The sequence below is a fragment of the Tursiops truncatus genome, chromosome 10, assembly GCF_011762595.2.
Source record: "Tursiops truncatus isolate mTurTru1 chromosome 10, mTurTru1.mat.Y, whole genome shotgun sequence".
NCBI classification, from domain to species: domain Eukaryota; kingdom Metazoa; phylum Chordata; class Mammalia; order Artiodactyla; family Delphinidae; genus Tursiops; species Tursiops truncatus.
Window position 1 is genome coordinate 91,648,375 of NC_047043.1, and position 71,377 is coordinate 91,719,751.

General features: G+C 47.8%; 1 protein-coding gene and 1 long non-coding RNA gene across 2 annotated transcripts; one reads left to right on the plus strand and one right to left on the minus strand.

Annotated features, from left to right (window-relative positions):
- Positions 1 to 10,873: 10,873 nt before the first annotated feature.
- On the plus strand, positions 10,874 to 16,593 carry BHLHE40 (basic helix-loop-helix family member e40). Its single transcript, XM_033865316.2, has 5 exons — positions 10,874 to 11,235; positions 11,397 to 11,466; positions 11,733 to 11,840; positions 12,804 to 12,927; positions 14,244 to 16,593. Exons 1-5 carry the CDS (start codon positions 11,156 to 11,158, stop codon positions 15,098 to 15,100), a joined length of 1,239 nt encoding a protein of 412 aa, XP_033721207.1. The 5' UTR covers positions 10,874 to 11,155; the 3' UTR covers positions 15,101 to 16,593.
- A 4,530-nt stretch (positions 16,594 to 21,123) lies between these two features.
- Positions 21,124 to 45,136, minus strand: LOC109552185 (uncharacterized). The gene is made up of 3 exons (XR_002178959.3): positions 44,726 to 45,136; positions 44,245 to 44,310; positions 21,124 to 21,290 (listed from the first exon to the last, which is right to left on the minus strand). It is a non-coding gene; the product is annotated as an uncharacterized lncRNA (long non-coding RNA).
- Between the last annotated feature and the right edge of the window lie 26,241 nt (positions 45,137 to 71,377).

Sequence of the window (71,377 nt, forward strand, 5' to 3'; positions counted from 1 at the left end):
GAAGCCCCTATACATTTCTTAAAACAGGCTTTTTCTGGGTTTGGGCCAAGTTTTTATTAGAATGCAAATCCAGTCTAACATGGTTCCATTCAGATAGGACCTAAGAAACATCTTCATGGAATTTGCTGAACATTTTGGACCCTGCTTTGCCGCCTTCTCCCCTAAAATTCCCTCCTCATCTCTTACATCAACTCTTTCCCCTCCCCCTTACCTTCATCTCTCTGTTCACCCTTCCTGTCTCCTCCCTCCCTGCCCCCCTTAACCTTCTCCCCTCCCCTCTCACTCCCCTCCCCCATCCTCCTACCCACCCCCTCCTTCCCCTCCCCACCTGTATTTCTAAGTGTTACCCACCCCACCATCTCTTCCTCGCCCCCTTGTTTCCCAGAGGCGGTATTTGGTATTTACCTTAATAGACTCATTGCTTTAATTTGTTCATTTTTCCTCAGTGAAGACTCATGTCAGTGTTTCTCGGAGAGACCCCCTTGTTTATTTAGGGAATATGAATTTGAACTGGGACACTCACCTCACGTGAATATAAACTCACTATGTAAGTGTTCACATATGTAAAACATACGTAAATTTTCACACAATACAGGAATCTAGCTACTAAAAAAAATAAAAAATAAAAACGGGCACGCGGGGCAGTAAGTAGAGCAGGGAGAGACCTCCCACAGGTCTGAAACCTGTTAGCTTGGTTTTGAAGAATAGGCAGATCTCAAAAATCTTGCCCGTGCTCAGATCCCAGCCCCTGCTGAAGGGAAACTCCTACCTCACCCTCAAAACATTTGAAAGCAGTCGTCAAGTGAACCAAATTCAAGCTACAATTAAGCCCAGATCCAGATCCAGTACAGGTTAGATTGGCTCAGCTTCTCATGGGAGAAGAGGCTTGCTCTGTTTGGAGGTATATATTATTTACTTTGTATTTTACTTCTCTTTCCTACAAAATATTCACCATGCAATAAGAAATTCAAGACCTATGGAAAAGGAAGCAAATGTGTCTCATGGTTCATATAAGAAAGAAACAATAGAACCAGATCCAGAAATAGCTCAGAGGTTGAAATTATCAAACTGGGGTATTAAAATACAAAATTCCTATGATAGAAAACTATTAAAAGATCTCATGGAAAGGAAGGCAATATGCATGAAGAGATGGGGAATTTCAACAGAGTAGTGGAAACTAGAGGAAAGAACCACATGCGAATGCTGGAAATGAAAGACACAAAATCACAAGTAACTTCATTATATAAACTTAGTAGCTGACTCAACAGCAAAGGAAACTGAGCAAACTGAGCATCTGACAATGTTTGAACTAATTTCAAACAACCCAACATACATGTAAATGGCTTCCCAGAAATAAGAGAAGAGGGGCAACATGGCAGAAGAAATCACTGAAGTTTTATTGCCCAAGACTTATACAAACTGATGAAAAATATCAACTCACAAAACCAAGAAACTCAGCACATGCCACATAGACTAAACACAGAGAAAACCACACCTAAATAAATCGAGCCAGACTGCTGAAAAGCAACAGTAAGTGGGGAATCTGCAAAGCAGCCAGAGGGGAAAAGAAGACATAAATTTACCGCTAACATACCAAGAACAGGTGACTTTTCAGTAGAACCAATGGAGGCCAGCAGAAAATAGAACCTCTTCAAAATGCTAAAAGAAAAACACTGTCAAATTCCATATCCAGTGAAAACATATTTCAAATATACTTCCAAAGTAAAAATGAAATAAAGTCATTTTCAGGCAGAAAATCTGGGAGAATTCCATCTCCAGCAGACCAACACTTCAAGAAAAGCTAACATTCACTTTTCAGAATGAACAGAAAGGAAACCAGAAGGAAACTCAGAACTGCAGGAAGAAGTGAAGAGCATCAGAGAGGATACATACATGGGTAAATGTCAAAGACCTTTTCAAAGTAATATGTCTACGTCTATATCTATCTGTGAATGAATAACATTTTAAAAGACTATTGACTGTTTAAAGCAAACAAGAAACAATAAAAACAAACCCAAAATATTGTGACAGTTATAGCATATGTAAAGTGTAAGATAACAAGGGCACAAAGGTCAAGAGGAGGAATAAATAGAATTATATTGTTGTGAGGTTCTTATACATCTGTCAAGTTGTATAGTAGCAAGTTTTAGCATACTATTTGAAGGTAAACTGTCGTAACTTAAAGATACAGAGCATAATCTCTAGAGCAGAGATTTCCAAAGTATGCTTCCCAGATATATATCATCAGCATCTGAGAACTCAAGTGCAAATTTTTGAGCTCTATCACAGAATAAGAAACTATGGGGGTATGGCCCAGAAATCTGTGTTTTAATAAGATCTCCAGCTGTTTCTAATGCAGGTAAAGTTTAAGAACTACTGCCCTACAACAGCTACTAGAATATACCATAAAGAAGTGTACTTAGGGCTTCCCTGGTGGCACAGTGGTTAAGAATCCGCCTGCCAGTGCAGGGTACAGGGGTTTGAGCCCTGGTCTGGGAAGATCCCACATGCCGCAGAGCAACTAAGCCTGTGCGCCACAACTACTGAGCCTGAGCTCTAGAGCCCGTGAGCCACAACTACTGAGCCTGCGTGCTGCAACTACTGAAGCCCGCGTGCCTAGAGCTGGTGCTCCACAGCAAGAGAAGCCACCGCAATGAGAAGCCCGCACACCGCAACGAACAGTAGCCACCGCTTGACGCAACTAGAGAAAGCCCATGAGCTGCAACGAAGATCCAGGGCAGCTAAAAATATAAATAAGTAAACAAACAAACAAATAAATAAATAAATTAGAAGTGTACTTAAACACAGGAGATAAAATGGAATGATTAAAAAATTCAACACATCTAAAAGGAGGCAGGAAAGTAGGAGCAGAAACAAAGAACAAATGGGATAAGTAGAAAATAAATACCAAGATGGGAGATTTCAACCCAACCATATTAATAATTACCTCAAATATAAATATTTTAAACACTCCAATAAAAAGGCAGAGATTGTCAGATTGCTATAAAAGCAAAATCCCACAATATGCTGTTTACAAACATACAATTCAATTATAAAGACACAGGTTGAAAGCATAAGAGTAGAAAAACATATATCATGCAAACACTAAGTATAAAAAAGCAAGTGTGGGTATATTAATATCAGACAAAGCATACGTCAAAACAATATTACTGAAGAGAAAGAGGAAAAATTTTAATGACAAGAGAATAAAATCATCAGGAAGACCTATCAATCCTAAATGTGTACGCAACTAAGAACAGAGCTCCAAAATGTATAAAACAGAAGTTGACGGAAACGGACAAATCTACAATATAGTTGGAGAGATTTTAATACTCCTATTTCACGAATTATAGGACAATGGACAAAAAAATCAGTAGAGAGATATATTTGAACAGTACTGTCAACCAATTTGACCCAAATGACCTGATAAAATATTGCACCCAAGAACTACAGAATACACATTCTTTTCAAACCCACAGGAGATATTCATCAACACAGACTATATGCTGGGCAATGAAAGATATCTTAACGAATGTCAGAGAACTAAAATAAAATAGAGTATGTCTTCTGACCCAATGGTAATAAATTAGAAACCAATATAAAAAGATACCTGGCGTTACACACCTATTTTGGACAAGCTAAAAAAACAAAAATTTTTGTGACAATACCAAATACTGGTTGGGATACAGAGAAACTAGATCTCTCAAACATTGCCACTGGGAACATAAAATGGTACAGCTACTCTGGCTAATAGTTTGTCATTTTCTTAAAGAACAAACAAGCAGGGCTTCCCTGGTGGCGCAGTGGTTGAGAGTCCGCCTGCTGATGCAGGGGACACGGGCTCGTGCCCCAGTCCGGGAAGATCCCACGTGCCGCGGGGCGGCTGCGCCTGTGAGCCATGGCCGCTGAGCCTGCGCGTCCGGAGCCTGTGCTCCACAACGGGAGAGGCCACAATAGTGTGAGGCCCGCGTACCAAAAAAAAACAAAAAAAACGGTAAAAAACAAACAAACAAACAAACATATATTAGTATATGAACCAGGAATTATACTCCTGGGCATTTACCCCAGAGAAGAAAGCTTTTTTTTGTCTACATAAAAACATGTAGAAAAATGTTCATGGTAGGTTTGTTTCTAATAGCCAAAAAAAAAAAAATAGAACTCAAATGTCCTTGAACGGATGAATAGTTAAAACAACTTGTGGTACATCTACATCATGGAATACTACTCATCAATAAAAAAGAAACACTATTGATACACACAACTACTTGAATGGATCTCAAGAGAATTATGTTGAGCAGAAAAAAAAAATTCAACTTCAAAAGGTTATATAATATATGATTCCATTTTTATAATATTCTTAACATGATACTACAGATGGAGAACATTTTAGTGGTTGCCAGACATTAGAGATGGGAGAAGAGAAGGGAATAGGAATGACAATAAAGAGGTAGCAGCAGGGGACTTCATAGTGATAGGACAGTTTTGTATCTTGATGGGGTGGTTGTTATACTAATCTACACACGTGATAAAACTCCATAGAACTCTATACATACAGACGCAAACACACACATAAATGAGTGCATGTAAAACTGGTGAAAACTGAAAACTCTCTGTAGATTATATCTATGCTAATTTGCTTGTTTCAATATCGTGTCATGTCATGTAAGATGTTACCATTGGGGGAAATTGGGTAAAGGATACATGAAACTTCTCTATATTATTTTCATAACTTCCTGTGATTCTAAAATTATTTCAAAAGAAAAAGGAAAAAGTTATCTGGAAAATTCAGAAATATTTGGTAATTAAACATTACCCTTCTAAATAACCCATGAATCAAAGAAAAATCACAAAGGGTAATACAACATATTTTGACCTGAATGATAAGGAAAATACAAATACCAAATATTGTGGGATGCTGTGAAAGCAGGGCTTAGAGGAAATTCTTTAGCTTTAAATACTTATAATAAGAAGAAAGATTTAAACTCAATGATATTACTTTGCATCAAAAGAAACTAGAAAAAGTAGAACAAATTAAATATAAAATAACCATAAGAAAGGGAATAAGAAAAATAAGAGAGAAAATTGATGGAATATTAGATGAACAGACAGCAGACAAAATCAACAAATCCAAAACTGGATATTTGTAAAGATTAATACAACTGATAATCCTCTTGGCAAGATGATTAAGAAAAAAAAAAAAGAAAGAAAGAAAAAAACTAAGAAAAATGTTAAAAGAAGTAAAAAGGGTTTATCACTATAGATTATACAAACATTAAAAGGATAACACTATACCAATATATTCACAACTTTAAATGAAAGAGACAAATTTCTTGAAAAACAAAAATTACCAAAACTGTTAAAAGAAGAAATAAAAATTTTCAATAGGCTGAAATCTATTAAAATATATTCATGGCAAAAACATTCCCCCAGAGAAAACTCCAGGCCCAAGTAGCTTCTCCTAATATTTAAGAAAGAAATGGTACCAGTCCTACTTAAGGTCTTCCAGAAAAGAGAGAGAATATTTCCCAAACTGTTTTATGAGGCCAGCATTACTTTGATACTAAAAGCTGACAAAGATTACAAGAAAAGAAAAACTACAGATGAATACCCTTCACAATCATAGACATGAAAATCCTTAACATATATTATTAGCTAATTAAATCTCACAATAAAAATACTACATTGATCAAGAGAGGCTTACCTCAGGAATTCAAGGTTGACTGAACGCTAAAAAAAGTTGTAATTCATGATATTAACAGAATGAAAGAGTAAAGCCACATGATTATCTCGTTGGATGCAAAGTATCTGACAAATTCAACATCCTTTTATGATAATCTCTGTCAGCAAACTAGCAACAGCAGAAAACTTCCTCAACTGGATGAAGGAACTACATCTCACCAACATATAACATGATACATACTGACAAAACTATGAATATTTTACTCCTACAATTGAGCATAAAGCAAAGATGTCCTGAAAGGAGACATCTATACCGTTGAATTCATCCTGAATCTGCAGTCTTATTTAACATTTCTATAAGTGCCTTAGGAAGATCTGCAAGTGTATAGATGCTGTTGACGTTTTTCTGGTGGGGACAAGCCCAAATTCCAGCACTATCTCTAGTGCAGAGCATATTTCCAAATTGTAGATCGGGATTTATTGGTGGACTGAAAAATCAAGTCAGGGGCTTCCCTGGTGGCACAGTGGTTAAGAATCCGCCTGTCAGTGCAGAGGAACACGGGTTTGAGCTCTGGTCTGGCAAGATCCCACATGCCATGGAGCAACGAAGCCCGTGCGCCACAACTACTGAGCCTGCGCTCTAGAGCCTGCGAGCCACAACTGCTGAGTTCATGTGCCACAACTACTGAAGCCTGCATGCCTAGAGCCTGTGCTCCTCAACAAGAGAAGCCACCGCAATGAGAAGCCCGCGCACTGCAATGAAGAGTAGCCCCCGCTCGCCGCAACTAAAGAAAGCCCACGCGCAGCAACGAAGACCCAACACAGCCAAAAACAAATTAATTAATTAATTTAAAAAATCAATTCAGTAAGATCAAAATATTTTTTAAAATTTACTAGACAAGACCAGAATATATCAGAAAGAATATATCAAAGAGATACTATTTTGTAAATTTTTCATCTGAAGTACATTGGGTTGGCTTCTTCCTAAACGGTTTAAGTTTTTCTTTAAGTGAGCAATCGTTGCTCAGAGTGTGAGAGACAGAATAGTGGTCGCTTATTACTATAGCCCAGCCAAGTCTTGGCGGCTCTATGTTTAAACATGCTTCAGGTGTGTGTGTGTGTGTGTGTGTGTGTGTGTGTGTGTGTGTGCGTACACGAGGGTGCATGTGTGTGTACGTGTTTAGTCATGATGTAAAATGTATTTCTTACTGTGAACTGTGATAAAATAGATTGTGAGACTTCATCAATAGGCAAAAAGTGATAGATATCTGGGCAAGAAAGGTGTGGGTACGTACAGGGAGGGGGCTGTGGGCTCTAACTTCCTGCTAGGAAGGGCCTGCCTAACTCTTCCCAACACACAGCATCAGACCACCGAAATGTTGAGCCTCACTAGCACAGAGAAGAAAAATCTCGTCCTTCCTTGTGCAAAATGTTCTCTGTACACATAGAAGAAACAAAACAGAGGAGAGGGCTACAAAATGTCAGGATTACTCAGAGCAGCTGCTCAGTGCTGCCTTGCACAACTCTAGAGGATGTTTTCACACAGACTGCAATGTGAATGGCTCCCCCTGGAGTTGAGCAGTGTGCAACCCAGACAACCCTACCAGGCAGCCGTAACTACAGTGATTAAGAGCACAAGCTTTGGAGCCCAACAAACCTGGGGTCTAGTTCCAGATCTACCCTCAGGCTATATAATCTGGGGCAGGTAATTTAACCTCCCTGAGCCTCAATTTCCTCAAGAGGACATGTTATATATTCCTAGGACTTAGTTCAGGGCCTGGTACACAGTGGTTCTGAATAAATATGTGTTAAATGAAGGCAAAAATGAGCTAATACCTGCCCTATAAGGTGGTGGTGAGAAGTAAATTAACATGTGCAATGTTTTTACATACAGTCCAAAAACTAGTCCACAGTAAGCACTAAACAGTTATCTACAAAAGATGACAGACTGAAATATTAAGATTCTTCTGGATGGAAAGATGCATGAGGGGAAGGAGTTATTTTATTTAACTCAATAAAAAATAATCATAAGCTATTGAGAAAAGAAAAACATTAAAAGTAATATAAGCGGGGCTTCCCTGGTGGCACAGTGGTTAAGAATCTGCCTGCCAATGCAGGGGACACGGGTTCGAGCCCTGGTCAGGGAAGATCCCACATGCCGCGGAGCAACGAAGCCCATGCACCACAGCTAGTGAGCCTGCGCTCTAGAGCCCGCCAGCCACAACTACTGAGCACGTGTGCCACAACTACTGAAGCCCACACGCCTAGAGCCTGTGCTCCGCAACAAGAGAAGCCACGGCAGAGAGAAGCCCGAGCCCCACAATGAAGAGCAGCTCCCGCTCGCCACAACTAGAGAAAGCCCTGCGCAGCAACGAAGACCCAATGCAGCCAAAACCAATTAATTAATTATTTTTAAAAAGTAACATAAGCTGGATATGGTAGAACTTTGGTTAAGTGGGGAGAATTCTTGATGCTTGAGAGTACATTTGGAACAAACAAAAAGTAGGAAATGATATATTTTGTTATTTCCAATTGTAAGTCAGGTAAGGGCAAAAAGTATCGATAACTTCAAAGCATTCTAGGAATGATACTGAGCCCTGAGCCATGGAATCTGAACTGTTTGGGTTCACTCCTGGCTTGGGCGGGGCCGGGGGGGTGGTGGTGACAGCCGTGGGGACATATGTTCCTTCCTTCTCCACTACTTATTTCCTTGTGGAACTGTGGTTTGGACACAGTCATGACAACTCTTCACCCTTATTAAAGTCTCACAATGGAGCAGGTCCCCTTAGACTGAAAGCACAAACCCAGGAGCGACTCTAGTCCCCTCCTGCCTGTGGCCCTGCTGCCCACCTCTCCGCAGGAAGCCTGCGGAGAGACGGTTGATAACAAAAGCCAGTAAAAGTACATTCCAGGAGGGAGGGATGCTGAACCGCCAAGTGAGGTCAAGCCACTCAGCAGTTAGAAAAGGAGGCACTTCTCACACTTGCTAATGAGTTTGACGCTTGTGAAACATAAACAGGAAGTGGGAGCTCTCCAAAACGACCTGAAGGAAATCCACTCCCAGTTTGGTCGAAGTGTGAATCCCAATTCTCTAGGTTGTCAAGGGCACTGCCAATTAAGACTGACCCCACCCCAGCCCCCAAACTGCAGCCGAGGCTAATTTTCACCCGCGCCCAGCGTTAACCCCATTTTTTTCTCTTTCCCACAGCCAGGTCACTCCGCAGCGGGGTGACTGACCCGAGGCGTGGTGGGAAAGGCTTACAGTCATCTCTCAACTCCCCGATCTTGCAGGGCAGGGCAGCACAGAGGTCAGTGAAATCCCCAGCCAGGCCTTATTTTAGTCATGAATTTCCACTGGCTCCCTCCTCTGACTGCATCAGCGCTGCTCACACCGCGGGCTTAGAGTTTCAGCTGTTTTCCCTGCTCCAGGCAGTTAGAAGGTCACAGAGGCCGGACTTTTCCGGGGGAGGTGGGGCGGGGGGGGGGGGCCTCCGGCGGCGGCCCAAGTGGGATTGCGGAGATCTGGGGCCGCTTGGAGGAGGCCTTTCTGCCCCAGGCTCCGGGCAATGGGTTAACTTCTCCCCTCTCCTCCTCTGCCCAGGCATCTTTGTTCGTATTAAATTTTTTAAAAATTATTTTTTAATAAAAACAAAACCACACACACTTCCTATCTTTTCTTTTTTTCCCCCTCTGTCCGTCGGTGGCACCGATATAATTTTCCCAGGGCTGCCTTCCCCTCACTGCCCAGCGGAACCTCTTCTCAGACGTTCCTGTGAGTTCAAGGGCAGAATCTGTGTTCGATTCGCCCCCAGTTTATCTAGCAGCGGGCACAACGCCTGGCACAGGGTAGGGGGCTCAACAATATGTGTCCAATGAATGAACGCTAAGATGTCACTGTGATGGGCAGTTTGTCCTAGTCTCTCTCTTCCTTCCTCCTCCGAGCGCAGACCGCACACAGCACCCCCGAAGTCCCCGGCAGGAGGGAGATGGCCAACCCTGGCGGGCACACCGCAGCCCGGGGGCCTCGGCCCCCCGGCCAGGGCAGAGGGGCTCGCAGTCGGGAACGCTGCGGCCCGAGCCCCGGCCACGTGAAGTGTCACACCCCGGGCTGCTGCAGGGCAGGCGCGTCGCTGCGGTTACGGTTGTGTAACGTTGCGGCCCGAGGGGATGCGTCCTGCTCCGGTGGGGGCAGAGGAGGGAGGGGACGCAGGGCACCGCGCCCTGTATCTTTCTGTGCTTGACTAGCCCAAGTGCGGGGCGGGGAGGGGGGGCACTGGGGCACCCTGGGGGGTGCTTAAGTGGGTGCTCGCCGGCATGCGGGCTGTGCCCGGGAACGCAGCTCCGATGGAGCCAGGGGCCCGCGGCGCACAGCCTCGCGGGTCAGGTGCGCGCAGCGTGCTCGGCGGCGGCCTCGGCTGCCCCTGAGCTTGGCTGCCAGCCCGCTTCCCATGGGGTGACATCCGCCCCGCCCCTCGGCCCCTCCCCACGGCGGGCGATTCCTGGACGCGGGGCCGAGGGGTGGGGGCAGGGAAGCCGGCACAGAAAGAAACCCCAGCCTCTGGGGAAGGCGCCGGGGTGGTGGGGGGGGGGGGGAGCCGGGCGACTCCCTCCGCTGTGCGCCGGTTCCTCCGAGCGGGCCGCGCGGGGGGAGGAGGAAGAGGGTTGGGCTGGAACTAGCGAGGGGATATTCCTCTCCCGGCTTGAGTCAGACGCGGGCGGGTCCGTCCTCCCCCGTTCCCTCCCAGGAGACGGGAACTTACTTCATTTCCCTGGGGCAGGTTCGCCCACGTTACCAACCTCCCCCCACCTCTCCGGCCCCTTCCAGTTTTCGCGCCCCCCACCCGGCTGGGCAGGACCCGGTCTGCGCTGCCACCCCCTCTTCGGGGAAAGGCAGCCGCAGACACCTGGGGGCCGGGGGTGGAGGTGGGGGCTCCCTCGCAGCCGCGGGAGCGTCGTCCAACACGTGAGACTCATGTGATGAAGCCGGGGGAGGGCGGGCAGGTCGCTCCTTCCCTCCCCGGCAGCGGCCAGACGTGCCTGGAGTCACAGGGTAGAACACGTAGCTCCAACCCACCCACTCGTTCCCATTTAACCCAGCTCGCAGCCTCTCCATTACTCCTCGGCTCGCCCCCCCCCCCCACCCCGCCCTAACCGGCCCCCCCCCCACCGCGCTCCCTCCCGCCTCCCCGCCCGCCCCACTTCTCATTCACTTGGCTCACACGGCGCAGACGGCGCAGGGAGCACACACTGCCAGTCTGTGCGCAGAGCCGGAGCCCGAGGCCGCGGGTCCACCATGCACGCCCCCAACTGAAGCCGCACCTCAGAGCCGCAGCTCCCGGCAGCCCAACGGATTTCAAGGAGCTCAGAGTCCGAGGAACCCCGGCGAAGAGACCTCCGAAACCCTCTCCAGAACAGTCCTCACCCGACGCTCTGCCGCTGCAGACAGGAGCGCACAGTGGCCCCGGCTCGCCGCGCAATGGAGCGGATCCCCAGTGCGCAACCGCCCCCCGCTTGCCTGCCCAAAGCGCCAGGACTGGAGCCCGGAGACCTACCAGGGTAAGTTGGCACCCCCGGCCCTTTCAAGCCTCAACTCCAGTCCTGCGTTGTGCGCGGCTTGCAACTCGGAATAGTTCTGGGCGCATCCGGAGGTTCTTGCCAACCAGGGCTCCTGCAGCCGGTGCGCAAGTCACAGCCATTCCTCGTCCCTTTCCCTGCAGGATGGATTTTGCCCATATGTACCAAGTGTACAAGTCGCGGCGGGGAATAAAGCGGAGCGAGGATAGTAAGGTAAGAGCACCGCGCCCCTCGGGACCCCAGCCCCTCGCACGCGCTGAGTTTCCAGTAAAAGTTTTCTCACTTTGCGGCTGGAGGGGGTATGCCAGGTGTGGGCTCTGTGCCTTTACTGAGTTGCCTGGAGAAGAAGGGGCGGAGGGGAGCTGGTTCTGGGGATGACTCTGCTCCGCTGCCCCGACTCCTCGCGCCGCGGCGGGGGGAGGAGGAGGGCTCCTCACCCCCGTCCTCCCGCGCCCACCGTCTCCCCGTGCGCTTCGTAGGAGACCTACAAACTGCCGCACCGGCTCATCGAGAAAAAGAGACGTGACCGGATTAACGAGTGCATCGCCCAGCTGAAGGATCTCCTCCCCGAACATCTCAAACTTACAGTAAGTGAGAAGCTGGCCCCTCTCCAAACCAGCTCCTCTGCCCAGAGGGCGGCCGAGGGTCACTCGCCACCTGCAGGCCCCGCTGGGAACTGCAGACCAGATGGCTCGATCCGAGCTGGTGGGCGGCTCTGTTTGGGGGTACCCTTCCCCAGGGTCAGAATTTTCTGGCAGCCTCGTGCAAATGAGGTGAGAACCGTTTGTACCTCTCCAGGTTGGCACCGACACCGGCTGGCCTTCCCTTGCAAGAGTTTAAGACTTTCCCTGCTGGCGATTTTCAGGGTTCTTTCGTTTTCCCGAATTGAGCAAACCAAGCAACGCAAATATTTTACCCCCTTCCCCCCCGCCCCCCGGTCCCTCTTTAAAATAAGAGGACTTGTTTTGGGTGTGTGTGTGTGTGTGTGTGTGTGTGTGTGTGTGTGTGTGTGTTTTAACGCCCTGTCCTTTCTTGGCAATAGCCAACAGCTTACTAGCTTGGCAGGCTTTGGTTGGGGAAAGAAAAAAGAATAGTATTTAGGGAGGAAGAAAAAAGTGTAGATGAGCTGGAAGTTATGACAGGATGTCAGGAAAGAAACTAGGGAAAGCCTCTTGGCTGCCAGACACAGTAGAAGTCTCTCCTCGGGTTGACACCACTGCAGAGAAATGTTATCTCCGGATTCCCCTGAGTTAAGGTCAGCAACGGCTGCTGGAAGAATTTATCTGTCAAAGCTTTCTCCTGAGCTAGCTGCTGCTTCCAAAAGGCCTCCAAAGACGGGTGACAGTTTTTTGTTCTTTAATCAAAAATATATATTGAATACATATATATATATTTTTTAAAACTTCATCTATAAACTTAAAACTAAATTTAGCCAACCAGGAAAGATTTTTTTGTTTTTTGTTTTTTCTTCCTTTATCTCATTGCTAATTAGTGTCCCAGAGGTGGGACTTCTCTGCGCTCACTGCTGACCGAGGCTCTTTTTATTCCAGACTTTGGGTCACTTGGAAAAAGCAGTAGTTCTTGAACTTACCTTGAAGCATGTGAAAGCACTAACAAACCTAATTGATCAGCAACAGCAGAAAATCATTGCCCTGCAGAGCGGTTTGCAAGCCGGTGAGTACCCAAGCCTGGCTATCATCTCCTAAGAGTTCTAGCACAAATAGAGAGCCTGTGGGCTCAACATCTGGTATGAGAAACATTCCTGCAACAAATTGCTTATGCACATTCGTTGGGGGAGATGCCGTTTTATCCTTCCTAAAAGGTCAGACTTTTCATTCGGAACGCTGCATGTGCCATCTGGCGTGAATACGTATTAGTCACATGGTAAAATAGTTCAGTGGCATTTTGACTTAAGAGTTTCTGGATTCTGGGAGTTTCCCCCCCTCCCTTTGAAAATGCCAAGGCACCTATGATTTGCATCGTGGGTGTTTTACAGTTGTTCTTCTTAGCCCTGTTTCATTGGAGAATAAATCACGGGTATGCCCCAGTGTTTTCCTGTTCCTCTACTTCCTTATCACTCGGTGTGTGGTATGATCCTGGCAGGATGACAACAGGAGTTTTTCCTGCATTTCATGTGATTCCCTGAATAGCCACTAGGTATCTTGGTGAATTACACAATCTAACGAAACCACTGAAGTTTCATCATCTGTTTCTACTGACTTCTAGAGAATCACAGCCACCTTCTAACCATCTCGTCTCACCCATTCCAAATCATACTGTACAAACTAGGGAGAAATTCCTCTACCCACCCCCTCATCCCATTTTTCTCTGCCCTCCTTTCCAAACAAGTATGATGAGAATCACAAAAAGCTAGCAAGTGCTTCTGCCAGTTTCCTTACTGAAAACAGGAAGATGATCATACCTAATTTCTTGGGGATCATGAAGGGAATACATGGGAAAGACTTAGAAATAGCCTTTAAAGACGACAGCATGACTGCAACTTGTATAAGTCATTGAAAATAAGCTTACTTTAGGTAACACTGTTCCTTCATTCTCCTTTTTCGACGATCCGGTCACTTCCTATGGTAAAAAGATATAAATTGACTATAAATTGACTCTGGTTATAAACATACTAGGATGTTCATTGCTGTGTCACTTATAATGGAAACTCAAGAGCAACCTATAGATTCAACAAGAGGGGAAGCAGTCTGTCTCTATTAAATATGGTCTGTGTCTGTGATGGGATATTGTACAGTCATTACAAATCATATTTCATCTCTGAGTGGTAGAATTATGGATGATTTTTATTTTATTCTTTATACTTTTTGCTGTCATCCACATTCCCCCTGATCCTTTTACTTTTGGAGTTAGGAACATAAATCAGCAAATGCTGTTAACAGAAAAGAAAGCTCTGGGTCTTTGGAACATAGGTGTCCAGGTGAACCACAGGGCCTTCTGAAACGTCTTCCTTTGGATCTGTGTTTATCCAGGTGATCTGTCGGGGAGAAATGTCGAAGCAGGTCAAGAGATGTTCTGCTCAGGTTTCCAGACATGTGCCCGGGAGGTGCTTCAGTACCTGGCCAAGCACGAGAACACCCGGGACCTGAAATCTTCCCAGCTCGTCACCCACCTCCACCGTGTGGTCTCCGAGCTCCTGCAGGGTGGTACCGCCAGGAAGCCGTCAGACCCAGGTGCCAAAGCAATGGACTTCAAGGAGAAACCCAGCTCCCTGGCCAAAGGCTCTGAAGGCCCAGGCAAAAACTGTGTGCCGGTCATCCAGCGGACTTTTGCTCACTCGAGCGGCGAGCAGAGTGGCAGTGACACAGACACAGACAGCGGCTACGGAGGAGAATCAGAGAAGACTGAGCTGCGTGTCGAGCAGCCGTACTTCAAAAGTGATCATGGACGCAGGTTCACCATGGGAGAAAGGATCGGTGCTATTAAGCAAGAATCCGAAGAACCCCCCACGAAAAAGAGCAGAATGCAGCTCTCAGATGATGAAGGCCATTTCACTAGCAGTGACCTGATCGGCTCCCCGTTCCTGGGCCCACACCCGCACCAGCCTCCCTTTTGCCTGCCCTTCTATCTGATCCCACCGTCAGCGACTGCCTACTTGCCCATGCTGGAGAAATGCTGGTATCCCACCTCTGTCCCAGTGTTATACCCAGGCCTCAACGCCTCTGCCGCAGCTCTCACCAGCTTCATGAACCCAGACAAGATCTCAGCCCCCTTGCTCATGCCCCAGAGACTCCCTTCTCCCTTGCCAGCCCATCCGGCCATCGATTCTTCCGCCCTGCTCCAAGCTCTGAAGCAGATCCCCCCTTTAAACTTAGAAACCAAAGACTAAACTATTTAGGGGGTCCTGCTGCTTCGCTTTCCTTCCTCCCTACTTCCAAAAAAAAAAAAAAAAAAACGTGTTTGTGAGTGTAGCAGGATTGTTCCAGTGTGTATGCCAAGATCATCTGAGGCAGGGAGAGAAGATTCAGGGGTGTGTGTGTGTGTGTGTGTGTGTGTGCGCGCACGCGCGTGTGCGCACACGCATATGCGTTGTGTGTTGGTATGGGACATTAGAGCTCCTTTTGGTGTAGGGAAGACGTGAAGGATTGCCTGACATCAGGAGACTTAGGGGGGACTGTCGCAGACCTCTGGGCTTTTCCCCTCCCAGAGAATAGCCCCCTCTGATACAGATCAGCTGGATTTTCAAAAGCTTCAAAGTCTTGGTTTGTGAGTCAGTCTTCACTTTGGGAGCCGGGTCTGTGGCTTTGAGCAAAAGGTACTTTCAAAAGAGGGCTTTCCAGAGTGCAGTTCCCAGCCAGCTCTTATGACCCCACCCTGCTCCCTTTTATTGTCTCCGTGACTCACCACACGGGGACAGGGCAGCCAGACAGCTTTCTGCAAAGTGGTGAGGTAGCAGACACTGGCATAGCACGGTAGTGGTCTGGGGAGATTTCCGCAGGTCTGCTCTCCACCCCTGCCTCGGGTGAGTAAAGAGAATGTAGTTCCCTACTCAGGCTTTCAAAGTGATTCGCTTACTAACGATCTGAAAAGGGCGCCCTGGTACAAGCCCAGCTGCCAGGGGAGGCGGGAGGGGTCCCCCGGGCCTCTGGCACCTGTTTCTAGTCTCACCTAGAAACAGTTTCTCTGTCCAGGGAACCAAACCAGGCTCTGAGAGATGCAGGTGCCTAAGTTCCAAGCACCCCAGAGCGCGCAAAAGCTGAGTAACAAATTGCAGTTTCAACAAGCAAAGCCAGACTCGGCTCTCAGCTCTCTCCTAAAACTCCTTTTAACCAAGCTTAGCTTCTTAAAGGCCTAACCAACCCTGGCAAAGCAGCATCCTCTCTGCAGGCTAATTCCCCTCGCCCGACGGCGTATGGAGTGTCCTTATTGCTAAAAAGGATTCTGTCTTCTTCAAAGAAGTTTTATTTTTGGTCCAGAGTACTTTTCTGACTTGTCCAGCTCGCCCTGCACCAGCTTTTTGAAATGCACTATGCTTGGTCACTGATCGTGTTTTAACTTTTTCTTTTCCTGTTTTTATTTTGGTATTAAAGTCGTTGCCTTTATTTGTAAAACTGTTATAAATATATATTATATAAATATATTAAAAAGGAAAATGTTTCAGATGTTTATTTGTATAATTACTTGATCTACAAAAGTGAGAACAAATGAATGTATTCCTGTTTTTGAAGAGAATAATTTTTTTTTCTCTAGGGAGAGGTACAGTGTCTATATTTTGGAGCCTTCCTGAAGGTGGGAGATTGTAAATATTTTTATCTATGAGTCAATGTTAACTAGTTGTTTTAAAATACTTAATAAAATAATCCTTTTCCTGTGGAAGAGAAAGATGGTGTCCCGCATTTTTAAAAGAACTCTCAAGGGTGTGATACAGCCTCTTCCTTCTGCCCTCCCCTCCTGGCTGAAAGCAACAACTAGTTAATCTTGGTGTGATTTCATTCAGCTTTTCCCATGCCTGTATTCACACAGAATCAGCTTAGTCAATTTCGTAGGTAAATATTTGTTCAACTGTTTTCTTAGACTAACCTTTGCCAGAGGCTTACTATCGGCCTGTGCCTCTTTCCAGAGTTAAGCAAAAAGCCTATTTTTCCCCCAGTCTGCTTTTGTCATAGTCCTTAAAACTTGACAGAAAATCAAAGTACGAAATCGTGGGCCTCAGTGTCTGGGGAGCTTGCTGGAGGGGGGGAGCACACTGAGGGAAGATTTAATGGTTATGATGCAATAATAATTGCTGCTGGGGATCTCACCTCTACCAAGGCGACTTTTTCGAGTCTAGCATGGTCTAATGGGTTTGCCATATCCTGTCCAATTGCCTCTGAAAGCAACATTCCATGATTAGTTTCTACATCCTTCCTGGACTTCCTCTCATTGGGTGTGTTTGTGCGTGAATGAATATTGGTGTTCCTTAGTCAAGCGCTCTTATGAAAAAAAAAAAATTCCATGGGAAAAGAAGTGGGAAATGACCCGGTTGAGTGAGCGTTTCTGCCTGTCCCCTTCTCCGTCTCAGAGGTGTCCTGATGTTTCCTGATGGCCAGCGCCTGGCTCGCCATGCTCCAGATCCCAAAGCACTTTCCAGAACCCTCTGGCTGTCTGGAGCCCATGCAGGGAAACTGCCCCCAGGGAGTTCTCAGCCAGGCAGAGACACCACCTGCCCTTCGTGTCTGTTTGCTTCAAATGTCACCTTCCCTCTCTGCTGATGAGCCAGCAGGCGACAGTGAGCATCGCCTGGCTTGTGTGAGGTGCCCACAGGCAGCCTGATGTCCTGGGAGGAGCCCTGGACCAGGAGTCAGGAGATGAGCTGGTGGTCTTATCAATGAACTGGTAGTCTGGCATCGCCCCCTCCACACCTATTTGTGGTTCAATAAGAAAGGATTCTGAGTCCCCCTCCCATGTCCTACAGCAGGCAGACAGCCGTGGGTAAGGCCGTCTTTCTCCCAGCAGCTTAGGGCCTGGCCCTCAGGGTCTCCTGCCTGTTAAGCTGCTGAATTCCTCCATGAATTGCTAAGCTTTTCTGGCTAGACTTTATGGGTAAAAAACCTAAACAAGTCAAGTGTATCCTGGGGATGGAGCACTGGGTTGGAATCAAGGCCAGGCTCTTTTGGCCTGCCCCCCCTCTCCTCCCTGGGCCGTGACTCAAGGAGTAGCTGTGGAGACAGAGGGAAGTGGTACCGCACCCTGAACTGAAAAGGGTTTGGGGGTTCCACACAGCCTCAGCCCAGAATCCCACGACTGGAGCCTGTGGAGCACCCCTCAAAGCAGCAGCCCTCCCTCTGCCTCCTCTTCTGCTTCCAGTTTGCCCTTGATCTTCTTTCTAGGTCGGTTCCAGCAGGTTCCAAGTGGTTCGGAGGGAGATGTGGAGGAGGGGTTCGCAGCCCAGTCTCTGGCCCCTTGGGGACAAATAGGACCTCTGTTAACCAAGGGGTGTGTGTGAGTGGGAGGGGCTGAAGCGCTGGCTTTGGGGCCGAGGAGAGGTGGCCCGAGGTAGGGGGAGCGGACACTTGCGATCCAGCCGCCTTCAGACAGGGCGTGAGCCTCCGGCCAGCCGGGATGGTCTCACCCAGCGCTGACCTGCCTCGCCTGTTGACACAACGTCACGTTTCCGACTGCAGCCCTTTCATGTGCGGCCCGCGGCTAAATGCGGCTGCCGGTTCCTGGAAGCAGACGTGCCTGGCACCGCGTCAGCAGAAACCTGATCCCCGGGGAAGCTTGGCACGGCCGCGGGCTCGCTCGGCCCCCAGAATAGGACCTGGCATCGGGCGCCGGGCAGCCCCCCTTCGCGCCCCGCGGGAGGGAATCCGAGCGCTCTCCCGGGGTTGGGGGGGAGGGAAGGCTTGCTGGAGGGGGCGGGGTGGAGCTGGATTTAGGCAGGGCATTGGAAAAAGAGCCTAATTAACTAGCAGCTAGAAGCTTCCCACGGGTCATGGCTCATTAATGAAGCCTAACAACCTAGAAGGACCATTACGGGTACTAGTATAATTTACATTTTGGAGATAGATAAAGGCACGCTCAGAGAGGGGAGTTAACTGGCCCAAGGTCACACAGCTTCTGAGTCACTAAACCATTAGTGGAATGGTGAACATGTTGGTTTCTGCCTCTTCTTAATTGGATCCAAGGGGAAGGCTTTCAGAATCTGGTTGTGCATAGTAGTAGTAATACCAATACTACTATTACCAGCAGCAGTTTGTAGCACTTATTATTTGCCAGGCACTCTTCAAAGCACTCCATATACAAAAACTTCATTTTCACAGCAACTCCATGAGGTAGGTTTAATTATTATTCTCCTTATATGGTTAACAAAATGTAGGCAAGGAGAGGCTAAGTAACTTGCCTAAAGCCACACAGCTCCGGTGGTGAATTGGAATTTAAACTTTGGCAATTTGGCTCCAGAGTCTACGCGCTTAACTACAAAACCCCATTGCCCTTCCCGTGAAATAATAGTAATGGTAATCATAAAAATAATAATAGTAGAAGTATAATAATTGCCTCAGTTACTACCATATTTTGAGTACTCTCCCTATGCCAGGCACTATATTAAGCAGTTTATGTGACTTATCTCTACTTCCTATAGCAACTGAGATGGGTAGGTATTTAATAAGAGGTGAAAAAACTGGAGCTCAGAGAGGAGAAACCTGAGCCTCATCAGAGGTTACACATCGTGTGAAGGACAGAGCTAGGCCCTTTCTCTGGCACAGAACTGCTTCTAAACTGAGCCGCTGTGACGTTGGGCTTGGGCATGCATTATCTCATCTAATCCTCAAAATAGCCCCGTGGAATAGGTACTATGATCCCCAGTGGGCAGAGGAGATAACTGAAGCTCAGGGTAAAGTTATTCGCCCGACTCTTTATTTGCTTCCTGACAAATGTCCCCACATACCATCCTGCAGCCAAAAATGGGCCCATTCTCTAATTAAAGAACTAACCCTGACGGACTACTGGAGCTTGGGGCGGGCTGGGCACTTAGGTTGACTACGCTGAGAACCAGAATCTGGGTTTGAGGAAATTCTATGTCAAATGTTCTGGGATGGGAGGAGGGGCCACTCCTTCCCCCACATCTCTCTTAAGGTTAGGAGAGGGGCAGGTAGAGGGGCCTGGGACAGTAGTTCCCTATGGACCACTTGGGACGAGGCACTTCTGCTGGACGGAGGGAGGGAGGCTGGGACTGAGTTCCCAGCTCTCTTGCTGGAATGGAGGCCGGAAGGCTTGGAGACCAGGTCACTGCAGCCCTTTCTGTCCCTTGCATGTTCCTGCAGCCCACGCACACCCTGGCCCATCTCTACGGCCCTTGGTCAGCTCCCCAGTACGTGGCTGGTGAGCGGTAAGCAAGAGGTCTCTTCTCTGTGTGGAAGGGGGGTCAGAATCTCAGGCTGGAGCTTGCCGGCCTGCCAGGTTTCTCCTCAGGCCTCTGGAGCCCCTTCCAGGCTCCAAGAGACAGACCGCGCTGAGCTCCCAAGTGGTTGCATATAAAGACTCTGTGTTAACGGGACCGGCATGTTCCCCAGAGACCCAGAACTCCCCAGAGTGCACATGGCATGGAGGGAGGGCAGGCTCTGGGCTTCTCACCCCTTCTTTAGCTGCAGCAGCTTCCTGTTTCTCTGTCCTAAATATCGTAAAGGTTTGTTTAAGCAAGAATTCCATTGCTAAAAAACATCACAGAATGTTTGGAAGGCACCAAACTACAGCCCGTTCCTCAGGCACGGCCTTCACCTCACCTACCTCTTCCTCCGGGTTCCAGAGGGAGGCGGAGGCCACTCAAAGCCAAATCCCCCCTTCGGCAACACCCCCCCCCCCATTTATCCCAAGCCATCTGTCTGGCCCGACTGCCACAGCAGAACATGAGCTGGGTGAAGCCTCTCCCATTGGCTATGCAAGCCACCGACACGCTGGTCCATCCAGTCTTGTGATGTGGCTGGATTGGGGCCCAGGAGGTTTCTTCCGCTCTACACGGGGCCCTCAGGGAATGAGTCACCAGCCTGCTAGGTAGGTGGGGGCTTGGCCTCAGGCTGTGGCCAAAGTGATGGGGACAGCCAGCCTCGGCTACTCCTGAGAGCCCTGCTGTTCCACCCTGCACCTACCTGTAAGAGGGTGAAAGGGAAGACACCTGTGCTTATTTATTTGTTTGAAGAGCAAATACGGTTTTTTTTGGAAACCACATTATGGTATATGGAGATAGGGATCTCTGGGGAATTCAACTGGGGGAAAAAGGAGGGAAAACTACTACTTTTCCTGGAGGGGGGGCGGGGGGGAGGGGAGATGTGTGTTTCTTAAAGTTGTTAATAAAATGTCTAATATTTTTGTACCTTTTTTTTTTTACTGTGGAGAATTTAAGACATATAAGAAAGTAGACAGAAACAACAGAAAGACAAATGACCAAATTTTAAAATGGGCAGAGGACTTGAACAGACATTTCTCCAAAGAAGATGTACAAACGGCCAAGAAGCACATGAGGAGATGCTCAACATCATTAGTCATCAGGGAAATGCAAATCACAACCACAATGAGATGCCACTTCACACCCACCACGATGGCTACAATAAAGAAAAAACATGTTAACGAGGATGTGGAGAAATTGGAGCCTTCCTACATTGCTGGTGGGAACGTAAGATGGTTCGGCTGCTGGGGAGGACAGCTGAGTGACGCGTCAAAGAGTTAAACATAGAATGACCGTATAACTGCAGTTGTGCTCCTAGGTATACGCTCCAGAAAACTGAAAACAGGTACCCTGACAAGGACACGTACAAGCACGCTCCTCATAGCACTATTCACAATAGCCCAAAAGTGGAAACAGCCCAAACGTTCGTCAACAGATGAACGGATAAACATGATGCGGTATATACACGCAAAGGACTAAAAAGAAATGCAGTACTACACGCTCTACACTACAGTGTGTATACGTAGCATGACACAAACTACGACATGGACGAACCTCAAAAACATGATGCTCAGTAAAAGAAGCCAGACAAAAAAGTCACAAATACTATGAGTCCATTTATAGGAGATATCAAGAATAGATAAGTCCACAATAGATAAGTGACAGGACACAGACAGATGGCTGCCAGGAGCTGGAAGGACGGAGAAATGGGGGGAAATTGCTTAATGGTACAGGGTTTTAATTTGAAGCGATGGAAACGTTTTGGAACTAGACAGAGGTGGTGGTTGCACAACGCTGCGAATGTACTAAATGCCGCTGAACTGTTCACTTTAAGGTGCTTGATTTTATGTGAATTTCACCTCAATAAATTCTTTCTTTAAGTAAACAGAAGAGCATAATGAATCCTCTACGTATCAGCTTTTCAGCTTGAACAGTCATCAATTCACGTCCAATCACTTTCATCTGTAATATATATACTATCCTGCTTCCTCCATTCAAATATTATTTTGAAGGAAATCGGGACATTATATAATTTCATTTGTAAATATTTCACTATCTCTCAAAAGTAAGTATGCCATTAAAAAATTACTACAATAGCATTATCATACCTAAAAAAAATTTAACAATACCGGAAGGGAAATTTTAAGAGCTAGAATTTTCTGAATAGACGTACAGCATAGTTTCAGAATCTGAAAGCACAAAAAGTGATCAGTGAAAAAAACTGTTCTCCTGTCTTGATTCGTTCTCTTTAATCTTGATCTCTCTGGCCCAGCCAAAATCACCATAAATAGGCAGGTAGGTACTGTTTTAACTTATGTTAGAGCTTATCAGTGTTTATACATGCAACTACAAATGAGGGCTATCACTTGCCTCCTTTTTTCATACAAAAATAGCATGCTATTTACATCATTCTACACACATTTTTTAAATTGAAGTATAGTTGATTTATAATATTATATTATTTTCAGGTGTACAGCATAGTGATTCAGCATTTTTGCAGATTATACTCCATTATAAGTTATTATAGGATAATAGCTATAATTCCCTGTGCTATACAAAATATCCTTGTTGCTTATCTATTTTATACATAGTAGTTTGTATCTGATAGACCCATACCTTTAATTTGTCTCTCCCTGCACTTTTTTTTAACATCTTTATTGGAGTATAATTGCTTTACATTGTTTTGTTAGTTGCTGCTGTATAAGAAAGTGAATCAGCTATACGTATACATATATCCCCATATCTCCTCCCTCTTATGTCTCCCTCCCACCCCCCCATCCCACCCCTCTAGGTGGTCACAAAGCACCGAGCTGATCTCCCTGTGCCATGTGGCTGCTTCCCACTAGCCATCTATTTTACATTTGGTAGTGTATGTATGTCCATGCCACTCTCTCACTTCGTCTCAGCTTACCCTTCCCCCTCCCCGTGTCCTCAAGTCCATTCTCTACGTCTGTGTCTTTATTCCTGTCCTGCCCCTAGGTTCTTCAGAACATTTTTGTTTTTTAAGATTCCATATATATGTGTTAGCATATGGTATTTGTTTTTCTCTTTCTGACCTACTTCATTCTGTATGACAGACTCTAGGTCCATCCACCTCACTACAAATAACTCAATTTCGTTTCTTTTTATGGCTGAGTAATATTCCATTGTATATACGTGCCACATCTTCTTTATCCATTCATCTGTCCACGGACACTTAGGTTGCTTCCATGTCCTGGCTATTGTAAGTAGCCTGCACTTATTTTTAACCTATGATATCTTGGGGAGCTATTCCCATGAATACATAGAAAGGCTTGGAATTCTTTTTACAACTGCATATGATTTCACTGTATAGATATACTGTCATTTACTTGATCAGTTCCTTATTACGGACATTTGGGTTACTTCTGACCCTTCACTATTACCAACAGGGCTGCAATGACTAATTGTAACATATGGATGTCACTTTGTATGTGTATAATGATATTTATGGGATAAACTCCCAGAAGTGGGACTGCTGGGTCATAGCATGAGCATCTGTCATTCTGATGGGTATCACCAAAGCTGTCCTCCATGGGGCTGTGACGGTTCACATCCCTTTAGCCTCCCAGGAGTCTTACTGCTCTGGGAGAAAACTTGCAAGGGGCGCCAGAAGCCTTGGAACAGGTATGTCTCGAGACGAGGTGATTCCACTTCCAGGAGTTATCACAGGGAGGGATTCATCAAGTTTTCAAAGATTAAGCTACAGGGCTTCCCTGGTGGCACAGTGGTTGAGAGTCCGCCTGCCGATGCAGGGGACGCGGGTTCGTGCCCCAGTCCGGGAGGATCCCACATGCCGCGGAGCGGCTGGGCCCGTGATCCATGGCCTCTGGGCCTGCACGTCCAGAGCCTGTTCTCCGCAACGGGAGAGGCCCCAACAGTGAGAGGCCCGTGTACCGCAAAAAAAAAAAAAAAAAAAGATTAAGCTACAAAGATGGACATCTCTGTGTCATTCATAGTTTAAAAAAAACCTTGAAAATCAGAAAAGTGGCCTACAGGACACTGGTTGAATAATTCATGGTATGCATGAAGGTTGGAATGCTAAAGAGTCATGAAAAAGTACAATTGAGAAGGTAAATTTCTAATTGTTAAGGGGAGAAAAGTAGGTCACAAAACAGTGCTTTCAGAATGCTCCCATTTTAGAACAAGAGAGTAACATGTACACTTTTAAATGTTCTCTCTCTCTGCCTCAATTTCCACACCTGTAAAATGAGGGCAGTAATAATCAGCTCACTGAGCTATTGTGAGGAATAAATGAGTTAAAATTTTTAAGGTGCTTAGAACGGTATCTGGTACAGAGGAAGCTTCAAGTCAGGGTTAGTTAAAATTAGTGTTATCATTATCACTATTAATTATATTCTAATTGCGTAAGAGAAGGGTCTGGCAGACAATACCACAAAATTTTAACCGTCTCAGCAAGACTTGGAGTTACTGTTACTTTGAAAATTTTTGCTTTTCTTTATTTTCTTCTGTCTCTCTCTCTCTTTTACAATGAGCATGTGTTATTTCTGTAATATATATTATTTCGTGAAGTGCAAAAGAAGGGAGAAGAACGGAATTCTGAAGTAGTCTTGGAAATCTACTCAACGGAGCCCCAGAAAATGATGTGGAAAGAAAAGGCAGGAGGCTTTCTTGATCTGGCAGCTCAGCCTTGGGCAGGGCCAGTCCTACACACTAGGAAGAAGGCAACTCCCTGTGACAGGCAATTGGAGGGAAGGGGAAGGCGCTCCCTGACCACATGCACAAGGTTTTTAGGGACTTTAACAATTAGAGTGATGACAGAAATGTGCAGATACAGCCAGTAGCCCATGAGGGTCTTAAGATGGGGGCGTGACTCACTGCCTGCTGTGCCCCTAGTCCCCATTCTGAGACAGGGCAGAAATTCAGTCAATGTTTCCTGAATGAACAAGGCTCTGCTGTCTGAGCTTGGGAACGTTCTTTCACCTCCCTGAGTCTCAGTTTCCTCCACCACCAAATGGGGATATTAGTGATCTTGCAGAGACTGTTGTGAGGATAAAAAGAAAAATCTGTACATAGAGTAGTAGCCCCTCGCTCCAATGAGGTACCAGGCAGGTACCTGGCATTTGTTGAGTAAATAAATGGAAAGAAGGAATGACACTGACAGGGGCTTATTCACACTAAAGTGTGAATGACTGACACCATTTTTTCCTAAAAAGCAGCTTGGTAGGGCATAAATGGAGAAGCTGGAAGAGATCTTGTATATAAGCCAGACTCCATGCTATGTGCCACGCTAGGCACTATGCATGCATTTATCCTGTGTACTTTCCATTTGACATGTACAGAAATTTAGTCCCTTGAGGTCAAGTGACTTACCCAAGGTCACACAGCAAGCAGACGGCACAGCCAGGATTTAAACCAACGCATGGCTCAAAAGTCCTTGCCGAAAAGCCCTGGATATCAACATGGACAGTGGCATGAGGAGGGAAGAGGGTCTGGGGGGCCCATCGGAGTCAAACTCCGCACTCTGCATCACGCCAAACCACCCCAAGGGCAGACTGAGCGTGTGCCCAGGGCACTAGGAAAGCAGCCCAGTTCCCTTCCATCTTCCCCGTTGCTGGAAAATAATTCCACTTTGATATTTCAAAGGAAAGCCTGGGGATGAATGCTCATGAAGCAAACCAAGACCTTATTCGTTTTCTCTACATTTAAGTTTAGTGTTGTTTTCTGTTTGCATGTCCTATGGGCAGGAAACACCATAACACGTATGTCTTAGGACATTAGGACTCAATTCCCCTGGGGTCTTAGGGCCCCTCCAGACCTTACCCAGCTCCTGTTGTGCTATGCCAGGCCCCCAAGAGTCTGAGGGGGAGGGAAAATAGGGACCCCCCTCCCCCTGCTTCCCCCGGGCTCCCAGGCTGCGTGCGGGTGCTCCCCAGGGCCGCGGCCTCAGCTCCCCTGACCCGCAGCTTCTCACCACCCAGCCTTTAGACAAGGCGTTCACTGCCCAGGCATGTTCCAAGCCACCGGCTCGAGTCCCAGCCAGTCCAGGCCTGTTGCAATGAGTCAGCCTTTCACTGGGGAAAAACGTGGTGACTGGCCTGCAAGTCACTTTTTCCAGCTTGGCCCTCGTCCTGAGCTAGGTTTAGGGAGGCCTTCCTTTTTCCCTTTGGGATTCTACTGCCTACGAGGTGTTCCCCAGGGGTCCTGGGAAGCCCGGGGGCTGGAATTCCTTTATGGGTCAGTAGTTCGAGTTGCTTCAATTGAGCCAGATGAAGGTCTCTCGACGTATCCACCTGGTCTCTCCACCCACACAAGGGAGAGTAGAGGCCACAAAGTTTAAAGCTGCATCTCCTACACAGGTGAGTGCAGGAGAGCCCCGCGGGGAGGGCTGGACCCAACAACATCCACGCTGTCAGGCAGTGGTGGGAGAGCAACCCCGGGTACCTGGAGCTTGGGCCACACTTGGCCCCTTACCAACTAGAGTGCTTTTCTGCAAGATGATGCTCCCTCGGGCCCCTTGAATTTTAAAGCAAGCGCTGTTACCTTCTGCGAACCCGCCTCCCCCAAGCTCCATGCCAAGGGTCAGGTTTCAGAGCTGTTCACTTAACCAGCCTTTCTGACTCACCTCCAGCTTCCCCGAGGTTCCTGAGGCCTTCCCTGCAAAGCTATGCTGAGTGGATTCTCCCAGGATGGTGGGGTAGGAGGGAGAGGCCATGACCATTAGTCAAGAGGTGAGGGCAGGGTTTTGGCCCTTGGTGGATTCTGGAGCAAATTCTTTCTCTCCAGAGGAAATACTAATCTCTCTGACTCTGAGGGCCTTGCTTAGAAACTTCTCTTTGCTTTTGTGATTAGTGAAGCTTAACCTCTCTATCGTTCATTCATTCAGGCCATGGGCATTTACCGATACCCTTTACTGACAGTCAGGTTCTGGGCTTTGGGGCTGCAGTGGTGCACAGCACAGTCATGCTCCTGCCCCCACGAAGAGGAGCATCTGAGGGAGACACAAGTACTGACCAGATCACAACACAAGCAGATACCAGCCATCCACAACAAATAGCAAGGAAGAATACACGAGGGCAGACAGCAGGGCCGGGTGAGGTCTGCGGTGTTCAGAGAAGGCTCACCTGAGATGGGACGGATAAGGAGGATGTCTTGTTGTGTGGGAAGGGGGTGAAAAATGGTGTTTGTTATGGGTTATACTGTGTCCCCCCCAAAGAGAGGTTCGGGTTCTAACATCCCAACACCTCAGAATGTGACCTAATTTGGAAACAGGGGTCTTCACAGAGGTAATCAAGTTAACATGAGGTCATGAGGGTGGGCCCTCATCCGATGTGACTGATGTCCTTATCAAAAGGGGACATTTGGACATGGAGACAGATATGACACAGGGAGGATGCCATGTGAAGATAACGGCAGAGATCAGAGGGAGGAATCTACAGGCCAAGGAATAAAAGATGGCCAGCAAGTCACCCGAAGCTGGGGGAGAGGACTGGAACAGAAGGGACCAACCCTGCTGACACCTTGATCTCAGACTTCCAGCATCCAGAACTAGAGACCATACATTTCTGTTGTCTAAGTCACCCAGTCTGTGGTCCTTTGTTACAGCAGCCCTAGCAAGGTGTGTTCCAGGCAGAGGAAATTCCAAGTGCAAAAGCTCTGAAGGTAGGGGGTGGTGAGGCAGATTTGAGAAAGAAGTTACCCCTGGCTGGAATGCAGAGTCAGAAATTCCTTTATCTCTAATGAGAGGGAAGTGGATCAGTGTGGGTGCCTCTGGCGACGATAGGGATAGCAATAAAAATAATAACCACCTTGAAGATCTATAGAGTGTATGAGATAAGCCTGGAGAGGGAGGAAGTGACTGAGCTTGTAAGAATGAGGATTGGAGCCTTTAACCCTAAGAGAGAGAGAAAGCTATCAGAAATCGCAGGGCAGGTGACCTGGCATCTACTTTGAGCTGTGTTACCTTGGGCAAATTGCTTTCTGTCTCTGTGCCTTAGTTCTGTGATCTCTTATCTGGGACATTCCATGACCATGTGACTAGCAGTGTGCTTAAGGTTGCCATCCTATGTGTGAGAGGGAAGAGAGAAAAAGGAGTATCCAATATCATTTTTGTTCTTGTGGAGCTTATAATCTACTGGGGGAAATGACATGCATTCAGGTCAGGGCACAGTCAAAGTGCTAAGTGTGGTAAGAGGACAGCCTCAGACATTCTCAGGGGCTGAAGTGGAGGCTCCCCGACTGGGGTCCTGATAGCTGGGTAGGCCCCTAGTGTCTGTGTCTGTGCTGTGCAACTCCGTCTCCCCTTGCTGCCCTCCACCCCCTATAGCTGATTGATCCCGGGAAGAAACACATGACCCAAGGTGAGCCAATCAGAATCTTTCCATGAGATTTTTTTTTTTTTTTCATTTTTGGTTTGGATCTAGGGAAGAAAATTCAGTTTCTCTCTAAGGAAACAGGATGTTCTTGATGGCCATGTTTCCTGCCACATAGAGGGAGCTGGTTTGAGGGAACAGAGCTGACAGGCAGAGAGAGAGAAGAGATAAGATGGTAGAGACAGACAGCAAGAGAACACATGAGTGAACCCCTTAGCTGTCCTGAGGCCTTGCCTGCACTTCTGCTTTTCCTGTGCACACACCAGTTACCCCCAGAGTCATCACCCCACATTTCTATTTTTGCCTAAGCTGTTGGAGAGGAGCTTCTGCGGCTTACAATCATGATAGTTCTGACTCTCACTGGGTCTGCTGTGTGAACTGTTTGTTAATGAAGTGACAGAGACCCTGCACTTGGCCCTAGTGTGTGTTATCCTGTCAGGGACCAAGAAGCTGGCCCTGCCCTCCTAGGAAACTCTCACTGGGGCTGTGAGAGGCTGCCCTCGCTGTTATCCTATGCAAGGCATTTGGGGCTCCGGGATGCCTCCATGAGCTTTGCCTCATTTGTTTTTGCTCTGCAAACCCTAAAAGGCAGAAGTTACCACCCACTTCCCATCTTACTGTTGAGGAAACTGAGCCTCAGGGGAGGAGAAATAACTTTGTGTGTGAGTGGTAGAGCTCTTTGTAAACCCTCTGGTCCTTAAGACAATGCACACGAGACAAAAGTAACCATGGGCAGTTCAAGCTCTGATCAGAGAAGGAATAATTGTCCTTCTTTCATGAATTTATCAGTAAACATTTTCCTGCCGATAAAGAAGAGAAATTACCAAAGGTTGGTGTGGAGTCTAAAGTGAGAGTTCAGGAAGGCAGGCATATCTTTTATCTCCACGAGCCCAGTAATAGTTATACACACGGCATTGTGAGATGCTTAATAAATGTTTGCTGAAAAAGGATAAGAATGATATCTTATTTATTGAGTACTTACTATGTGCCAGGCACTGTTCTGAATGCTTTGTAGGTAGTCATTTAGCTAACCATCACCCAGCCTGATGAGGTCGGTACTATTATGCCCACTTTAGAGATGAGAAGACTGAGGCAGAGAGAAAAAGTGGGCAACTTGCTGAACTCACACAGGTAGTAACTGTCAGAGCGACCTCCAGCTACCCGGTTCCCATGTGCACTCTTAACCATTGGACTATACTGCCTGTTTCTGAATGAATGAACAAAAGCACACAAGCTAGTTACAGACACACCCATATACATGTGTTTAAGGAGAGCTTGCAGTGGAGCAGAGCAGAAGGGGAGGAGAGCCATGTAGTAGTGAGGCTGGGAGAAATTTAAGCTCCATAAAATTCTCCAAATAAGTGGGTTGTGAATGAGCCATAAAGATGGGTAGGACTTTTGAACGTCAAAAGAAAGATATGGACACTTCGGCCTGGAACCTCCTTCTTCTCAAACTCGCGTAATAATTGTTTTCAGGACTTGAGAGCTTTCTCTGTGCCCAGCACCCTACCTACTTCATCTTCTGCATCTTCCCACCCCCTTGGTGTCAGAGGCCTCCCTATTTACTCTTCTGAACTGCTCCCTCACCCTTGCCGTCCAGAGGAAGGTCAGCCTCATTGGTCATTCTTTTCAAAGCCACAGAATCTTCCCTTGATCATGACTGAAGTTGCTAAACCAAAAATTGACCTACACTTATGGCGTCTAGAGGCCCAAAGCATTAAGACCAGAAAGACCGAGAACTCTGGCCTGTGAGTGGGCCAAGACCCAGACTTGGACTGGATCCATCGATGAGAGTTGAAGGGCTTCAGTGGGGATGGCAGAGCCCGGGGTGGTCACTATATCTGCAGCTGTCTTTGCTGGAGGACTAGGTTTCACTCCCTATCTCTGCTGGAGATCTCTCGAGCACCCATTGCACCCTGGTGCGGAACGGCCTGCTTGTGAGCTTTGAGGCCCAGCCAACCACGAGACAAGAAAAGACACAGCCCAACTTCAAAGGGCTGCAGAAGACCAGGGCAGTCGAGCAGAGCCTGGTGACCCCACGGTGAATCTGGCTGCGTCAGGATCAAGCCAGCGTAAGGCAGGATGGGGCCCTGCCCCGCGGGCTTGAGGAGCACCTAAAATGTCAATGGAGATTGATAGGAATTTATTTTCCATGCAGCCTCATCTTTCAGGAGAACAACCTCTGGGGTCTGTGGGAGGAGTCCAAGGGTTAAAAGTCCTTTTGGAGAAAAACAACCCTTAAAAAGTGCACCCTCAAAACAGACTCATGCGCTTAGCTGTGCACCTGAAACTATCACAACATTGTTAATTGGCTATACTCCAATATAAAATAAAAAGTTAAAAAAAAACCAGGCCCATAGATGCAGAGAACAAACAGGTGGCTGCCAGAAGGGAGGGGTTCAGGGGTGGGGGAAATAGGTGAAGGGGATTAAATGATAAAAACCTCCAGTTATATAATGAATAAGTCATGGGGATATAATATACAGCATAAGAAATATGGTCAATCATATTGTAATAACTTTGTATGAGGACAGATGGTTACTAGACCACTCGTGGTGATCATTTCATGAAGTATGCAAATATCAAATCATTATGTAAAATACCTGAAACTAACAAGCTATTGTACGTCAACTACATTTCAATTTTTAAAAACTGTTTTAAATATTTTTTTAAAATGCACCCTCCCTCTTAGACACGCGAGAACTTTATAACTTTGCAGCATTTTCTTTGCTCCTTAAGCTATGTTAAGAACTTTATTCGCACAACCTCACTTAATCCTCAGGACACCTGGATGTAGAGACGATGACACTCCTTAGTGTAAGCAATGGGGAAATTGAGGTTCACAGGCATCTTCCAGGTCATATAGCTAGTGAGTGGCAGAGCCAGGAGTCAAACTCAGCTCTGACTTCAAATTCCTTGCTCTTAACCCCGGTGCCACACATTCACCGAAACCTGGCTATTTCACTCTCACCTGTTCACCCAGCAAATATTTCTTAAGCACCTACTACGCGACAGGCACTGTTTTAGATGCTGCGGACCCAGCAGTGTGGAAGTGAAACAGACAAAATCCCCTGCCCTCATTAGCATACAATACATCAACAAAATCAAAACAGCATTAAAAGGCAGAGACTTGTCTCCATTTTACTGATAAGGCAACAGAGTCAGGTGTTCCTCATGGTCGGTTTATTCCCCAAATCCATTCCGTCGTGTTCTGTTGTTTGACAAATAGTCCTTGAAAACTTACTAGGGGTCAGGTGCTGTTCTAGGCATGGGGGCCCTCGGGGTAAACCAAACGGATGTGGCCCCTGCCCTTGTGGAAGTGACATTCTGGTCTGATTTCTCTTTCTGTCTTTCTAAGCTGTAGCTGCTGCTCAGGGAACACGAGCTGTGCTGACTTACGCCCCTAGGAAGCTGAGGCAGAAGTTATGGGAACTAACCAAATCAGCACAAGTGTTGGGGATCACAGATGCCCTTTGCCCTCTCCCCTCCCCATGGTGACCCCTGACCCACAGTGTGTTAGAAGGAGCTCGAGGACAGAAGTTAGTAGCTGTGAGTCTTAACTAGCTGTGTGACTGAGCTGGTCATTTAAGCTCTCCCGGCTTCACCTTCCTCATCGCAAAATGAACATGGAAGCCCCTGACTGGTTGGCAGATTTGCAAGATGATGATGAATTCAAATGAAATTGTGGCTGTAGGAGAACTTGCTGGATTTATCTCCTAAGTCCTATATTCTAATTTAACGTCTTTCGGTTCTTCACTCCCTACAACCACAATGCTTCAGAAAGGAGCTCAGAAACTCATTCACATGAAGGTATAAATAACAGATGAGCTTGTAAGTCCTGCCCCTCCCAGGCCTAGAGGCTTTCTCATAAGGAAAAACTTCTGATTCTGGCAAAAATGGAGTAACAGGAGCCGGATTGACTCTCCTACCTGAAACAAAAAGTACCCTAACTGTGTCCTAGACAAAACTTGATAATATTTATAAGCGTGAAAAAATACCCAGTGCCCAAGAAGGGAAAATTCCCCAAGTCTGCCATCCAATCCAAAGAAGGCCCCGTTGGCAATATCCTGGACTAGAATATAAGCTCCCTGAGGGCAGGCATTTCTGTCTGCTTTATTCTCTGCTGTACCCCCAGTTCCTAGAAGAGTACCCGACGCATAGCAGGTACTCAGTAACTACTTGCTGAGGAATGAATGAATGACAGAGCATGTCACACACCAGTGAGGAGAGTGGGGAGTCTGGGCAGAGCCCCAGAAATCACCCAGGGCTTCAGGTCTGCCAGACTGATCAGGTCTTCAAATCAGCCTAAGCGTGGGAGACAAGACCCTCCAAACAGTGACAGCCTCGAGGGGAGGGCACCCCTAGGACAAACCCTGTCATCGCGGAGGGAGGAAAAGGAAAGCTTGTACTGAGCGATAACCATCGCTGTGAACCACTGCTCCCCGCAGCGCCCCCTCCCTTCAGCCCGGCCTGTTTCCTGGAAGGTGAGACCCTGTTTTCTACATCCTGAACATGGAGAGGTTTCATCACTGGCTGAAGGCAAGGCAATGAAGGTTGGATGTCAAGGACCCGGTGATAAATCATGTCAGAGTTGGGGTCGGGGGGAGGCGGGCAGCTGTCGACGTTACCCCCATCGTTGGAAGGGATCTGCCCATCCATTTGTTAATCCCCTCAATATGGGTCACTTTGGGTGGGATCACTCCTCGTGGCTGCGTGGAGTCTCCGGAAACAAAAACAAAAATGGTGGTGACGAAAAGAGTTACAAAAAGCCACCATTTCCTGAGTGATGACTTCGAAAGGCAGTGTGCTGGAGGGGCTAGGAGCGTGGCCCGGAGACAGTCTGCTTGAGCTCCCCTTCTCAGCTCCACTCCTTACCAGCAGTGTGACTCTGGGCCAGTGACCCATCCTCTCTGACCTCCATTTCCTTGTCTCTAAAATAGGCCGTTGCAATGAGTTAACACATCTAAAGCGCTTAGAACTCTGTGGCTGTTTCCTTGCCTGATGTGCTGTTAAACACTTTCCAGCCTTAGGCTGGAGGGGAAATGGTACTGTGGTTGAGAGCTCTGAGTTGTAACTTGGGCACCCCCTTTTCACTGGGTGACCTTGGGCAAATAACTTACCCTCTCTGATCCAAGTAATGCAAAGTAAACTCCACGGAGGTGGGGAATTCTGTTTTGTTCACTCCTCTCTCTCCAGGGCCTTTAAGCCATGCCTGGCTCCATAAATATCTCTTGAATGTATAAATGAATACATAACAGTCAGAACTAGCTACGTAATTTGCAGGGCCCAGTGCAAAATGAAAATGCAGGGTTCCTTGTCAAAAAATTGTTAAAAATTTCAAGACAGCAATGGCTGAGTTTAAAACCCACTGTAGGGCCCTTGGAAGCATATCGTGGCCCTGCATGACCGCACGGGCCGTGTGTCCACAGAGCCGGCTCCCATAACAATCCCTACCCCATGTCGTGCACATGACAATAAGGTAAACACCGCACGCAGAGCAATGAGCACAAGCTTGGCCCAGAGCAGGCTCTCCGTGTTTGCTAATAGCACTCTCATCAGATTTAATGTCCTCCCACAGCCCTAGAGAGCAGACAGGTGTGAGCCCATTTCACAGGTGAGGGAAGTGAGGCTCAGGGGGGCAACGAAATGACTCCTTCACTGTCCCACTGGCTCTGATGGTAGGATTTGAACCCAGGTGGGGCCGATGCCAACTCGATGGTGAGGGAACAGCAAGTGCAGGAAGGCAGAAGGCCCAGCGGTCTGGGGGCAGCCGGCAAGGCAGGGTCCTGGGTTGGAACAGCGGCTCCTTCCTTAGGGCTGATTGTCCGATGCCCCCCAGATTTGTTCCTGTTGTTCAGTGGGGAACCCACAGCCCCGACAGGCTCCAAAGCTGGGAAACGGGGAGTGGCTCTGCCTGTCCTATGACACACCATGAGCAGAGGTGGGGTCCCAGCCAGCCTCCCCTCTCCCCCTCCTCCAAGCCTAGCTCAGAGTCAAGGCTGAGGCCTGGGCTAATGGGGCAGAGCCCAGGCTGGCCACAGAGGCTTGGATTTATGGGTTAAAATCCATCCTCTGCCCCTGACAGCCCCCGATGCCTCCATCCCTTCCCTGGGGTCTGGAAGGGCGCCGTGACCCAGGCCCACCTGCTTTCCCACCTCCCCTCGTCCCACGTTCCCCCCTGTTCACATGAGTCCCTCCCCGGAGCTCCCGTTAACCCACCAGGCCTTTCCCACCCCAGGGCCTTTGCTCTCACTGTTGGTCCTGCTGAGATCAACCTTCCCTGGGCTCTTTCTCACCCATCCAAAGCTAGCTCAAATGTCACCTGTGAAGAAAACCTTCCCCCAGCATCCTTTCTAAAACACCACTATAGGGAATTTCCCATCAGTCCAGTGGTTAGAACTCGGCGCTTTCACTGTGGGAGCCCAAGTTCGATCCCTGGTTGCAGAACTAAGATCCAGCGAGCCGTGCAGCGCGGCCAAAATCAACAACAAAAAAGCACAACTAGGGGCTTCCCTGGTGGCGCAGTGGTTGGGAGTCCGCCTGCCGATTCAGCGGACGCGGGTTTGTGCCCCAGTCCGGGAAGATCCCACATGCCGCAGAGCGGCTGGGCCCGTGAGCCATGGCCGCTGAGCCTGCGCGTCCGGAGCCTGTGCTCCGCAACGGGAGAGGCCACAGCAGTGAGAGGCCCGCGTACCGCAAAACAGGAAACAAAACAAAAAAACCCACGACTATACCCCCACTGACGGTCCACCTCCTCGCGCTGCGTGCTCCTGATACCAATCTGCAGGTACATTCCTTGTTGACGGGCTTATTTGCTCATGGCTGGAATCCTCCATTAGAATATATACGCGTACACTTGAGGCAGGGACTGTACTCTGGGCTCCCTCTGCCTCACCCAGGACAGTGGGCACAATATGGTGGGGACTCAGTAAGTAACTGATGAGTCAGTGGATGAATGAGTAGGTGTACAACACTGTGCTCGGTTTCCCCATCTATAAAACGGGATTAATACCTGCTCCTCAAGGACGATGTGTGGATTAAAATAAAGTTGCCATTGGTGGGGAGGGATAGATTGGGAGTGTGGGACTGACATGTACACTGCTCTATTTAAAATAGAGGGGCTGGACCCTGGGGCTTGAGATGTTCCCCCAAGAGGCTCCATGAAGATCCAACGCAGGGAGACAGTCCTGGGGGCTGGAAGCAGAGGCCACTTGGGGAAGGAAAACTGGCCGGAAATTCTCTGAGGGGTTCCTCGTTTTGGGATTTCGCTGTTCTCTCCTGACCATCCCATGCCACTCCACCCCCATGCAGCCCCGCCCTTCCCAACCACACACCAAGAATAAACCTCATACCCCGCGAGCCTCACTGTCACAGTTTCCTGCCGCTACGGTCACGGTCACGGGCTGCCTGGGCGGGCTCTGAGGGATTTTCCAGCTCAGACAAATGCTTACTGGGATCTGAAGCAATGTGACATAAGAGGGGCTGTGATGCAGACCCAGAAGCAGGAAAACCCCGAGCGGGCAGCGGCTGGGAACTGGAATGGGGCCCTCAGAGGGCACCTGGGCTGGAGGCGCTGGGAAGAGGAACCAGGCCTTCTCTCTGACCTTGCCCAGCGCCCTAAGAGCAGCCGTCCGCAGCCTGCTGACAGCAAAGTCTTTCCTGGCCATTGGCCCAGAACAAGAAATCAACTTTTTGTCTGAAAAGCCTATGGCCGGTAGGTTCTCGTGAGTTATCTATTTCACATATAATAGTGTATATACGTCCATCCCAATCTCCCAATCATCCCACCCACCCCCATAACCGATCCACTTTGTGGACAGCAGAAACTAACACAACACTGGAAAGCAGCTATACTCCAAAAAAAAAAAAAAATTTCAAAATGAAAAATTTTAAAAAAGAGTCTAAAGCCAGGCTGGACCCAAATGGATTCCAGTTTAGAGACCTGCTCAGACCTTGAGGAAGTTCTCTTGTCTCTGCCTGCTCTTCCCCTTCACACCGTCACCCAGGACTCTGTTGTCCTGAGCTAACCCCGGGCCACCTCACTGATACCCATCACGGTTAGATACCATCCCTAGAGGGCGATCCCTCCCTTGGTCTTTCTCTTCTAATCTCTACTCCTGATATCTATCTTTTTCTTCCCAACCTGTCAAGGGACCTGGTTCCTGGTCCTGCTCTGGCTCTAACTTAACTCAGTGACATTGAACCATTTCCAGCCCTTCTCTGAGCCTTGGTGGCCCGTCTGTAAAATGAGGCCCCAGATGATCCCTTTCAACACTGACATTCTAAGATTCAAGGTTTAGAGACTCAACCTCAAGGATCCTTACCAGAAGGTATGCCGCCGCCTTGCTCCCCACCTTCACCCTGCCCCAAGAACTTGACAGAGTCACACACAGCATGACCTGCCTGTTAAGGATTTAGAAAGGTCCCTGTCCACCTTCCTAGTTGTGTGACCCTGGCCTAGTCTCTGTCGAATGGACAGAGGAGAAGATATTTGGAGGACTAAAGAGGCAAAGTGCCTGACACAGTGCCTCCTAACACCTAACAGGTGTGTGTGAACAGGAAGCCACTACGACTTTAGAAGAAGAGAACAACACGACAGAAAGTCTAAAGGAAGAAAAAAAAAATGGCCAAAGAAAAATCTACTTAGCAAACATTTGGAGCATCTCCTACCTGCACTGGAGCTGCAAACATGAATGTGGAGCTCAGGAACTCAGAAGTCAAGGTGTTTACAGTGGACTAGGCAGACTTGTCAACAAATGTTCTACAGTCTTCTGATTTCCCTGTTCCCCAATATCTATGGCCGTTATGTACAGTTGTACAGGTTGTTCACTGCACAAGGGTACTGGCTCAGAGTTAGTAGGCACTGAAAAGCAGGCCAGGCTCCATTCTGTAAGCATGGGTCTACAGAACTATGTCTTCCTTGGGGGTGGAGTGCTTTCTCCTAATTCTCACAAATGTGTCCTGCTCTGATCCACTCAGCCCCACAGTAACCAAAGTGATCATCTTAGGTTCAAAAGGATAACATCACCTCCCCCGCCCAAACACACACTCTCATGAGCACTCCATCATCCTTAACTCGGCCTTCAAGTTCCTTCCTAATCTGCCACCACCTCCTTCCCCCTTGTACTTCACATACTACACAGACCACACACCGTTCCTCCACTTCCTTCAACAAGCCGTGCCTCCCTGCCCTTTGTTCCCTCTGTCTGGAACAGCCCCTTTTCCCTGTTTGGACATCGAATACCTCCACACTCCAGATCTCAGTTTAGACATTATTCTCTCAAAAAAGCCCACACCCTAACAGACCAGGTTCCCCTTTATATGCCCTCACAGCTCCTAGGCTTCTCCAAAACACTTGTCAGAATTGTAATTAAATAATTAGTAGTATTCATAGTGGATGATTGCCTTTCTCCCCTATGAAATTAGAAGCTCCTGGAGCGTGGGGACCATGTTTCTTATTGCTGTACATGCTATCTATCTACTGACTCTATGCTGTAACCCCAGTACATATGGTTGGTGTTTAATAAATAATTATTGAATAAATGAATGTTGTTCAATATAATGAAGGCCCGTGGAGAGCTGATGCCACTTGTCTGAGGAAGGAGCAGGTGCAGACAGGAAAGGCTGTCGATAGGGGGGTCTCCTTGTTTCTAGGGGGCCTGGAAGGACAAGTGGAGCTCCCAGGGCACAGTGGGAAAAGGCACGAGGACTGAGCACGGGGCCCCCAGCAGCCTGCAGAGAGGGGTCACTTCTGGACCCGTGACCAACACACAGACGTCAGAGGTCCCATCTTTTCCAATTTTCCGGGTGTCACAGAGCACAGGCAGCCACTGTGCCTTTGCTGGTAACATTTATAAGAGATTCCTCAGATCTCCTGACTGGCTGAACATGAACCACTTATGGTTCCAAATTCCATCATAAAACCGCAGTGTGGTTGCAGGAACCCTGACATGCTGTCTTCACGTGGCTGCCAATCTGGGGGCAGACTGTTCTCTCGGAGGCAAAGAGGGCCCTCGTGGTCCGGGGAGAGCAGACCCAGGAGGCCGTAATGAATGCCTTCTCAAGGCAACCTTAAAATGCTTTCAGCTGTGGGGCGGGCGACACGCCCCCCTCTCCCCCCGCCCCCATGGCACACAGCTTGTCCCAGTAGTGAATGTATCCCCAATTCACTACTTTACACATGTTAAATTTAAACGACATTTTTACATGATCATGGACATTTTCAAACCTCTTCACAGTGGGAGAGAACAGTCTAGAGAATCTCAACCCAATACCCCAGCTTCAAGAACGATCAGTTCATGGACAGTTTTGCTTGATTTATATCCCTCCCCAAACTGGATTAGTTTAAATCAAATTCCAGATGACACAGCCTGTTATCTGTAAATGCTTCCATTGGTTACCGCCTTGCTCCCTTGGTTAACGCAAGTCACTAGAGGGGGAAAATGTTTTTAATAAAAAAGAAAGAAAATGACGCATAATCCAATCACTTGGTGTTGATGTAAATGGAACTGCTCTGTCTGAAGGAGTCACCCAGGTTGGGTCTGAATCTCTGCTTTTGCGTGACCCTGGGCAAGGTGCCTCTCTGAGCCTCAGCTTCCGTGGGTGTAAAATGGGTATGGTAAGTGTGGGTTTGCCTCACTGAGGGTTGCTGCATAGGGAGAGACGTGGTTACTGTTGGCTGGTGCCTGGCCCATGGAAGGTGCTCGTTCCAAGCTGGGACAGTAATCCCTGCTGGAGGATCCTGCCTGGTCCAAGACCTGCGATGAGCCTGGCATTGGAGCTCTGCAGAAGGCACAGCTGCTTCACCCACAGAATCAGAGCAGAATTGCTCAGGAAGGGAGGCTGCCCTATGTGGGAGGGAACACTTCTGCTTGCCTGTGGGAGTGTGGAATCTCAGATCCCTGGGCCATCTTAAATTGCTTCCAGAGGCTGACCTCAGGGCTGGGTTGTTGGCTAATCCACACCACTTGATCAGGTGACCTTCGCCTTAGAATTCCACACCCTTTGCTCTGGAGGGAAGGGAAGAGGAAGGAGGGAAGGGAAGACGGGGCCTGAACACCTCTGCTTTAGGAATGGGAAAACAGGCCTGGCTGGTGAACCACTAGGACCCAAGAGCTAGTAATGGCAGAGCTAGGGCCCGAGGCCTCGTTTGAACCTCAGTTTTCTCATCTGTGAAATGGGGAGGCTGAACGTGTAGAGAATGACAGCTCTCATCAGAGGCTGAAGGTACCCCGGGCAGAAGGCCAACCCCTGGGTGCTGGTTGGAAAGTCAAAAAGCTGCCGAGTTGTTTATTGTCTTGGGATGAGGGCAGTTTCTAAGAATCGGGGCCATGAGTTTTCTCCCAGGAGAGTTTTGAAAGCAAATCTTGCAGGGACCCCTCTCCTTAGAGACAGGAGGTCACAGCTGAGGTATCTAGCCAGATGCGAACAACTTCCCTCTCTGTTCTTGTCACACTATCCTCCCACCACCTCCACCCTCTCACCGACCTGGACTTGACCTTGCCCTAGACGGTCCTTCTGACAGGATTCGGGGCCACTTGCCTCTCCTCACCTCAGCTGCTTCCTTCTCCTCTTTCTTACCCTGGTGGGTTCGTGTTTCACTTCTCCCCGGGGACAGCGGGTGGAGGCAGAGCTGGCCATACGTCACCTTATTTCTGGCAGCTGTGGTGGGCCTCGGGGACAGGGGCGTCTACTTAGGGTTCCACCGTCAGGCCCGCCTCCCCACCTGGCCGGCTCTGGTTTCCTCTTTTGCACCCCGGGGGGGAGTCGTGTCTGCTTCACGGGGTTGGGGGGTGGAAACTAGTGATCATGGTTTACACATGTTGGAACATCTACTCTGTGCCAGGGTCAGTCTGGGATGGATCTCCTTGAAATCTCACGACGACGCAATTTTACACACAGGAAAACAAGCTCAGAGAGACCAAGCGACTTGCCCGGGATCACACAGGAAGCGAGGGGTGGAAGCAGGATTTGAACCCAGGTATTGGGCCTCCAGAACATGAGGCCTCAACCACATAACCACACCGTCTTCCTAAAAAGTAGCATCTGTACAACGCACCTGGAACTACCTACCACAGAAGCTGCAGACTTTCCGAACATGAAAGCGTCTCGTCCATCGCACCTCCCCCCATATCTGAGAGACACCTACAGAGTGGATGCCCCCAGCACCCCACTCCCGTGCCGCTATCTTATTTCACAGCAGGAGGAGGACGATGCCCCTAGTCTGTACTTTTATTGGCTGTATCCCATTATACTGATGATGGAAGTGGCACCTCAGGGAGGCTAAGGGACTTGGGCAGAGTCACACGGCTAGTCAGGGGCAGCAGGAAGATTTCAATGCATGCTAAGTCATTCAGTTGTTGAGCACCTCCTGTATACCAACCTTCATGTCAAGCGCTGGGTACGCAGTGGGGTCCACAACAGGACTCCTGCCCTCTCAGGGCTTATGACCGAAGGGAGGTGAGTTATAAACTGTTTGGTGACAGTCCTTTACAGCTAGGCTGATCGTGCCCTGCAAGCCTGTCTCCCTTGCCCTGCTGACCTTGAAATCGCAAACACTCAGAAGATGGCCAGATCGAATGGAAGCAGCAGAGCCACAGGGCTCTGGAGCTGGACCCCGTGGCCGTGGGTCATCTGGAGGGAATTTGCATGGCCTGCCAGGCCCCTGCGGCCTTGTGGCTCCTGGTAACACCCAGCAGCTGCTGCCAGGCGTGTGGGCAAGAGGCTCCCCCCCGCCCCGGAGCTGGCAAGGGCCTGGCTGGGCCCCTGACTCACCGCCACCAGACGAGCTCTGTCTGAACACTTCCCCTCCTGTGGCTGGAACACCCACTTGGAAACCAAGGTGAAAAGTAGGGGGGGGCCCAGGCTGGGATTTGAGCCTGGCATCTGCATCTCTGTGGTCTCTCTTTCTCAGGGTCTCCTCTCCTTCTCCCTTTCCCAATGAGGGCACGTTCTTTCGAGCACAGCCAACCAGGTGGCTGCCTAAGCCTGAAGCTGCTGAGGTCTCGCCGTGAATTTTTAAAAACCTGCCACCTCTTGCCTTCTTGGTCTCTCCCTCAGCAGCTCCTCCTCGGGCCTCTGGGGGCCCCTGTGCCGTTTCCCTTCTCCTGTCTCTCCCCCTCTGCTGTGCCTGCCCTGTAATTCTTCACTCACTTTGCTGGGGAGCAGAATCCCTTTCTCCCACCCTCTTACTTTTCTCCTCTTTTTTTTAAGAAACAGTTGCCTTTTTCCTGGACTTCAAAAGGATATTCCCAGACTATCTCTCCCTTCAAAAAAACATTCGTTTCGTGTGCTGTGATCATATATACTGGAGGAATCGTATACTCATGGGGAAAGGAGTATCAAGAATTATAAAAGTCAAGTACAGAGGCCGTGGGCAAGGCTCCAAGGATAGGTCAGGTCTCATCAAGCACCCGAGGACACATACAAGGGAGAAGCCCTGTGTTTGCAGGGAGTGTGGGCGAGACTTCAGTTATAAGTCATGTCTCATCAGACACCCGAGTGACAGATGTGCCCTAGTTAGCCTCCTCTTGCCAAATGCAAAGACGCACCATGAACCCTACGTACTGTCCATCTTCTGTAAAGGAAGGCTGAGCCCAGAGCAGCTTCTCTTTTGCAGGCATGTCCACTGATTTAGCCAACACAGAGGCTTCTAGACTCAGACCGCCTGGGTTCCCCCTTCCCACCTGTACGGTTGAGACAGGTTACTAACATACCCTGCCTCAGTGTCCCCACCTCATAGGGCTCTCGGGAGGACTGGATGAGTGAACGTGTTAAACAACGGCTCCAGATATGCTAGTTGTTGTTCTTGGCACTCACTGAGCGTTCATTTGGCAGGAAATGTGCGCTGTGAAACGCAAAGGTGCCCAGGATCCGTGCCCTAGAGTTAGGGGGAGTGCACGGCTCGTTTCCCCTGGGCTGTCTGGCTCATCTGTGGTTATAAACAACACCCCTCCTTCACTCCCCAGGGTTTCCTGATTTAGGTCATAGGCTTGTATCACCTCCTTATTTCCGGAGCAGAGGCTGAGAGTGGATCGAGGTGGGTGGCTCGAGCCTGCAGGACACTCCGAGCAGGTGCCTGCCTGAAGGCGGCACTCCTGCAGGTGCAGGCGATGCCCGTGGCCGTGTTAGCAGAGTTTCTGATTGTCCAATGGCAATCCCGGTTTTTATGTGAAATCATCGTATTTTTTAAAGGGGCTTTTTTCATAGGCTTAATTTTTTAGAGAATCATCCTATTTCCAAAGTTCAGCATCCTATGAAAATGTTTCCAAACTCCCCTCTAGTCCAGCTAAGGCACACCTGTGTTTTGGGCCAGCAGGTGATCCATTTCCAACCTTTCGACTAGAGGAAATGCCATTCTATTGAGGGGAGCAGGCCAAGTAAACAGGAGTTACCACACAGGCGACAGGGTGGTGACAGAGGTGAGTCGGGTGACTCAGAAGCCCGAAGAGGGGCAGCTACCTCAGCTGGCAGGTGGGAAATCAGGGAAGGCTCCCTGAAGAGGGTGACAGCTCAGCTGATTCCAGAGACACGAGTGAGAACACGTTCCAGACATGATAAAAACAACGGCAGGGACCTTTTTCCTCGTGGCTTTCTAGGTTTGGGGCACCGTTGTTAACAACTCAACAAGCACCAGCTCATTCAATGGGCACAGTGACCGTAAATCAGGTACCACTGTTATGCTCATTGGCCAGAAGAGGCGACGGAGGCACAGAGAGGGTAAGCAACTTGTCCAAGGGCACACAGCCAGCCTGTGCCGTGGGATCCACCGGCCATGCTTTTAAGCCCGACTCTAGAACACTCCGCGGAAGGGCAGAACAGCGGGTCACAAGACCGGAACGCAAGAGAGAGACCAAGGCACACTAACAAAACTGAAGGCAGGTCACCAAGGCTGAAGCTTGGAGGCAGGAAGGTGACAGGAGTAAAGCCGGGCTGGGCTAAGGAGTTTGGGCTTTTTCTTGCAGACTAGAGGGAGACACCGAACCATCTGGAGACCAACACAACTTCTACTCCTCTTTCCCCTCCCCCCATTTTAGAGACGAGAAAACTGAGGCCCAGAGCACTTCCCTCACTTCCCCAAGGTCACACAGCCCAGCCTTGAGGCCAAGCCCAGACTCCCGACTTCCACCAGGACAGAGCCCACCCCAGGGAGTGATGAATGGGAAAGGGAGAAGGGCCAGAAGTGGCTATCAAGACTTTACCGCGAAGATTAAAGAGATATCTGAACAAGAGAAAGTAATCTGTCCCAGTCCTGTTACCTTGCATGCCCAGGGCGGACCTGAGCTTTTCCGCTGGCCTCGCCCCGCCCCCCACCCACAGGCCTCGTGCGAAGGGAGATGGCTGGGAGATGACTCTTCCTTAGAAATCCTGGGTCTGGGCTTCCGTGGGCCCAGCAACTAAGAAAAGACAGCCAATCAGACGGCCTGAGTCAGGCCTTTGACACCACCACCAAGTGGTAAATAAAGTCACTGGAAACCAAAGCAGCCTGGTCTGTGAAAGGCCTTTCAGGGCGGGGCCGGGCCGCCCTGCTGAGTCAATTCCTACACCCGCCATCAATGGACTGGTGAACGTACGGTTGCCCCGCAAACCCGCCAAGATGTTTAGAACGTGTCCTAGCTTGATTTCAGGGCAGAGTGGTCTCACGGCCTCTGAGGCTCGGGGCCGGTGGGCCTGTGCGAATTTACACGGGTGAATTCAAACCACTTGTTCGGCTCAGGCAGCTAGAGACGCTGAACGCATGTTACGGAATGTCATACCTACCTCATGCCAGGCGCTGTTCCAGGAGCTGCGAGCAGGCGATGTCCCTGAACTCATGACACTCATACTCTAGGAGGGGGACAAAAGCAATGGATACGTCATAAAATAGATAATCTCAGAGACAGTGGGGATGATTCTAGACCAGAATTTCTCAATCTTGGCACTATGGACATTTGGGGCTGGATAAATCTTGGTTGTAAGGGGATGTGCTGCAGGGTGTGCAGCAGCGTCCCTGGCCTCTGGCCAGAGACACCAACGGCAACCCCTCCCCCTGAGGTATGACAACTAAAAGTGTCTCCAGACATTGGCAAACATCCCCTGGAGGGCAACATCGCCCCTGCCTGGTGGAGAGCTCTAGCCCAGAGCTCTTCACTGAAAGCAGAACACAGTCCACGTGCATAATGTAAAATTTTACCCAGCATAGCTAAAACAGTATCATTTCAACATGTAAGGAATAGAAAAAGGTATTAAAGAGATGTCTTACATCATTTTATTCTAAGTCTTCAAAACCTGGTGGATAGTTTAAACTCACAGCACAGCTCAATCCGGAGAGCCCAGCGCGAGACCTCCCACCCCTGCTGCCGGAGCGCTGCTGAAATGCACTGTGCTCCGAGCTCATCACAAAGACAGCCTAGCAACTGGGGCCTCGTTCTTCACGTGGCCCTAGACAAGCAGCAGCAGCAACACCTGGGAACAGGTCAGAACTGAGGATCTCAGAGGCTGGGTCTGAGTCTGCATCTTAACAAGCTGCCCCAGGTGACGTGTGAGCACACTGAAGTGTGAGAAGTCCGGGGCGAGGAAATCACGGCGCCCAGGTGCCAGGCCCCTTGGAGGTGGGTAATGCCCAGGAAATGAAACCGCTCAGTTAGCAGGCAATGCGTCTTCCTTCTGGGAGTCCCCGTTTCCCCATCTACAACACGGGGTTCATTAGTGCTCTTTCTCTGGGGCTGGGCTGGTACTTAAGGAGCCTGAGCTTCACCACACCCTCCCCCTGTCCTCTGCCCACCGCGCCCCTCTACTCACGAGTGCCTTCCTTCCAGGTGAAATAGGAGGCAGTTTTGGCTGCCGGGATGCTGCCCCCAGAGGGAGACCCTGAACCCAACTGCAGGGCCCGCCTCGGTGGGCGCAGCCGCGGGGAGTGGCCGGAGGGCCTTGGGCAGGCTGTGAGGCCCTCACGCCAAACGGGGCACGTGGCTATGCGCAAGGCGACTTACACGCTGTCGCACACACGCAGCGAGCTGTCAGGAGGGAGTGTGAGTGCTGGGGATTGCGGCTGTGCTTGTCAGCTCTGTCACCTCTGTGGACGTTCTGTTCCCAAGGCCAGAACATTACATGCCATGCTCATTGAGGAGCTAGGGGTTCACTGTTTTCCAAGTCCCCCCACACCCCCAGTCCCTGTCCTTCCTCAGGAAGGTGACATTCCAGCTCTCAGCTCTGCATCTGCCCCGGGCACCTGGCTCCCACCCCTGCCCAGGATCTGGGTAAAGCCCAGCTCCCTGCTCTGAATGTCAATCCCTCCTGATTTCTAGTCGGGACACGTCCAAATTAAAGGAGCTTATCTCAAAGCCCTAAGGCTGATCTAGCGTGGTGCTTACTTCCTGTCCCTGTCATCAGGCCTCTGGGCGGGCTCCCCGGGCAGGCAGGCAGGCGGCAGGGGGTGACGACGAGGTCAGGCCAGGGCCCCGGTGAGAGAGGATGCCCTGCACCTGTGCCACCTTGGTCAGAGGGGGGAGATTCAGATCAAACAAATGAGTAAGGCTTTCAAGCAGAGATCAGTGAGCACAGAGGCTTGAGCGGGGCGGGGGAAGGAATCCCATTTGCCTAGATTTTTGCCTCCCAAGTAAACTAGAACCTGATCTTGGGCAGGCCCGGGTGCTGCACTGGGGTTCACAGCTGTGGGTTCCTCTAGGGGCGACATAGGTAAGAGAGTGACTGCTGCAACAATGAAGAAAGGCCCAGTGTTTACCCTGCCCCTGTTGTGATTCAGAAATATCACCCTGGACCACGTGAGGACTTTAAAAAGAGGCAAAAAGGAAGGAAGAGAGAGAGAAAGAAAGAAAGAGAGATAGAGAGATAGAGAGAGAGGGAGGGAGGGAGGAAGGGAAAATCCATGACCGTAAGAAGTGACCAGAAAAAGAGAAAGGAAGTAAGGAAAAAATAGACGGGGAGAACAGGTGCAGAGAACGAGATTCGCTGCATACTTAATGTGACGGGCATTTTACTCTTCCTATTACTTTCCCTCTTCTTCTTACTCCTCCATCTCAGGCCAGGAGAGTGAGGCCCAAAGAGGCCACTTGGAGTCAGAGTGCCCCGGGCTGCAGTGCCCACTACTAGCTTAGTGACCACCGGTAGGAAATGGCCTCTGGTCCTCAACTTCCTCATTTCTAAGACGGGGCAATATTAACTGCTCTGCAGAGCTGTTGAGTCGATGAGCTAATAGACCTAATGCCTACCACATGTCTCACCTTCAAAACATGGTAGTTATTAGCATGATTACTGCTAAGTGAGTTGCTGGAGACCACACAGTGAGTGAAGAGCCAGTTTCGACTCTGGTCCACTGAGTCCAGAGCACACACATTTCACCACACAGGACTGACTCACAGACAAACCCAGGAAAGTAACACCTGAACTGTAAACCCTCTCTCCCATAGGCAGACATTTGCACACAGGGAGTGGACACCCACGGTTTTTGCCTGCCCGGCAACCATTCCATTTCATTCTAGAAATGGCTTCCACCTCTTTCGCAGACTGTGAGGTTCTCAGTCTGTGAGATATTCACGATGCGAGAGATTTCTTTCTAATGATGTTGTTATGCCGGGCGAATGTAAGCCCAGAGCTACTGGGAAGATTCTTGGGCACCTCGTGGGCCCATGAAGGCGAAGTTGAGAGATACAGAATAACATTATCATTTGGGCACCTGGATACAGCTGTGCCTGAAGCCATCCCCTGAATTTCTCCCCCTCTAGCTGACTTGAACCCAGTTCAACCAAGAGTCCCTGACTGACTAATGCAAGGCTTGTCTGATGCTAAGGCCCATGTACCTTCAACCATACCAGATTGACTCAACAGTGTACAGATGAAAGAGGAAAAAGGCAACTCAGATAAATCAAAAACTTTCTCTTTCATCTTATGTACATACATGGCACCTCTGCTAATGGTTGCTAGATGAGTGTACAAACGTGTCCAAGAAAGTCCCTTCATATTACCACTTATTAATAACTTAGTTACCTGCATAAACATCATGATTCATTGTGTCAATACCATAGTCGTCTGCATGAAACCTGTGTCAATTCCAGGAAAATATATCAAGCCCCCTTTCCGGGCCCCCTGTGAGAAAATAGGTTTGTGGAAGCTAAGTAAGAATATATATTTTTCTGCTCGCAGTTTGGGATTGTCCTTGCAGTTGAACGCCTCCAAAGTAGCATCGTTCAGCAAATATTTACTGTCCCCTTCCGTGTGCCACTCTCCTAAGTTGTCTTAATCAGGATAATCAAGATAAGTAGAACCATTCCACCATTTCTTAGATAGTTAGCATTCCACCAAACAGAAAACAAGCTCTCTCTGCTCCCTTCCCAAGGATATACATCTTCCCTCTTTTACTTATAGAGCATGACTTGGCAGTCGGGGTCTTGACCTTGGAGCTGGCTTTAATTACCCGAGGCTTTATGTGCCCATCCACTGGGGTGTTGAAGCACTGAGTCATAAAGAGGAATGTCTCCCACTGCACAGCACACGGGAGCAGCTCGACTTCCAGCTAAGCTGGCTGGTGACCTGGCCACCCGTGAGGGGAGAAGATCAGAGATGTGGGAGGTGAGGGGCCCTCTTGACGCAGACCGTCACCCCATGATGACCTCACCTGCCAAGCCAGTGACTCACCCCTGCTTCTGTCCCGACCCGGCCAGACCTTGCTCATTTGGAATACCTGAGGGGAATACCAGTCTCCTGTATTTAGCGAAAACACACAATAGTGAGCTATTTTTAAAGGTGTGACGTTTTCTTACTTTCAAGCGAGGTAGCAACCCCTGCAAAGCTAAATGGGCCTGGGTTTAAGCCACTCCTGCTTTAATAAACACGTGAGAATTCTCTTTTGAAAAGAAAAAAATCACCTAAGAATGGGGAGTGCTAAGGAGGTTTCCTTTTTTTAAACAATTTTTTTCCTTGTGATAAAAAATACATAACGTGAAATGTATCATTTGAATCACTTTTAAGCATACAATTCAGGGACATTAAGTACATTCACAATGTTGTGCAGCTATCATCATCCTCCACTTCTAGAACTTGTTCCCGTCCCAAATAAAAGCTCTATACCCATGAAGCAGTAACTCCCCACTGCCTCCTCCCCTCGGCCCCTGATAACCTCCGTATCTTTGTATCTCTACTAATTTGTCTACTGTACCTCATATAAGTGGAATCATGCAAAATTTGTCCTTTGTGACTGCATTATTTCACTTAGCATAATGTCCTCAGGGTTCACCCATGTTGCCACCTGCGTCAGACGTTCATTCCTCCTTAAGGTTGAATAACAGTCCATTGTATGTATACACTACGTTTTATTTATCCATCTGTTAATGGACATTTGGATTGCTTCCACTTTTTGTCTCTCGGGAGTGGTTTACTTTCGTGTCCTAAATTTAAAGACTACTTGTTTTCTTTAGTAGTTAAAAAGTCTTCTCAGCAAAGCCCCTCAGAGTTCACCTGTAAATTGGAGCTAAGGTAACCGGTTCTGACTACTTCTCAGAAGTGTCGTGAAGATGCAGTTTGATCCTGGGTACGAAAGTGCTTCCTAACTTCTAACATTTCCTACAAAAAGCAGCAGCCACATAGCACAGGGAGATCAGCTCGGTGCTTTGTGACCACCTAGAGGGGTGGGGTAGGGAGGGTGGGAGGGAGGGAGACTCAAGAGGGAGGGGATCTGGGGATATATGTATACGTACAGCTGATTCACTTTGTTATACAGCAGCAACTAACACAACGTTGTAAAGCAATTATCCTCCAATAAAGATGTTAAACAAAAATGTCCTCACCTTGTTTATGTTATTTGCTTAGCAATGTTCACCCCGCCCACCGGGATAAAAGGAACCCTACTCTGGCCTGCTTTCAAATTTTAATATATCTTAGATGGAAATGGTCCAAATGAATGAGGTTCTCTTGAGGTGTGTGTATATCCTGTCCTCTCTCCATTCTCTCCTAAGCAGAGTGCGATTATACTGAATGCCTACAATGGATCAGCACACCATTCTGTTAATTACTATGTGTTAATCTACCAGCTGTGGGATATGGACAAGTTACTTCACCTCTTTGTGTCTCAGTTTCCTTGACTGCAAAGTGGGGACCAAAGTAATAGAACTGACTTCGGAGAGTTGTTGTATCAAATGTGGTAACGATTGTAGAGGGGGCCTGGCATATGGCGGGTATTCAGTTTACATTATTATTATATAATTCTTATTCCTTCTTTAGGATTATTTTTGTCGTGACCTTCTCAATTATTATTTACACATAAAGATTAAATACATGGCCTCAGTGCAGTAAAAATGCATCGGTTCCAGAGACTAAAGGTCATAGCCACCATTTTAACTGATGTTTTGAGAGGCTGCTCGGTGATGGTTAAGATCTCTGGTTTAGGGCTCAGATCTGATTTCACTTCCAAGCTGGTTTCAGATTGACTGGATAATCTGAGTTCGTTTTTCTAGAATGGGACAAGACCTACCTACCCCCTAAGGGTGTAGGGAAGATTGAGTTCACCTGTGTGCATGGTTGAACGTGTTAAAGGCACGCTGGCTAGCATTATTATTACAATCACCCCCCCCACTCTCTTTGCCTGGCACGTTCTAAGTGCTCAATACAAACTTGCCGAGGCGAATTAAAACAAACATTCCTTCACTGAAAGTGGCTAAGGCCAGAGAATCTTTTGAAGACAATCATAAGAAAATGCTCCATGGAAAGAAAGGTAAGAAAAAAAGCAAAACCTTAGAGGATTGAAAGTCAGTTCTGCCTGGTACGTCCTGTCTTAGGGCTCTTCTTTGGGCTTCGATTCCCGCCCCCTCCCCCCTTCCCCCCCCTCCCCCGCAAGGTTGTTTCTAAGACCCTTGGCGCGAGTTCTTTGAGATCTTGATAATCCTGCAGAATGAGGAAGGTGGCCCAACTAGGGCTCCCCCAGGGGAGAATCCGGGGCACGGGGCCCCGTCTCCTCGGGCAGGCATCCTAGAGCCAGTGGTTTCCTGAGTGGGCCGAGCTCCGGGTCACTTCTCGAGGGCTGGTTGGCCTCACCAAGGCTGCCAGGATGCTGTCGTCTCCATGACAACAGAGTGCGTGCGAGGAGACGCAGCGAGCGAGTGGTGTCATCCTCGGAAACCAAAAGCCCCCGCCCCCACACGGGCCGGGCCCCTGGCCGCAGGCGGTGGAATTCTTCTGGGAAGGCAGCTGACGTCGCGGGCGGCCCCTGCCCCGGCCCTGGCAGCGCTGATGCAAGCGCTGCCCCGCGCCCGCAGGCAGGCAGCCCCGGGGGAGAGCTGGCGCAGCGCTCCGTCTTGTTCCCTTCCGGCCGCCCCGCCCGGTTTTCCCAGTGAGGAGTCAACAGCTCCTGGGTGGTTCCTCACCGACAGGCCCAGTGGGGGAAAAAAATGTGTCTTTGCCCAAACCAGTTCCTCCCCTCTGCTCTTCCGAGACTTCTCGGGAGAATCCGAGCATCCCGACCTGGGCACGTTTGGAGCGATGTGAAGGGCTCTCGCGGCTCGCAGCCCCTCCCCGGGGACGGCCCAGGTTGCCCGAGATACCTGGTGCCAGCTGGTGCCAAGGAAACCGCCCGGATCACGAGGGAACCTTATGTCTGTGTGGCGAGGCGCCGAAGGACCTCCGGGGTGGAGGTGGTCCAGCCGGGGCTGGTCTCCATCGCCCTCTGCTGGGCAAACTAGAGGGTTGCTCTAAAGTTCACGCTGGGACCTCCCGGTTACTGGGGCGGGGCGCGGGGGCTGCAATGTTAGAGACCACCCTCCTCACGCAACGCAGAGGACAAGGGACCTGTCGTTAGTTTTGCAGCTAGTCTAGGACCAAGTCGGGACCAGAAGTCGCACTGACACCTTCACTGCACAATCTCTATGCTGTTTAAAGTGAGAAGTCTTCCCGTAAGGACTCCTTATCATTGAGATCACGCTTATACACGCCACCCCACTGGGAGGCCTTCCTCCGTCGCTAGATCACATCACATCACCAGTTCTACGTGTGGTCCGGGACCGACCCTCTGTGTGTGTGTGGGGGGGAGGGGTACCCCAAGTCAAAAGTATTTTTATGACAGTACTAAGGGGGTATCTGCCTTTTTCACTATTTCTCTCCCATAAGTGTGGTGGAGTTTTCCAAAGTCCCCATGACATATGCTGCTGCAAAAGACTGAATGCAGGAGTCAATATGAGAATCCAGACGTCTTCTATTAAGGCAGACATTTAAAGAGATTGGCAAACGCGTGTAACCATGTCTTCTATGTCTTCTTATTAATTCGTTTGGTTTTAGAAAATATAGCTACTTTCATAAAATATATGTTAATAGGTAACGTTTATCATTTTAAAGTGAATTAACAATATTTTTAAAAATTATTAGTTTTAGTTTCTAATATGGCAAATACTGATAGATATAACCCACATAAACAAAGCTCATTAGGGTCCTCAACACTCTTTAAGGGTATATTTGGGTCCTGAGACCAAAAGTTTCGAGAACAGCTGCTCTGTGTTAAGGAGCCCCTTCGCAGTCACTGTCATGTCACCTTCTCTTTTATTTACTTCACAGTTCTTTTCACTAAAGAAATTATCTTGTTTTCTTTATTGATGAATCAGCTGGAGATCTTGTTCAAATGCAGATCTGGATTCCGAAGTTCTGGGGTGGGGCTCAGAGTGTGCGTTTCTAACAAGCTCCCAAATGCCGCTGATGCTACTGGCCCAGGGACCACACTTTGAGAAGCACTTCTCTGGGGTTTGCTCTGTCCTTTCAGGTGGTGCTTACTGGGGACTCCTTCAGTGAAAACAAGTCAGGTGGCTGTTCAATGTCAGCAGTGAGAGAGAAAGTTTACACAGTTACGACCATGTCCTCTCTGCTCGGGCCTAAAGGCGCTTGGAAGAAATTGAGGGTCAGCTAATTTGCAAATTGGGAGAGGCGCAAGAAAATGGTGTCAGAGCTTAAAAGGAACTTGAGCTGCCTTTGCAAATATGCGTTGAACTTCAAACAGTAAACTAAAGAGCAATTCAGTTAATGAGCATTAAATCAGATTATGCTAGGGACTTACACTGCGGAAAGCTACTCATAAAACAGAAATTACGCGTCTTCAGCTCCAGTTCTGGAATCAGCTAGAATCATCTCCAAATCTCAAAGCACATGGTAGATAGTTGAATAATGGGAATTTCAGTTGTCATGAAAAAAAACCTTTACTGTGAGAGGGGGAAATATTCTAAATATGCCATGTAACATTTTTGCATTGGGGTGGAAAATATGCTGAAAACCAAACTGCATGTAACTGTTTCTGCTATCTAATTTAGGGTGGTAGTATAATTTACATCAGTGGAAAAATGAATGTCTGTAACTGGGTCTTTCCACTCAGAGAAGGGAAGAAAGAGGACTGACGTAAAACCTCTGCCAGTTGGGTGACACGGCCAGCGCAGGGATTGCAGCCTCAAATTCTTCCAGAGGCCAGACGAGTCACGCAAACGTGGATTCCGGCACAGACTAACCGTCTGGCCTGGCTACAGGGGCTGCCATGACTCTGCTTTGGCTTGTTGCTGCTGTGTTTGACCCAGGGGCCTGTGTTATCCAATCTTCTCATTTTTTTAGAGAGAACCCAGAAACCAGGGTTTTATGTGAAATGTATCTTTTTTTTTTTAATGTCAGGAAGAAAATAAAATTAAGCATACCATCGAGCAAGTTTTTGTGCTAGGCAAACAGAGCAAATCTTCCCAGCAAATCTTTTCCAGAAGCAAATCTTCTCATTTATCTTCCCTGCTCTGAGATACATGAGGCAGGGGCCAGGTTTAGGGGGGCCTTTCTATGGCTGAGCCCTGGTCTTTAGGTCGTACCTGACCGGGGGTGGAGGGTAAAGTGCTTTGCTTAATCAAATGAGATTTCAGTATCATTGTGGGAAAGGAGCAGCTCAGAGAGAGGGGAGTCTTGGGAAACAGAGGAGCAGAAAATGTGAGGGGGGAGAAAAAAGGGAGAAGTTGTGTGTGTGAGCTGGGGCAGGGACAAGGGGAGGGGGGAGGGTTGTACCTCTGTTGGGTGAGGGAGTTTTTGGAGGGGCAGAGATGGGGACTTGAGGAAAGGAGGCTGGGTTCTACCTGGCAGGGACTTTCAGTCACTTTCATGTCTAAGGAGCAGGCAAGACCCCAGCAAGTACCCTTTTTACGGGGCTGAACCATTTTGGGATTGGCCCCTGGTGCCACTGTTTGCCTTATGTGCAATTTGGGTAAAATCATTTCGCTTCTCTGGGCCTCGGCTTCCTTTTTTTTTTTTAACATCTTTATTGGAGTATAATTGCTTTCCATTGTTGTGTTACTTTCTGCTGTATAACAAAGTGATCAGCTTTACGTATACATATGTCCCCATATCCCCTCCCTCTTGAGCCTCCCTCCCACCCTCCCTATCCCAGCCCTCTAGGTGGTCAATGGTTCTGATGAACCTAGTGGCAGGATAGGAATAAAGATGCAGACGTAGAGAGGACACGGGGTGGGGGGGTGGGCAGGGGAGGCGGAAGGGGAAGCTGGGAAGAAGTCAGCTTCCTTTAAAACGGGTAATAATAACATCTGTGTCTCTCCTCGCTGGGTTCCAGCAAGGGGCAACTAATGCTATGTGAGCAACGCTTGGTAAAAAGAAGAGAGCCGGATAAATGTGAGGTTTTGGCTGACGATTGATACCCAACCGATCTGAATGACAATACCAGCGCAATAATCATCATCATAATGATAATAATAGTAATAGCACACCTACTGTGTGCTGGTTCCCTACTGAGCACACCCCGGGCATTACCTGATTGAAACTACCTAACAATGACCGAATATCACTACCTCCATTACACAGAGAAGAAAGTAGAGGTTCAGAGAGAGAACGTAACCTGCTCAAGGTAACTTAGCTGGCAACTGGTAGAACCGCTTCTGAATGACTCTAAATATTATATTCTTAACCACTTCGTGACATGCTGTTTCAGTCATCGCTCTTAACATGACGCTGGCCTGCATACTGGAGAACATTAATCGTGTGGTTTATTTCTTAATAATATGTTAGTATATAGAAGTAGTGCTTGTTTACTAGGGTTTGAAAAGATCATTCTGGTCCTTCATTCAAACACATATCTAGTGAATACCTACCGTGTACCAGGCTTGGTGCTCTGTATTAGGAACACCTCCAGGAACAGAATACAGACAGCCTCTTGCCTTCATGGAACTTACAAGGTAAGAGTAGAGAAGAAGTATTAAACGATTACAGTACCAGCTGCCAAAGGGAAGTGCGTTGGTCTGAGGAAGGAGGGGAATCTTAGGTGAGACCTAAAGGCATCAAGAGGAGTCAGCCAAGGAAAGATGGGGGAGGGTGAGACAGTTTTCCACCCGGCGGAGGGAGCACAGAGCAAGTGAGAAAGACAGTGGTGTAAGAGACTGAATGAGGCCAGGGAGGAAATGAGAGTGCTACTCTTTGCCCAACGTGGAGGGTTAAGGGTGGGTGGTGAGAAATGATGCTGAGGAAAGGGTCATGGGTCAGATCACACAGGACCTTTTGAGTCACGCTATCATATATAAATATATCTGTATACCTATGTACATAGGTATATATGTTTTATGTTTTTTCCTTAAAAACCAAACCAGAACCATGCCCAATACTGCTTTTTAAGCTTTACTGAGATATAATTGAGGCACAGTAGACCACACGCACTTAAAGTATACAGCCTGATGACTTTTGACGTTCCTATACACCTAGGGAACGATGACCACAATCGAGAGAGTGAATTCCATCATCCTCCAAGGTTACTCACGCCTTTACAATCCCTCCCTCCTGCCTCACTGCCCCCGCCGCCAGCCACTGGCAACCAGTGACCTGCTTCCTGTTACTGTCAGTTTGTATTTTCTAGAATTTCATCAATTCCATGTATCATGTCGGTGAAATCATACAGTGTGTACATGCTTATCTGGCTTCTTTTACTCGGCATAATTACTGTGAGGTTCGTCCATTTAACTATGCTTTGTTCCTTTTCATGGTATCCGACACTGTTTTCATATCTGCTTTTATCACTTAATATATCAGTATAGCTGGGCTCTAGGTCAGATTGCCAGAGTTCAAGTATCAACCATGCCATTTACAAATGGGTGACTTGGAGCAAGAATCCTCAGTATGTTACCCAGTTTCCTCAGACCCCAGTGACCATGTCTGTTAAACGAGGATCACAGAAGTACACGCTGTGGGTATTGTGCAAGATGCCGTGTGCGCCTGTGCCTATAGCAACCGCTCGGTGAAAGTCGTCAGGAATATTATTACTGTTACCGTTCACAGTTGGCACGTTTTGAGAAAATATCAGACGCAGCCGTGGAACACCGACCCTAAAGCTAGAAAGCAGGAAACAGAGGCCAAGTTCCCTTTCTGGTGACACCACAGGCTCCAAGGTGGACAGAACTGGTTCTCGCACCTCTTTGCTCCCCAGACCCTCTTCCTCCAGCACAGTGACACCCAGAAGTGGGGTTCTGTTGGGAAAGAGCTTAATTAAAGAGACTTGACGGGCAAGAGAAAAGGGAAGCTGGGTTAACTGTAATCAATTTGGTCACGCAGACAGTCATGCTTCATCATCCCAGCCCCAGAGACCCACGTCTTCCTTGATTGCTCGCTCAAATAACAGATTAACTCATCTCTAACACGCAATGACTGTGCTGTGTTTAAAAAGAAGCTTCTCCGAGGCTTACCTACAAAGAGGTGTCTGCCTTGTGTCCTGACCACAGTGATATAAAGTCTGCAAAAAAGTATCTGCATCGATGTCACCCTTCCTTTGCTGTATCTTATCTTCCAGGGCTAGATGGTCAGTAGCATAGAGGACTATGCCTTCTAATAGAAATATACCTAAAGGCCCAGCTTTGGAGTCAGGTGAGATCTGAGTTCAAATCCCAGTCCCACCAAATATTAGCTCTTGACTTTGAGCCAGTTACTTTAATTCCTCGGGTCCTCCTTTTTTTTTTTTGGCTGTGCCACGCAACCTGTAGAATCTTAGTTCCCCGACCAGGAGGGATCAAACCCGCACCCCCTGCGGTGGAAGCTCAGAGTCTTAACCACTGGACCTCCAGGGAAGTCCCTGGGCCTTGTATTTTAAATGGGGATAAAAATCATCCCTAAATTTATGGGTTGGTTGTGAGGGCTAAAAGAGAAAGGAGAAGAGGTGTGTATGGGCCTAAGCACAGTCCCCCAGCCTGGGCAAACGGTGCCCATGGGAAGTAGGGCTGTCAGAAACCCCTACGTATTAGTCTTTCTTTCTTTCTTTCTTTCTTTCTTTTTTTTTATTTTTTAATAAACACTTTCTCTAACTGTAAGCGTCTGTCTTTCTGTCCCTCCTTAAATCACACCTTGTACAGCAGTGTGCCTATTTTAGGCATCTCACCAGCTGGACGTGAGTTCCCATGAGGAGGAAACAGAGTGTGTAAGCTGGGAACTAAGTGGGACAGGGAAATTGTCTTCAGGAAGGGGACCCATCAGAAAGGTGTATTTACTTAGCTCCTTTTCACCCCCAAGGACTCAGACCCGTGGGTCGGGGGTGGGTGTTACCACAAGGCAGATGAGGAACTCTGTTGCTATCAGAAAAGTCTGCAAAGGAAGTGGGCCGCCTCGTGGCTTGGTCAGCTGCCTGTTGTGAATGCGTCCAACTGAGGCTTGATGACCAAGTGTCAGAGTTGTGGTCAAGGTGATTCCTGATGTAGGAAGTTGGACCAGACATTGCCTTTGAGGTGGATGCAGGGGAAGTGGACAGCATCAGGAGGTGGTGGGCAGGGCTGAGGGTTTCCCACGCTCTCACAGCCACGACGGCGCTGCCTCTTTTATCTGTGTTATGCGTTTGGGTTTCTGAAGATTTAAAAAGAAGATTTTGCTACTTCCAACCAAAGTGTGTTGTTGTATTTTTTTTTTTAAGCCATTGTCCTGGATGACCTTTGAGGCCTCTTTGAACTTTAGGGCTCTAGGTCGATGATTCAGAATTGCCTGTGACCCCGACAACTGCACAGTTTGTCAGAGCTCTTTTGGTTGCAAGTGTCCAACTCCTCTCAACTTGGCTAAAGCAAGACAGGGAATGAGTGACTCGAGAAACTTGCAGGGCTATGCAGGTAGTTCGCAGAACTCTAAAAGAGAGCTGTGACAACGGTGGCCTCAGGGTCTAGGACCTGGAACTCCTTGCTGCCCAAGTGCTGGCTCTGTTCATCTGGCTCTGGGCTCTCATTCCCACCTGTCTGTTGGCCTCCATGAGCATGGCTGGCAGCAGCCTCAGCCATGGGAAAGAGAGAACGCCTTGTTCACAGCGTCTGTGTATTTGATCTCAGGCAAGGATTATAATTGACCCCTTTAAATCAATAGCCCAGGGACTTCCTTTGTGGCGCAGTGATTAAGACTCAAATGCAGGGGGCCCGGATAGGATCCCTGGTCAGGCAACTAGATCCCATATGCATGCCACAACTAAGAGTTCTCATGCCACAGCTAAGGAGTCTGTGGGCCGCAACTAAGGAGCCCACCTGCCACAACTAAGACCCAGCGCAACCAAATAAATAAATAGCCCACCCCTTGATGGAGATGGAGTGCTGGGATTGGCCAGGCCTGGGTTACGTGGTCCTCCCTATAGCCAGGGCAGGTATGAGCTTTACCAGACTAAAGGTAACAAAAAGAGGTGGCCCCTTCCGGCTTGGAAGACCTTGAGAAAATGTGTATGAAAAAAAAAAGAAAGAAAAGAAAACGTGCACTGACTGAAAACTTTAGCAAAAGTCTTTGGATTCCTCCATGGGGAAGGGAGTTCCAGTGAAGAGTTCCTATTTACTGGGTATTGATTTGAGGTCATAGGTCATACACAATGCATTGCATGCATTATAATGCATTACATAATGTATTACATGCATTATCTTTTAAAATGGTCACCACAGGGACTTCGCTGGCAGTCCAGTGGTTAAGACTCCGTGCTTCCAATTCAAGGGGCTCGGGTTTGATCCCAGGTCGGGGAACTAAGATCCCACGTGCCATGCAGCACGGCCAAAAAAACCAAAATCGTCACAATGATCTGAGATGGACTTTTATTGTCATTTTGCAGTTGAGAAACTTGAGACCCAAAGATGTTCATTAACTTTCCCAAGAGCACACAGCTAGAAATAAGAGCTGGGTCTGACTCAGCATCTGTGTAGGCCTACATTGTTTTTTTTTTTAAAAAATTGAATATTTATTTATTTATTTTTTGGCTGCGTTGCGTCTTCGTTGCTGTGTGTAGGCTTTCTCTAGTTGCGGTGGGCGGGGGCTACTCTGGTTGCGGAGCATGGGCTCTAGGCATATGGGCTCAGTAGTTGGGGCATGCGGGCTCTAGAGCGCAGGCTCAGTAGTTGTGGCTCGTGGGCTCTAGGGCGCAGGCTCAGTAGTTGTGGCACACAGGCTTAGTTGCCCCGTGGCATGCGGGATCTTCCCGGACCAGGGCTCGAACCCGTGTCCCCTACATTGGCAGGCGGATTCTTAACCACTGCACCACTGGGGAAGTCCAGGCCTGGGTTTTGAGCTCTCCTTCACCTCGGATGATGCAGAAGTTGAGGAAGTGGGTGACAGAGTTTGGATACAAATGGAACAGGGTTCTTCAAACACAAATGCTGAGAGCAGGGCTCATGTTCTGAGGCTGGTGAAAAAGAACACAGGACAGGGAGACAAGGGACCTGAATTGGAGGCCCAGCTCTGCCTCTGCTACTGATTAGCTGGAGCCAGAAGTCTTTTATTCCTTTTGTCCCCCCCCCCCCCCTTAACAATTTAGAAGTCTTTCCAATTCAAATGGTTCATTTATTTATTTATTTTGGCCACACCGCGTGGCTTGCGGGATCTTTGTTCCCCAACCAGGAATCGAACCCGTGTCCCCTGCAGTGGAAGTCCAGAGTCCTAAACAGTGGACCGCCAGAGAACTCCACAGAAGAGTCTTTTAAAAGTGCAGATCCGACCGCGTCATTCTCCTGTTCCCTATTCTCTGGAGAACACCCAAATCTCTCACTGTGATCAACAAACTCTGGCTTGTCTGCCTTCCCCCCTGGTGCTGCTCTGTGCCTCTGGCCCCTCATGACTCTGACAGTTTCTTATAGGTTTCAGGTTTTCTTGCAAATGCATCCCCTGAATTTGTAATACCTGCTCCCTGACCCGGTTTTGAACCAACGCCTTCTTTTTCCTTCCGGTTGCGGCTTTTGCCCATCACCTCTTGGATGGAGGTCTCCCTGATGGCCAATAGGTCAGAGTCCTCTGATAAACATCCTCACTTACAGCTTACACTTACATCTTTTTTTAAAAAAATTTAAAAATTTTTTATTAAAGTATAGTTGATTTACAATGTTGTGTTTATTTACTGCTGTATGGCAAAGTGATTCAGTTATTCGTATATACATCCTTTTTTTAAAATGTTCTTTTCCATCATGGTTTATCATAGGATATTGAATACGGTTCTCTGTGCCATACAGTAGGATCTTGCTTCTTACCCATTCCATATATAAAAGCCTACATCTGCTAACCCCAACCTCCCACTCCATCCCTCCCCCAAGCCCCTCCCCTTTGGCAACCACCAGTCTGTTCTCTATGTCTGTGATTCTGTTTCTGTTTCATAGATAAGTTCATATGTGTCATATTTTAGATTCCACATGTAAGTGATATCATATGGTATTTGTCTTTCCCTTTGTGACTTACTTCACTTAGTATGAGAATCTCTAGTTGCATGTTTACCTTAACTTCTAAACACTTACACTTATCTCTCCGTCAGGGCACCTCTCTCAATGACAATGAACGATATTCCTCTGGCTGGCCCCCGGGCTGTAAGCTCCATGAAGGGGAGGCCACCATCGCTGCCTCGTTCATCTGTATCCACAAACCTGGCGCGATGCTTGGTACACAGTGATAGCCCACTCAGGGTTTATTGAACGGCTCAGTGAAAGTCGGAGCACCCACTCCAGGCCTCCTCTTCCCAGTCGTAAATGTCAGATTGTGGAGGTGTCAAATTCCAAGACTTCCAGAACACCTGGGTAAAGAGGGGGCTCATGTCAGTGGGTGGAATTTGGTTGAATCTCAGAGGGTGTTGCATTCTATTTGAAGCCTGTGAAAGAAAAGGCTAGCTGGGGCCATCTGGCCTGGTAACAGGTGGACTCAGAAATGAAGAGAAGTTCGCTGAGAAAGCAGCCCTGCCTGTAAAAAACTCACACTCCTTCCCGGAAGAAAGGCTGTCACTTGGTTCCTCTCTCTGTCTCTGACATATGCTTCCAGCCCTCGCTCCTAAATGCAGTTGATATCCAGAGTTTGCTGCCATGGGAGGAGAGCTGCTGTGAGAACTGAAAACGGCTTCTAGGAGAGCAATTAGCAGAAGGGAGGATTCGGTGTTGCCTGAAGCCTGTGCACGTGTGGCAGTGGTTCGACTCTGGACCCTGGGGGCTCAGAGCAAGACAGTGGTGCCAGTTGTATGCAGAGGAATGGGCTCTCCCGAGGTTTTGACCTTAACAAAGAGCCTGGGTCTGCTGGACGGGAGTGTTTGTCTTGGCTTGCCAGGCACACGGGCTCTGGAGCTGAGCTGCGTGCGAACCCCGCCTCTGGTCCTCACTAGCTATGCCATCTTGGGCAAGTTTCTCAATCTCTTTGGGCCTCAGTTTCCTCGTCTGTGAAATGGGGATAGTGATAACATCTGCTTCTTAGCCTTGCAGTGAGGATTAAACGAGTTACTTTGTGTAAAGTTCTCATGGCTCCTGGCCCATAAATGTTTCTAGTATTATGTTTTGAAAAAATCTCCTCAGTGCTTAGTCTGGTATCAGGTGACGGAACTAGTGTTTCTTACAGAGTGGTCCATGGACCGCCTGCATCAGAATCACTTGGGCCAGAGATGATGTTCAAAATATTTACCCCCAGAAAAGGTGAGGACCTCCGCAAGTCAGAACTGACAGCACTTACAATTGGAGAGGCCCATCCTATGGCAGGCATCAACCCAGCGACCCTGTGGTTTCTGAACCATGCAGATCTGGGAAAGATCGGGGTAACTGAGGTGGCAGGGGACACTCAGATGTGGTCAGTGACCAGCCTGCTTTTCTCAGGATGTGGAATTTTCATTGTTGAAACTGGGACATTCCTAGGCAAACCTAGGACAGTTGGTCACCTACCCTCAGGTCCTTTGGGGGTGTTGTCTGCTTACCAAGTGGTTCAGAAATGTGTCAGTGTTTTAACAACCCGTGGGGCCACACCAGTGCCTACTTGGTGGAATGTCAGCCCTGCCTGGGGCCTTATGAAAATGCAGATTCTGGGCCCAACTCCAGACTGGTTGAACAGAATCTCCAGAGCCCAGAAATCTGCATTTTCAGTGTGCCCTCCAGGTGGGTCTGATGCTTGTGTGTGTGTTGCGTTATGTCCAGGGCTAGCACAAGTAAGGGCTCAGTAAATATTTCTTTGAAGAATGGATACATGTCCTAGGGTCGTGAAAAGACTCCAGGGTGATAGTGCTTGGACTTTGTACCTGGACTAAACTCAAACCCTAGTTCTTTTCTTTATCAGTTGGCCGATCTTGGGTGAGTTAATTGAGCTCTCGGAGACCCAGTGTCCTTACCCAGAAAAGGACATAATGATACCTTGTACAGATGTGTGTTAACCAAAATAATATACATAAGGTAATTAGCCACAGTGCCTGGAATAGAGCAGATGCTGAGCAGAAAGTGGCTATCACTCTTGCTGTTGTTCCTACTAATCATTCTCTTCTCTTTAATTCAGCAAACAATTGCTGAGCTAGGTCTCAGGCACAGTGCCGGACACTGCGGTTCCCAAGATGAATACGAAATGGGAATTCCCTGGCAGTCCAGTAGTTAGGACTCTATGCTCTCACTGGCGAGGGCCTGGATTCGATCCCTGATCAGGGAACTAAAATCCCATACGCTGCATGGCGCGGCCAAAAAGGAAAAGAATAGAAAAGAAAAGAAAAGAAATGCCGTGCACCTTAGAAACACATATAAGCAAATGTGCGAGACATAGCAGTGACGTGGCACCTTGCCGTGCATACTGTTGGCGCCCCAAGTGGCTAGCCACCCAGCCAGGAATCAGGAAAAGGGACGGACGACATTCAAGGATTGGGGATGCCTGGAATTGGAAAAATGTAAGCACTTGAAGAGAAGCTGTAGCCATGGGAAAGGGCATGCCTTGTCAGGAAAGGGCTTGCAGTTCAGGGTGCCTAGAAGCTACAACTCACGGTGTAGGGGCAGGCGGGTGGCATGATGTTCATGGGAACGGCCGAGCCGATCCTGGACTATGGGTACCATGCTGTGGGAAAATGAAAACCAGACTAAATGTCTACATGAGCATTTGGTTGAGTGACTTGGAGTCCACCCACGTCTTAGAATGCACTGCAGTTCTTAAAAATGAAATGATAGAGTTTCCCTGGTGGCTCAGTAGTTGAGAGTCCGCCTGCCGATGCAGAGGACACGGGTTCGTGCCCCGGTCCGGGAAGATCCCACATGCCGCGGAGCGGCTGGGCCCGTGAGCCATGGCCGCTGAGCCTGCGCGTCCGGAGCCTGTGCTCCGCAACGGGAGAGGCCGCAACAGTGAGAGGCCCGCGTACCGCAAAAAAAAAAAAAAAAGAAAAAGAAATGATAGGTTTATGATGGGGAAAGATCTTCAAGATATATTTTAGAGCAAACAAAGCAAGATACAAAAGAGTATGATCCTGTTTTTTCAGTTTTAAAATAATAAAAATGACTACCTTCATTCAGTTCCAGCCCCATCATTTATTAGCTGCGTGATCGTGAGCAAGATTCTTAATTTTGATGTGTCTCAGTTTCCCAAACTATAAAATCAGGATAATGAAAGTCACTTCTCCACTGAGTTATTGTGAGGATAAAAGAAATAATGACCCACATAGAGCATTGAGCCTAATTCTTAGCATGGATGACGCTCTCAATAGATGATAGCTGCTGTTATTATACGTGCAGAGAAAAGAGTCTGGGTCCGTATACATCAAAATAGTAATAATAGCTTTCTCTAGGTGATTGAATTATAAATGATTTTAGTTTACTTCCTGCCTGCCTGTATATTCTAAATTGCCATAGTGAACATAAATGACTTGTGTAAAAAGGAGAAAGAAAATGGGCTTTGATGGTTGCCCTGTGCATAAGGTAAGCACATATGAATGTGGACATTCATACGTCCAGGTCATACAGTTTAGGAGACTTTATTCACATCAGAATATAGTTCTTTACTTTTCAAATACTTCAAAGAGGTAGGAAAAAATGTAGGACATAGAAGCAACAAGTTTGGCCAAATGCTGATACTTTCTGAAGCTGAGTATTGGGTACATGAGTGTTCATTTTACCATTCTGTTTTTGTGTATATTTGAAATTTTTTCATAATTCAAAATTAGAGAAAAAATATATAGTTTTTTAATTTACCAAGGATTACCACACTTCAAGTTTTAAAAATAAACGGTTCCCTAAATCTTTTGGTATTGTTTCATAAATCACTTACTAAGAACTGAAACTTTCAAATTTATAAGCCATTTTCTATTAAAGATTCAAAGATAAAGGTCAGGCTTTACATCGTTACCAGTTGTATTGGTGAGGACTCTTAGATACAAGTTGCAGATATTCAAATGAAACTGGTTTAAGAAAAAAAGATATATTTTAGCTCTTATAAATAAGGGTCTTTTGGCTTTTTGAGGGGCCCAGATGATTTAATCATGCTTCTCTCTTTCTATACAATAAACGAGATGGCTGCCAATGGCCCCAAGGTTGCAATCTGAAAGAAAGAGATCTTTTCCAATGGTTCTGGCAAGAATCCCAGGGAAGCTTCTGATTGGTCAAGCCTGGGCCATGGCGCCACCCTTGGGAGGAGGGTGCAGGCAATGGACTGAGTATGTTTACCATGGAATAGAATGAAGAGTGGAACCCAAAGGAAAAATGGCCAATCAGACCAAAAAACAAATGGTCATTATTCATGAACAGTCAGGTCCCTTATTCATAGAGGAAGGTTCTGTGTAAGATTCTTTGACTTCACAGGGAGAACAGTGCTACAAAAATGCAAGAAATTATGATTTTGCTGACAGATCTGGACTGCCATCCAGGTTCCCGTCTTCCTGGATTATGTAGAGAAAAGAAGCAGAAGATAACTACTGAAATACTGCTTAGTGATGAAACACTAAGTTTGTGTGTCATACAGTAAATCTAGCTGTTAGTTCTTGTTCTACCACTTATAATCCTCAGGTCCCAGTTAACTTTTTGGTAAAATTAGAGAGTTGGCTTTGATGATTTATAGCATCTCTTTCTCCTCAAAGATGCAATGATCCAGGACACCTCTACACCTAAACAAATTCTGCCAGAATTTTAAAGTAACTCTCATTTGCAGAGACCCATAGTTTTGCAAATAATATTGGCCTACAATAAGGAGTTTCATAGAATGAGTTCTTAGGAAGCAAAGAACATTGTCTGTTTATTTTTAAGTACTTCATTTTTCTATTTTAGGGTTTTTTTTTTTTTTTTTCTGAGTGTACAGGTGTATGTTAAGTGGACGAAGGTTTTTTGTTTTTGGCCACACTGTGAGGCACTCGGGATCTTAATTCTCCGACCAGGGATTGAACCCACGCCCCCTGCAGTGGAAGCGTGAAGTCTTAACCACTCGAACACCAGGGAAGTCCCGAACGTTGTTTATTGATTACCCACTGTGCCAAACCCTTTACATAGATTATTTCATTTGGCTTTCACAATAATTCTGAGAGGTAGGGAAAATAATGGGCTCCCAATGATGTCCGTGTCCTACTCCCTGGAACCTGTGTATATGTTGGGTTACATGAAAAAGAGGTATTAAGGTTGCAGATGGAATTAAGGTTGCTAATCAGGTGATCTCGTGATGGGAGTTTATCCTGAATTATCCCATGGTAATCACAAAGTTCTTTATATGTCAAAGAGTGAGATGGAAGAGTCAGAATCAGAGAACATGTGATAACAGAAGCAGAGGTCAGAGTGATGCAATCGCCAGGTTGAAAGACAGAAAAGGGTCATAAACCAAGGAACGCAGGTGGCCTCTAGAAGTAAGGAATGGATTCTTCCGCAAAGCCCCTAGTAGGAGCACAGCCCTGCAGACACGCTGATTTTAGCCCAGTGAGACTGATTTTGGACTTCCGGCCTCTACCACTGTAAGATAATAACATGTGTGTTGTTTTAAGCCACTCACGTGTGGTAATTTGTTGCAGCAGTCCTGGGAAACGATTATAAGTAGGCACAATACACCTAATACACGGAGGAGGACACAGTCATAGAACATTTCGGTGACTTGCCCAAGGTTACCCAGCCACGAAAGAGCAGAGTCAGAATTTGAGCTTGAGCCTATTTGTCTTTAAAGCTCACACTCTTAACCACTGCCATGTAATCTTTGAGTATCATGTTTATGATGCAACGTTGGGCTGTGCAAGCCACAAAGAAGCGTAAGAACATAGGGCTTTAATCATTCCTCGGGGAATTTATGAACCTGCAAAGGGCAAAGCAACCCAACAGAATTAATAATTACCTTTTATTGGAATGACTGAGTGCCGGTCACTTCACCTATGTACTCTTTGCCCTGTTACCTTTATTGTGAAAAGGAAGAATGTCACCATCTCTTATGGGCTAAATTCTGTCGCCCCTTCCCCGCCCCCCAAATTCATATAATGAAGTCCCAAGCCCCAGTACCTGAGAACGTGTCTGCATTTGGACAAGGGCCTTGAAAGAGGTGATGAAGGGAAAATGAGGTCATATGGGTGGGCCCGAATGCAAAATGACTGATGTCTTTAGAAGATGAGGAGATGAGGGTACAGACACACACACAGAGGGAAGACCACATCCCCACAGGGAGAAGGTGGCCACTTACAAGGCAAGGAGATAGCCCTCAGAAGAAATCAACCCTGCTGGCACGTTGATCTTGGACTTCCAGCCTCCAGCACCCTGAGAAAAGAAAAGTTTGTTGTTTAAGTCACCAGCCCCAGCAAACCAACACACGATTCATAAGTAAATGGCCTTACTGTACATATCATACTAGAAGGCTTGTTTACTTGGGGTTTGAGGGGCTAGTTCTAAACCAGGACAGTGGAATCCAGGAGTGACTTCTCTACTCTAGCCAATCAATTTCCAGCTACTTGAGCAGATGCAAGGTCTGAGTCTCAACACTCCAGGAGGATACTGTGACCTCCCTTCCTGTCACCTGAACTTCTCTTTACCCCTCTCCATCTTCCAGACTCCCTGGTCCATTCAGTCTCTTTACTCCCTTCCTTTCACCAAAAGTCTGGCCTTTTCTTTCAGTGAATCTCTATTGTGGCTTCTCTGTTTAGTTCTAATGATGGATGGGGTGTGAATCTTAAAGACAGTGTGGGGAGGGGATAAGAATTCTGTACAGTAGTCTGGCCTTAGAGTGAATTATCTAGAAAGAAATCAGGCTTTTCACATCACAAGGATTAAACTTCCATTAGTATATCTCTTATACCTCCCCTTGCCTTCTCTGCCAGAGTCTCTATTCTATTATTTGAATGTATCAGTTAGATGTGTATCAGTAAGGAAAGACCAGATTGTGCTGCAGTAACAAACATCACCCCTCAATGTCATTGATTTAACACAACCAAATTTATTTCTTATGCTACATGTATAATGTTGGCTGTAGCAACCTCTCTTTATCATAATCACTGGGGAATTCGAGTGGATGGTGGCCTTGTCTATTTCCCTGATGGCTCAGACAGGTAAAGCGGATGTGGAAAATCATGCTGGCACATACAAGCCTTTGCCTGGAAATGACATACAGCACTTCTGCTCACCAAAGCAAGCCAGATATTTACATCTTATGTCAAAGGAGGTAAAGAAGTGTGATCTTATCATGGGCCCAGAAAGAGAGAATACAAATAATTGCAAACAACCCTGATGAGGTTATCAGGGGGTCCGCATGGGGGTACTTTTGACTGCAAATAACCAAACATCTGCCAGAAAGGTCTAAAACAAGGAAGAGATTTATTATCTTATATAGCAAGGGGCCCAAATAGCCCGGAGTTGCTGGCTTGCTTCGTTCACTGGCCCAACACCATCACGCAGTGCCCGGGTTCCTTCTGCTTTCTGCCCTGCCGTTCTCAGCTTATTGCCCTGACCTCATAGGCTGGCTCTCTTCATGGTCCAAAGATGGCTGCCTTCTCTCAGCTATTGCACACAGATGACAACACTCAGAGATAGAAAAGGAAATATATCTGTCTCGTATCCTTTTGCTCAAAACAGTGCAAACCTCCCCAGAGGCTCCCCAGCAGATTTTCCCCATCTCATCACCCAGAATTGTATCATGTGCTCTTGTCTAAACTACCCACTTGGCAGGAGGCCTGAGAAAGCCAGGGCTGGCTTAAATGAAACAAGATTTATTTCCTAGGACTGCCTAGGGGGGCCAGTACTCCTTTTTTTTTTTTTTTTTTCGGCCGCACCATGTGGCACACAGGATCTTAGCTTCCCGAACAGGGATCGAACCCGTCCCCCCTGCAATGGAAGCGCAGGGTCTTAACCACTGGACTGCCAGGGAAATCCAGGAGTTCAGTACTCCCGTCCCCTAAAATAAAGGGCATGGCCACTCAAAGGAGAATGAGTCCAGCTGGAATCCTGTTTCTAAGACAGAGGGTGTGTGGAATCATAGTTGGGTAGAAAACTAACAGTGTCTGCTGCCCAAGGCTCCAGGAAGGGAGAGGTGAGTGCGATAAGGTGAGAGGGAAAACCATTCTGCCTTAAGTGTCTGATCTCACTGAACATTCACATCAAATTTATAACCTAGATTTTCTTGTCCTGTCTCACAGCTAAGAAATGCGGCATTAGAGAAACATAGGTTTCTCTGATTCCAAAGTCCTACTTATTCCTACTTATTCCTACTTACTTGGCCTGGCTGTTTATCCATCAAGTACAATTACAGAGTGGAAGGTCAGGATTAATTTGTTTTAAAAGTCCTTTGGGGAAAGCAGAGGAGGATGCAGTGAATCCCCACTTTCAGTTAATCAAAGATGAGCCCTGTACAAATAAGCTAACCGTAATCAAACTGGCTAATGGCTGAACTCTCTTACTGACGTCAACCCAAGATCCCTTTTTAACCCAAGGGACAAATTTTTTATTAGCTTCAGGGCCCTTAAAGTAAAAATTGACATCAGTTTAAAATTCAGCCCTGCCCTCAGCCTTTGCTGATAGACCCACTCATGAATGTCCTAAAAGCCCAAACTTAAGAATCCAGTTGGCCAGGTAGAGAAACAGGGTAGGCAGCTCTTAGGAGGCTCTGGGGAAGAACCCACCAGTGTGCTGGGCTTGCTTCCGTGTTGGACCCCCTAGCTGGCCCTGAGTTTGTTTTCTCCCTGAGTTAAGCCTGGACATTTGACTTCAAACCTCCGGCCAGATCATAAAGAAGCCCAGGCTCTGGTCCTGCCCATACCTAACAGATAACACTACTTTTTCTGGAGGCTCTCCTAAATGCCAGGCGCTGAGTTAAGCATACTGCTTGTACCACTGCATGTAATTCTTACTCCGAACCCTCCAAGGTGGGTGGCTTTTCCAGGGATGCATAAATGGAAGCTCAGGGAAATTAAAAATGATCTGTCCAAGGTTGCAAAGAGGTGGCCAAGCTGGGCTTTTATCTCAGGTCTGGTTGCAAACTTAATGCTCTGAACTGCTGCGTCCTGCTTCCTCTGCTTACCTGAGGAGGTTGATTTTATTTTAAAATTCTCTTGAGAAGTTTACCAGGTGGATGTGGCTATGACTATCCCATATCAGTTTGGAGAAGTTACACAAAACTTGTCCCAAGTTGCACAGATAGCTAAATGGCGGAGCCAGAATTTGAACCCAGGGCGGAATGCGTCTCCCCACCCAGGGGTCCCTCCACCCGTGAGTCGCCTGCCCCCCGTACATGAGCGGCTGATCTCAGCATCACCCACTCCGGAGTGACCTTCCACCCGCTTCTTTGTAAGAGAGCAATTGACATATTTTAAAAATCATGAGAAAAAGGATTATGCTTGACCTCGCAAGCTGCTTTTGAGCTATATACATGTATACATCGCCCCCTCTTTGAAACAGCTGCAAGTTTTCTAAAGGAGTCTTCTGCTGTTAAAAATGCCGCATCCATTTTCCCAAGGCCTCTTCAGGTTGGCATATTTAAAGAAGACTTGAACTTGTCACTCAACCCTCACTTTGCATGAATCATAACAGGACCCTATGTGGGGAAACAGCTTAGTTCTAGGAGCCGGTAATAGAAGCCGGGGTTTGTCACCTTCATGGGTGCATCTCAAATCCCACTTGGGTGTCTGGGGCCCATGTGATGGGGCACCCTTGACCCAGGGGGATCCGAGCAATTGGGCAACGGCCACCTCAGCTGACAGATGCCCGAGTCACACACACAGCTGCTTCTGTGACCAGACCCCGGGCAGAGGCCAAAGAGTATGGAATCTTCAGAGGGATGGCCTCTCCTCTGCTTCAAGACAATATTTCTAAATCAGGGATCATAACATAATGACAGTAATAAAAATACCTGAACACTTACCTATGATTATTCTCATTGGTGCTGGTGCTACTGTTGTTTCATTAACTAGCTGATTGAACAATCAAAGTACCTTGTAAGTTGCAAGGATTCTTTTTTTTTTAAACATCTTTATTGGAGTATAATTGCTTTACAATGGTGTGTTCGTTTCTGCTGTATAACAAAGTGAGTCAGCTATACATATACATACATCCCCATACCTCTTCCCGCTTGCGTCTCCCTCCCTCCCACCCTCCCTATCCCACCCCTCTAGGTGGTCACAAAACACCGAGCTGATCTCCGTGTGCTTTGCGGCTGCTTCCCACAAGCTATCTATTTTACGTTTAGTAGTGTATATATGTCCATGCCACTCTCTCACTTCGTCCCAGCTTACCCTTCCCCCTCCCCGAGTTGCAAGCATTCTTGCAATAAAGTGCAGCGCTTAAGAGCTCAAGCTCTGAGGGCAAAGCGACCTGGATCTGACGCCACTGTCACCTCTTGCTGGTCCTGTGAGTCGGGAGGTTACTTCAACTTTCTAGGCCTCAGTTTTCCTCATCTGGAAAATGGAGAGGGTAATATCAATAGCACGTGTTCCATAGAGGGGCTGGAAGGATTAAGTAGGATCATTTACGTAAAGCAGTTGAGAGCATGCTTGTTGGTTCAGAATGAGGGCTCGGCAATTGGAGGTGATAATTAACTATCAGAAGAGAGATGCTGGGAAATTGCCATTTCTCTGCCTTCAGAGAAAGCTGGGCTTCTAGGGCCAACTGTTCTCTGCCTGTACCCTGTAAGCCCCTAAAAGGATCTGAGCTTCCCATTAGTGATGATACAGAAAGGAAAACAAAGAATGAAGCATGAAGTGATCTCTAGAAATGAACTACAGTTTCTCGCCCACGGGCCAGAAAAGGTGCTCAGGTATCTTGTTCGGCAGATTTTAGCTGGCAGAGATCTGCACGGTGGTGGCGGGATGGTAGAGGACACAAGGAAAGAATCTGTTTTCTCAGCTTTTCTTTTTCAATTTATTTTTTATTGAAGTATATTTGAATTACAATGTCGTGTTAATTACTGCTGTACAACAAAGTGACTCTGTTATACATACATGTATATACATTCTTTTTCATATACTTTTCCATTATGGTTTATCACAGGTTATTGAATATCGTTCCAGCTTTCATTTCTGCCTGGGACATAGTCCTGAACGTATTTTCTCACCAGCAAGATCAAAGGGATGGTACACCCGACATCACTCAGGGTGCCCTGCTGGACAGCAGGGAGAAGGGGACACAAACCCAAGTATTTTCTGCCATAGCCACTTGTGTTTGAGAGGAGAGGACGCCATTCATCTTTGCTGTGCGCTAGGCCTCGACATAGGGTGACAAGTTGCTGCAAGATGAATATTCAATCGGAAATGCCAGTGGCCTGGCTTTCTTAAGAG

Excerpts from the sequence above, each read along its gene's own strand:
- BHLHE40 (XM_033865316.2), top strand. The coding sequence starts at position 11,156 with ATGGAGCGGATCCCCAGTGCGCAACCGCCCCCCGCTTGCCTGCCCAAA. Across the intron at positions 11,467-11,732 it reads AGCGGAGCGAGGATAGTAAG|GAGACCTACAAACTGCCGCA; the intron begins GTAAGAGCACCG and ends TGCGCTTCGTAG. Across the intron at positions 11,841-12,803 it reads CCGAACATCTCAAACTTACA|ACTTTGGGTCACTTGGAAAA; the intron begins GTAAGTGAGAAG and ends TTTTTATTCCAG.